Raw genomic sequence first — 72089 nt, forward strand, 5'->3', positions numbered from 1 at the left:
GTCCAAAATATTGTTTTTTTTTTCTCAAAATTGTCAGCCTTTTTTTTATAGCGCAAAAAATAAAAACCGCACAGGCGATCAAATACCACCGAAAGAAAGCTCAATTTGTGGGGAAAAAAAGGATGTAAATTTCATTTATGTACCATATTGCATGACCGCGCAATTGTCCGTTAAACTAGTGCAGCGCTGTATAGCAGAAAAATGGCGTAAATTGCAGTATCTATACCATAGTTTGTAGACGCTATAACTTCCACACAAAGCAATCAATATACACTTATTGGGATTTTTTTTACCAAAAACATGTAGCAGAATACATTTTGGCCTAAATTTATAACCAACTTTGAATTTACTATATATTTTTTATAGCTGAAAAGTAAAAAATATTGTTTGTCTTCAAAATTTTTGGTCTTTTTTTGTTTATAGCGTGAAAAATAAAAAGCGCACAGATGATCAAATTACACCGAAAGAAAGCTCTATTTGTGTGAAAAAAAGGACGTAAATTTTGTTTGGGTACAGCATTGCATGACCGCGCAATTATCAGTTGAATTAGTGCAGCGCCGAGTAGCAAAAAGAGGCCTGGTCATTAAGGGGGGTAAATCCTCAGGAGCTCAAGTGGTTAAAAAGGGGAAATATTAGTATCCATTAATGCATAGCAACTAGTTACAGTGCTTTAAATTTATTATTAGTGAACTGGAAGGGTTTCTGTTTACAATACCTTTTCTACATAAACGTATAAATAATTCAAATATTCATAAAAATGTTCAGTTTGTAAGGCAGTAGCTGAACTGCAGAGTTTGAAATATTAGCATAGCTCTACAGTGTGCATTCTTGTCAGCTCAACTAGCTTTGTTCAGTTCTAGAAGGGAGACTAATTTACTGGCAAATCAAGACAAAGCTGCTTTCTCTAGCACATATTAAACTTGATTGCAAATAGCTAGAAGGGGTGACCATACTTAGCTAGCCAATGTACACTTGTATCTTGTTCCCGATACTTTGTAGGACCCATGTTTATTACAAAACTACATGGCCCTTGAGTCAATGTGCTAATGTACCTAAGCTTTGCCAAACTGACAATGTTTATTATTTTATAATTTGTCAGATGGCTGCTTATTCTGTCAAGTCCCATAAGAGTGTCGGAGTCAATTTAAACTCCTGTCATACTGATGCAGCTTGTAGGTCGCCTAACATGAACAAATGGCTTGTTAAAATTCTACACTGGTACATGTTATATGCTTGAAATACAATATAAGGTGAATAAATGCTATTCCAGAAGAAAACATGGGCTTAATATTGCAGAGTTGTGCCATTAAAAATGTTGTAACAAAAATTGCATTTTTTTAGGTGGATTAAAATAGTTGTTTTAAAATTGATTGGATCTGTTTTGTATTTTTTTTTTTTTATTATTCTTGCCCTGTGCATTGCCTACTGATGTTTCAGTAGCATACTTGTAACAGTTGATTGCAGTGACTGTTAACAAGTTTAGATTGTTGTTATTGAGCAGTTGGATATTGCCTTCTGGCTTGTGCGTGATGATCAAAACATTTTGCTGAACTAAAGATTTTTTTTCTGGATCTGAATTCTGCATTTTCTAGTTTGAAGAAATGTGTCTTTTCTAATATATGGCTCAGAGCACACTTTACTGTGCTTTCTTGTTTGCCAAAAAGTTATCATTAACTTCAAAATAAAGTTTTTGAAAACTTTGTACATACCCTGCGTTTTATCTTGCCATTCACTGACTGCTCTAAAGAATAAAAGTCTACTGCAGGAATCAATGTGAAACAGGGTGCTGCCAGTATCATAAACTAGTAATGACGTTATTTCTGTTTATCCTACTTTCTCCGGGTAACTATGTGAATAAATTGTATTGCTGTTTTATTGCTATTTCTTTAAACAACTTGCAGAAGTCTGAAGATGTAATTACTTTTATAGCATATATTGCTCAAAACAAACAGTATAGATAAGTAAAAATCTAAAACTGATGCCTTTATATCTTGATATACATTTATATATAATGTTAAATTTACTGATAGCATTTAATGTGATAGCTAAATTAAAATAACCCCTCAAGGAGACAAAAAATAATTTGAATAAAAACATTATAGAGCTGTTATGAGATGTTCTTCTGACCCTGAAGTTAATGCAGAATATGTGAACACTTATAACAGTGATGTGATTTGCAGGTGTGGCTCAAGGTTAAAGAGAGAAAACAGGTGGCGCACACACCTAGTGCATTATCCAAGGTTTATTGTAGGAATGAGATAATAAAAACATACTCACAGACGAAGCATGTATCTAAAAAGCATAGAAAAATGACAATGGCCACAACGGCAGGCAAGGTGTCCTCACTGTCAGTGCGGTCAAATGCCTGACGCGTTTCGGGGACGAATCCCTTTCTTCAGAGCTGATGACCAACCTCTGATGCTGATGTATGATGTATGGACAGAGAGAGCCTCACTGTTGATGCCTGATCCCTGGAACATTTCCTTTGGTTGTCGCTGTCCTGGTACCCTTGGCTTCCCTTTTGGCTGTACATATCCTGAGGCGCTGGAGAGTACATACGATATCTGGCTCAAGGTTAAGGTGAATGAAGTACTGAAACTGAAAGATTCGACACACAATTTGGTCGGTTTAGCAACTATAAGATTAATGCCACCAAGTCTAGCTGCTTAAACATTACTTTGTCTCAAACTGAGAAGGTTTTGTTGGAACTTTCCTTTCCCTTTAGATTGGAACCCACTCTCTTAAATGTTTAAGGGTCTATATTTTCCCTTCTGCTGATAAACTATAGAAAATGAATTACTTACCAGTTTTGAACTATAAAGTTTGCAGACTCCTGGCCTGATCAGCTAAGAAACACTCCTGCATGGGCAGAATGGAAATCTATAAAATGGACGTACTACCTTTTTTTCTTTATCTTTATCTTTATCAAACCCTCCCAATTTCCCTGACGAGATCTTTTTTTTTTGGTTATTACTCACGGTACTATAGAGTTATCTTTGGCTGAACTCGCCATCTTGTACATGCTATGAAGTACTGCTCAAGAGTAAACTGGAAGAAGGGACAGGGCTGATGCGTATGGAATTGCACTACAAGGCTAAAATACTGACCCAGCTACTTGATTGTTTTTTCACTCTGAATCAAAACATTGAGATTTTATAGAACAACAAATGGTTGACTTACCACTGACCTCCCTTCCATGGGAGTATAACCAACATCGTCCACCAAGACAGTCATTTCCATACTTAAGTTTTTTTTAAGGTCTGGGACATGACACGTGGAGATGGGAAATCTCCTAATTGCCAGGTCCATTGACACCTATACTGGATAACCCAGACTTCCCCTCAGGGCTCTCCTCCCCTAGTTTTCTGGGCTGGCAGATGGAGCTGACCTCCCTAATACAATAAGCATCCAATGCTGATGGATTTCCTCCACTAGCATGAGCTTACAGCGAAGAGCACAGCAGCCCAGGTAATTGACTTATTTCCAACACATTTTTTTGTTCAGCTCACTAAACAAGGACTAAGTTCCCTAGACGCAATCCCTATAGAGATGTTGTTGCAGAAAAATGACTGCCCGTGAGCAGTCTCTACTATTTATGACATACTTCTTCAGCATGCTTTTCCTCATTGTATATCCATCTATTGTATATCAGGGACTGGGAGCAAGATTTAGGCCATCCACTTTCATTAGAAGATTAAGAAAAGTATTTTTTTTCTTTTTTAACAAATAAATCAAGTCTCTCAGTTCAGATACAAGAGAGGAACTATAAAACCTTATCCAGGTGGTATTGATGTACTGACAGAACGCAAGAGAAGCTACCTAATTACCCATGGTGATGTGGCAAAGAACTTGGCACAACGCCAGAGGCGGACTGACAACTCATGGGGCCCCCGGGCAATAGGGGATCATGGGGCCCCTGTGTCCTTGCCCAAACTCAAAAAAGCCTAAAAAAAGGTACCAGGGGTATCTCATGGGGCCCCCTACTGACCCTGGGCCCTCAGGCAGTGCCCGAGTTTCCAAATGGTCAGTCCGCCCCTGCACAACTCTATATCTGTGGTTGTTGTGCCCACATGTGAAGCAATTCAGGAAGACTATATCTATACCTATGACACATATTACAGGCAATAGATTACCTGAACTACCAGAATTGGCCTTACTTTCTATCTTTTCAGGATCACCGCAGATGGCCTAACATTTTTTTCTTCCGCAGCCAGGGCTATTATACCTAGACACTGGAATTCCAGTGTTATACATAGTATTAAAGAATGGATGTCTGAATTAAATTATATCATGAGTATGGAGGAACTGACAGCAAGTCTACAGGAGAAATATCAAAAATTTGTAGCCAAATGGAAGACCTGAAATGATTTTTGTACCTTCGATACTCTGAGACTTTACCTGTCGTCTAGTCTTCCACCACATTTGAACATGAAAAATCGATATGGAAGGCCAGCGGGGGAGTGATCCCCCCCCCTTTTTTTGTTCTTTTTTCATTTTCCTTTCTCCTTTCTTTCTTTTTTTGTGTCTTTTATTCAGTTTGATGGTTTATGGTCTGAGATGGTCTATGCAATATATATTTGAATGGCAAATAGGTTTAAATTGTGTTGTCATGTTTGTTCATAAACGACAATCTCTGGTGTAGATCTCTGTATATGATATATGATTAAGTGTAACATGCAGATATGGTTCAATAAAGCTTTGAAATAAAAAAAAAGAAACACTTGTAATTCTTGGCATTACAGGTGGAGGAGAAGGTGCTGCATTTGGGAAAACCTAGTCTTGGCTCAAAGTGGGCAAGGAATTAATAACGAAACTGCCTTTTGAGGTGATGTAGCTCTACTTCTAGACAGGACATAGGTACCAGCTGAAGATGAAAAGGAGTAGAAGAAAACATAAGAGAGTGAAGGAAGGTTTTCTATTTTGTTTCAGGAATTTTATAGTTGGTAAGTGTTCAATCCCCAACCCAAATCATTGCATAGAAACTAAAAAAAAATCAATATACCATATTTGCTCACTTTTACTTTTATCTCTTGATCTGCAGAGGAGGAGGGTCCCTCTTTAGGTACCCATGTTGCTGTCTTGGCTACAAGGACAGTTCTCACTGGTTGTCCAGGAGAAGGGTTCTCGCAGGCTCTAGAACACTGTAGCAGTGTGATGATGTCATGCTAAGGAGTGGTAACAAGTCAGAAAAGGGACTGTGTACGGTGGCATGGGGAGGGGGGCATTTGCCCAGAAATGGGCTTTAATCAGTTGCTGTTAGTATGATATTGTTGACTTCCAATAAAATACAGAGGCTAAGTGGTTAAACCTTTTGCCTAGCAACACTAGGGTCATTGTTTTAAATCCCAACCATGGCACTACTTGCACAAAGTTTGCATGTTGTCCTTGTACCTGTGTGGGTTTCCTGCAGGTATTCCGATTTCCTCCCACAGTCCAAAGACATGCTGGTAGGTTAACTGGCTCCTGTCCTTGTATGTATGAATGTGAGTTAGGGACCTTAGATTGTAAGTGCATTGAGGGTTAGGGACTGATGTGAATGTACAATACAATACATGTAAAGTGCTATGTAACTTGATGGTGCTATATAAGTACCTATAATAAATAAATAAGTAGGCCTGTTCCATGATACTCAGTCTTTTACCAACTGCTGTTATACATAGCAATCAGTACCATTCTTCAAGAAGTATGCACTATCTGGTTCTCTAGTCCAACAGTAATGTAGAAAGATAACCAAGCACTAAAATACAAATGGAAATTTGTAGCAGGATTATTTGCTATACTCAATTGGCTTCTTCCTAACCGTTTTTCTCTCTCCTAAGATAGCCAGTCATATTTTGTGGAGTTTACGTGAAGGAAAAAAATGTACAGATTAATGTGCATGTCTGCCAAGTATTTCTCAAACAGTCATGATCAGCCAATTAAGATGCTGCTTTGGTAACTGTCATTCCACTTTAACCACTTCAATTCTCACACCTGTTCTCCCCCTATGGACGAGAGCAATGTTTAAAATTCTGATATGGATCCATTTATTCAGCAATAGCTTTGTAATTACTTAAGATAACAAGGTAACACATATATTGTTTTTTTAATTACAAACATGGCTTTCTTTTCATGATGTCTTGTAGAAATGCTCTTTTTTTGCAACCCTTAGACCAGGGGTGTCAAACTCAATTTCATCGTGGGCCATATCAGCATTACAGTGTCCGTCAAAGGGCCGGTTGTATCCGTAAGACTATGCAATTGGATCTGCCCTTTATCACAACAAATTATTGCCCCTGCATGTAATTATTGCTAATAACTTAATAACTTAACCTGTGAAGGACAGGTGCAGGCCGGCATGGTGCCAATTCACATGTTTGTAGCAGATGATGTACGTCTGAAAAGAAGGATCACACACTGCTTGTATCATCCACAAGAAACTTATTGAAGCCTGCTCAGATGGAACATGGTTCTGCAATAGTGTTCTGTTTGAGCAGCAGAGCTTTTTTTCAGGAAGAACATGGGGGAACACAGTTATGGCACCTCCAGTTCTGAATGTATGTATTTGCAAAGGGTGCTGGGGTGTGCTGTAGGGTCTATCGATATTGGTTTCTGGGGGATCTATTGTTGCCAGAGGGGATTTGCTTTTCTGTGAGGTATATTGTTGCGTTTGGGGTGGGGCGAACTGACAACTTATGGGGCTCCCGGGCAATAGGGGATCATGGGGCCCCTGTGTCCTTGCCCAAACTCAAAAAAGCCTATGAAAAAGGTACCAGGGGCATCTCATGGGTCCCCCTACTGACCCCGGGCCCTCAGGCAGTGCCTGTCAGGAATGGACTTGCCAATAATGGTGGGACTCACCTGCCTTGTGGGCTGCAGTACCAGGGCTGGCCAGCGGGTGCTCTCAGCAATCAGAGACTCACCCTTGCAATCAGCCAAACACCTGAAGCTGATTGCGGGGGTTGTATTTAAGGAATGGCCAGACTCACAGTCAGGGCATTGGTGTGTGTTTTTCCATGGGCCCCTGTATCTTGTATCCCGTATTCCTGTTCCTGTTCCTGTTTCTGTCTGACTTGTTGCCGACCCTGCCTGATCCTGACCTCTGCTGACTTCTCCTGTTTGATCCCTGGCTTGTGACCCTGACCATTCTCTGCCTGACCCTCTGCACCGCACTGCCCGTGAGTTACTGAACCCAGCTTGTGACCCCGACCACTCTCCCGCCTGTTCCTGGTACTCCGTTTGCCCGTTTGCTACTGACCCGGCCTGCCTGACTACGCTTGCATTGTATGTATTGTTATCTGTGGGTGGTTTGGTTTGGTTTGTTTGCACTGTGTTTAGGTTTAGTTTTGCACTGCGTTTTGTATTGTTAGTATTAATAAATTATATTGTTTATAACATATCTGAAGCCTGCATTTCCCTGTGTCAGTCCACACGCCTCTGGTCATACCCTGATTCCTGACAGTGCCCAAGTTTCCAAATGGTCAGTCCGCCCCTGGTTTGGGAAATCTATTGTTGTTGGGGATGGGCCTTATGTTGCTGGGAGAGGTCAGTCCTTGCAGGGAGGAATTTACTATTGAGGGAGGGGTCTGTTGTTGATAGCTGCTGGAGGGTCTATTGATGCTGGCTGCTGGGGATGGATCTATTGTTACTTGGGGCTCTATTGTTGCGGGGGGGGGGTCTATTGCTTCCAGCTCCAGGAGATCTTTTTTTACTGCCTTTCTTGTCATCATTAACAAATCCCATACAAATTGTCACCACAAAATGATACTTGGTTCTGTATTCTCTAAAAGGGGCAGTACTGGGAGGTTGGTAATGGAACCAAGGAACAGTGCTCAGAGGTGAGTTGGGGTGGGGACATGGGGGGTATTTGAAAGGGGAGAGTTCCTGCACCTATTCTCTGAGAAAAAAGCCCTGCTAAGCAGTCTCCAATAAGGTTTCTTGTGGATGATACCAGCAGTGTGCAACCCTCCTTTTCAACTGGCATAGAATTGTAGTATTCTCATAATAATTATTGCTTGAGGTGATTGTAGCCGTATTAGTGCATTTGCGACAGAAACAATTGAGTACTGTCCGTGATACTTTTTTTATTTGCACTAACATACAATTTTGAGGACAAGCTTTCGGGGAGTGTCCCCTTCTTCAAGGTCCAAGCAGTACTAGCTTTGACTTTGAAGAAGGGGACACTCCCCGAAAGCTTGTCCTCAAAATTGTATGTTAGTGCAAATAAAAAAAGTATCACGGACAGTACTCAATTGTTTCTGTCTCATAATAATTATGAACAGATGTCCAGAGCCCCCCACACTCCCTTACATCACTATCCCTTACCTTGTGTTGCTTCTGGTAAGCAGCTGGCTTAGAGCTGCAGGACAAGTGCAAGAGCCATATGTAATGGCCTGGAGGGCTGTATTCCACCCACGGCCTTGAGTTTGACACATATGCCTTAAACAATAAAACTTAACAAAACTAAACAAAACACATTTTCTCTTTTTTGACCAGCGTTACTTTAAAAATAAATAGTATTACTACACAAAGTATACATTTTATTCTGTAATTTGTTCTGTTTAAAAGGACACTAAAATTACGATTGCAGTACATAGCAGTGCATAGTGAAAGTAATTTAATACAAATTAAATAAAGTATTTTTTTCAATTCTGCACTTTTTTAAATTTGAAATATGTAATAATAAGGTTTAATGTGTAAAAATATTACTGAAGAAAACAAACATAAAGCAAAAGGATGTAAAATATTAATGGTTGATAGAGAAGAGCAAAAAAAAAAACCAGCAGGAAAATAATACTTGAATGGAAAAGGAGAAAAGGAGTTAATTAGAAAAAAACTAAGTGTTACTAAGGGGTTAAACGGAGGAACATTTTCTAAAAAAAAAAACTTTTCAGGTTGTTTTAACTGACATCTAGTGCAGATGGAAGTTAATTCCTTTGATCTGCAGGTGCATGTAATAGAATAGATACAAATGTAACAATAATACTTTGTATCTTTCTTTTTCCTGTCTCAACAGTGTTGTTATTAACACTGAGTCAGACAGACTTTTTTGACAGCAGCAGCTGCTAGAGCTGCTCTGTGTACACAGCAACTCCATCTTCGACCAATCAGAGCTAAGAATTGCTGGAGAGTGGGGGAGGGGGAGGAGGGGTCCCAGCAGCAGGGAGTGAGGGGCCCCAGCAGCAGGGAGTGAGGGGCCCAGCAGCAGGGAGTTAGGACTGGATGTGCTACTCCTGTTCTTTGTACTATGATGACGTTTTTTGGGTATGTGTAGCATGTCCAATATCTTCAACTAGGTAAACTGCTTGTGCAGCATTTGATAAATACAAGGGTGGATCCAGAATCTCTCACTTTTTTAAAGAAATATATTTTTGGGGGGGTTGCAAGCTTTTCTTACCTATAGTGATTGTATTTGAGTGCCTCACTTTTCTCAATCAATCACTGAAGTTGGGAAATAAAATTTGATCCTAGCTACCTGCAGGAGCGGACTGACAACTCATGGGGCCCCCGGGCAATAGGGGATCATGGGGCCCCTGTGTCCTTGCCCAAACTCAAAAAAGCCTATGAAAAAGGTACCAGGGGCATTTCATGGGGCCCCCTACTGACCCCGGGCCCTCGGGCAGCGCCCGAGTTTCCAAATGGTCAGTCCGCCCCTGGCTACGTGTCTTTCCAATTGAAGCTTCATTCACACAGGCACGGACTGACCATTTGAGCACTCGGGCACTGCCCGAGGGCACGGGGTCAGTAGGGAGCCCCATGAAATGCCCCTGGTACCTTTTTATAGGCTTTTTTTGGTGTGTGTTGAGTGTGAGCAAAGACACAGGAGCCCCATGATCCCCAATTGCTCGGGGGTGAGTTGTCAGTCCGCCCCTGCACAGGCATATCATATTTTCTGAATGGAATGCATGTTTTTGCTGGCAGAGCTAACAAAAGATTGTGTGTAAAATAGGTGCCTAAAGTACTTGTGTTTCAATGCATTTAGATGCATTTGGACACATACAGCATTTAGACATCTAAAGAGCTTTGAGAAGCTACCTTTAAATGTGCTATATAAAATAAAGTTTACTATTAATTTCTGTAATAGCATATTTAGGCTTACATACATTTATATTCGTTCATACTTAGATGCATAAAATCTGCAGATATGTATGACCCCGGATGCAGCTGTGTAGTATTTTTATTGTATACTGCTAAATGCAGAGCACATTTTTGTTTGTAGGTGTATAGACCCAGTGATTTCAATAGTGATGTGATTAGATGCACACAAAACTATATATTGTATGCATCTAAGTGCAGCATTTGAAGATGCCCATGTGAATGATGCATATTTAACAAAATGTACTGTACCAGCATTCGCCCCATTTAGCTTTTAACAACAAAGCACCGCTTGTTTCTTAATTACATGTGTATGATGATGCAAGTGCTCCAAGGTGAACATTTCCACCCAAACTATTAAGCTTTGATGATCTAATTTCTTGCTTCCTGAACTTGCACTGCTTGGAAGTTGGAATCAATATATCTGTTCTTGTTAATGGACACAGGGAAAATCAGTGGCTTTCTGCAGCATTTACTGCCTGTAGACTTTAGGTTTCTCTATAAAGATGATGAGAGAATGAATTGGAGAAACTCTTTCCGCCTCAGACTTAGCATTATTTGTTTAATATGTATCATTACAGCTATTATTGTTCCTATTTCTTTTGCCTTGCTGTGCAATTGCATTTAGCTCCTTTGAATTACAGACATCGATGTCACAAATTGTTTGCACAGGTAAAAGAAGCGTATTTACTAATTGTTTTATTTTTTTAACAGCCTGTAAAGCATGGCATCTGCGATCAGCAGATCATGGGTGCAATGTCAGGCTCCTACAGACTGTCAGTGTATCTGTCTGTACAGGCAGATAGTTACTTCAGTCCAGGAAGAATCAACGAACTACAAGGATGCACACCATCATTGAGAACTACAGGCTTTCAACTGCAAAGGCTGATGTTGCTTGTAGTCTGTTTATTCACAGAACTCTGTGAATGAATGACGCAGCCATGTGGTGGAACCCTGCATAGATGCGTACTTTTCAAATTGTGACATTGGGTGCAGAGAGAAAATGCCCGGACTGCTGGTTCAGGGTCTGGGGGGAGTGGGGGTGGGGTGTGGAGAATCAGGGGGAGAGCTGCCGAAGAAAGAACATGTTACATGTTCCCCCCTAAAAACATGTAACAGGTTCCCAAAGGTGAATTTATCTTTTAAGATTTATTTGATTTGAATTAAAAATAAGTTCCTGATTTTCACATCTAACCAGGTCAGGGGCGGACTGACCATTTGGAAACTCGGGCACTGCTCGAGGGCCCGGGGTCAGTAGGGGGCCCCATGAGATGCCCCTGGTACCTTTTTCATAGGCTTTTTTGAGTTTGGGCAAGGACACAGGGGCCTCATGATCCCCTATTGCCCGGGGGCCCCATGAGTTGTCAGTCTGTACTCCATACACAGTTGATATTATAGAACATAATTTACCATATTGTACAAATATTATCCCAATATCCATATTAATGGATAATGAATGCATTTTGGGCAATATTGGCAAATCCATTTTTCTGCTTAAGACAATATACTCAGCAGTACTAATCTCTAATTTCCGGTATATTGCTTTCTCATTATCCCCACATATTTTGTTTTATCCCCTGTGTAAAAGGTTTGAAGATGCTCTTTACACTTGTTACTACAATGGTGGAAACACAGTTTGTTTATTTTTTTTTCTCTGGCAAGCAATAATAGACAAATAATCAAATACATTTCTATGTAAAAGAACAAATTGTTGGGAATGTGACCAAATATTATCTAAGAGGCAGAATTAAAAATAAGTTCCTGATTTTCACATCTAACCAGGTCAGGGGTGGACTGACCATTTGGAAACTCAGGCACTGCCCAAGGGCCCGGGGTCAGTAGGGGGTCCCATGAGATGCCCCTGGTACCTTTTTCATAGGCTTTTTTGAGTTTGGGCAAGGACACAGGGGCCCCATGATCCCCTATTGCCGTATAAAATTTTGCTGATTAATTTTTTTTTCCAGTGATACAATGGAGCATTTATCACTTTATCACTATGCAGAAGTAATTATTCAAAGCACTCCTGGAAAAAAAACGGAATTCTCCTTGTTTTTGATACACTACATTGCCAAAGGTGGCCCACCCTTTGCAGCTATAACAGCCTCAACTCTTCTGGGAAGGCTGTCCACAAGCTTTAGGAGTGTGTCTATGAGAATGTTTGACCATTTTTCCAGAAGCACATTTGTCAGGTCAGGCACTGATGTCGGGGGAGGAGGCCTGGCTCGCAGTCTCCACTCGAATTCATCCCAAAGGTGTTCTATTGGGTTGAGGTCAAGACTTTGTGCACTGGTGTGCAGTCATGTTGGAACAGGAAGGGGCCATCCCCAAACTGTTCTCACAAAGTTAGGAGCATGAAATTGTCCAAAATTTCTTGGTATGCTGATGCCTTAGCGTTCCCTTCACTGGAACTAAGGGGCCAAGCCCAACCCTTGAAAAACAACCCCTCACCATAATTCCCCCTCCCTCAAACTTTACACGTGGCACAATACAGTCAGCCAAATACCATTCTCCTGGCAACCAACAAACCCAGACATGTTCATTGGATTGCCAGACAGAGAAGCGTGATTCATCATTCCAGAGAACACATCTCCACTGCTCTAGAGTCCAGTAGCGGCATGCTTTACACCACTGCATCCGACACTTTGCATTGCACTTGGTGATGTAAGGCTTGGATGCCGCTGCTCAGCCATGGAAACTCATTCCATGAAGCTCTCTATGCACTTTTGTTGTAATAATCCGAAGGCCACATGAAGATTGAATGTTTTTAGCTATTGACTCTGCAGACAGTTGGCAACTTCTACGCACTGTGCGCTTCAGCATGCGCTGACCCCGCTCTGTCCTTTTATGTGGTCTACCACTTCGTGGCGGAGTTGCTGTTGTTCTCAGTTGTTTCCACTTTGTTATAATACCACTAACAGTTAAAATTTAGTAGTAAGGAAACTTCATGGATGGACTTACTGTATAGCACAGGTGACAACCTATCATTGTACCACACTTGAATTCAATGAGCTCCTGAGAGCGACCCATTCTTTCACAAATGTTTGTAGAAGCAGACTGCATGCCTAGGTGCTTGATTGTATACACCTTTGGCCATGGAGGTGATTGTAATCCCGGAAGCCAATTATTTAAATGCGTGTCTCAATACCTTTGGCAATATAGTGTATGTGCTGTACACTGTAGTTTTGATACCCAAAGTGTTTAGAAAATCCGCTTTAATTTGGGTACAGTGTTGCATGACCTCACAATTTGTCAATTAAAATGGCCTGGTCATAAAGGGGTCAAAACTTTCCATTGCTCAAGTGAGTAATTCCAAATAGTGTGCTCTATTGTTGCAGCTAGTTCTGCAGCTGTCTCTTTTTGTGCACACCATAATGTATTCCGTAGAAAGTGAAGATGCATTCATAGTGCTTTTGCCAGCTGAAGACCTCCACAGCAAGAAATCTTTGCAGCCACTTGCCAACAAAGTTAAAGTAAGAGATCAGTACCACGCAGGGGCGGACTGACAACTCATGGGGCCCCCGGGCAATAGGGGATCATGGGGCCCCTGTGTTCTTGCCCAAACTCAAAAAAGCCTATGAAAAAGGTACCAGGGGCATCTCATAGGGCCCCCTACTGACCCCGGACCCCGAGTTTCCAAATGGTCAGTCCGCCCCTGGTACCAGGTTTATCCCTTCTGGTCCAGTCCCATAAAAGGCTTATTTCAGGCTTGGTAGAGTTATTTCTAAAGGAAATGCTGTCTCTGTAATGACAGAAAATGTATTCTGAACAAATGTTTGCAATTACTACCACCTGTATATCCTTAGCAAGGTTAACAGTGGTGATGAGCCAAATAAGGTTTGGATTTAGGGTAAGTTTGCAAACCAAATAAACGTTTTGTTTCAAATCCAAACCAAATGAAATCAATAGGAACTGAATGGTAAAAAGAGAGTAATGGTCATTTTCTAGGCTAGTAAGTGAGGGATTGTTAAACAAAGGTCAGGGGGACGCGTGGGCACTGCCCCAGGAAACGTGCGCCAAAGCAAAAAACAACCCTTTTAAATTCCATGAGTCAGGGAGCAGCAATTTTAATTATGCTCAAAGGGTAACATTAAAAATGCAAAATTTATTTGAAGAACACACTTGGGGGCCGCCCTTGACCTGTCTGTAAGTGGCACATCTGTGTGAGGTGCACAATCTACTACGGAACAACTGAAATTTTCGAAAGAAAAAGTGTTGTTTAAATTGTTGATAAATGGTGGCTCCTGGTTGTTTTATTCTGTTGATAAGCACAGTAGACAGGGATTCCCTTGATTTATACCAGGCCATTGTCCTAGATAAGGGTTTGGTATAGATGTTAATGGGGATGCCACACACAAAATATTGTGGGATCCCCCCCTAAAAATACATATCATACTATTATCTTTGATGATAGTGCAGTATGGATTTTAAGATCAGCCAACACAAAAAAGGGGCCCCCAAAATCTATACTAGCCCTTCTAAATGGGAACACCACACAAAAACAAGAAAGAGGGCATAGGTTCCCCACCAAAATCCATATTGACCCTTTTATGAGCATGCAGCCTTGCTGGCTGGGAAAGAGGAAAATGATCATATGCTCCTCCCCTTCTGAGCCATACCAAGCCACATGCCTTCAACATAGGGATAAGGATAAGGAAAAGGACCTCTTCTTCATAATCATAGCCTGGCTTTTCAGAACCTGTATGCCTCTTTTTAAAAATAATGGGGCCCTAGATACTGGTACCTCTCACAACATGGATGACTTGGGGCTCATGCCAAATATGCTAAAAGTTTGATGTTCCTGCCCAAAAGTTCAGGACTGAACCCATGTTCAGACAGAGCCAGGTACCCATCCCTAGTTAACAGGCTATTGTTTTGTAAGTAGAACATTGATATTCCATAATGACTGATATTTGTTATTTTTACATGCATTCATGTTTCTTGATCTTTTCTGATGGCCTTGAAATTGTTAACATTTGAAGGGGTTTCTGCTGCAAATCTTATGGATTTCAAACAAGTTAAGTGCATTCTAGATCTGGATTGATGAGGGGATAGAACCTCTATCAGATTCCTAATGGTGTTTGGGTGATTCTAAAGGCTGAAGAATTTTTACCTTCATGCATAGAAAAAACATTCTGTGTTTAGCTCTACCCTCAGCCCCCCCCCCTTCCCCAATACTTACCTGAGCCACCTCTCTATCCATCAATGTGTACAGGAGCCTCAGCTGTTCTGGGTCTCCCTCTCCACATTGGCTGAGACCAGGGGCGGACTGACCATTTGGAAACTCGGGCCCCATGAGATGCCCCTGGTACCTTTTTCATAGGCTTTTTTGAGTTTGGGCAAGGACACAGGGGCCCCATGATCCCCTATTGCCCGGGGGCCCCATGAGTTGTCAGTCCGCCCCTGGCTGAGACATAGCAGGATGGACAAAAATACCCCTTTAGAAATGTATCAGGGAACATGTACAAAATATATCAAAAGGTTATAAGAATCACAGTATATCTAAGCATTTTGCTACTGTACACAATAAAGATCCTTCAGCCTTACAGTTCTGGGGAATTGAAAAATACCATCCACATTGAAGAGGTAGTAATAAAATGTTAAATCTTATTCAACGTGAATCCTTTTGGATTTACGAAATGCAGACCTTGTATCCATCATGACATAATGTGGAATTTTAATATACATATATATTTTTTATATTTTTATGTTGAGTTTGCGTACGTGTATATTTTTAGATGGTATATATCATCAGATATGAATTCTTTCTATGCGCTAATAGGTCTTTTTGGGTATTTGTAATTTTTATTTTAATGTATTATGTCTTTTATATTGATTTGCTAATGTGCTATAGTTTTTTGTACCACTAGATGGGGGTTTTTATGTATTTTTAGTGATGTTACATGCCATACAATTTTGCACCACTAGATGGGGGTCTTTAAATATATTTATAGTGATGATACTGATTCTATTCACTAATTGTTTTATGAGCAAATGGAAGGTTTGGAATAAGATACACGGTCTATGTTGCATTATTTATTATTTTTGTGGATCAGTAACCGGCATTTAATGTATCGGTCCGTTTGCTATGGTGATCGTCCTGCTGTATATAATCATCAAAGTCACTCAGTCTCCTTTCCTGACAAAGCCACGTAGGTTGGTGGCGTAACACATGGGGCGGAGCTTAATGACATTATTTCGAGCCACGAACCGGCTGTCCTCATGTAGTGCGCTTTTCACATTCAGTGTTTATGTGAGTGTTTTATGGGTATTCGTCTTTTAATTTTAATAAACAGTATTACCCTATTGGAGGCCATTTTTTTCCTTCCCTGGAGGTCCCGGAGTGGAGGAGAGAAAGTGGAGGTGACATTTTTGGAGCAGAGGTTATACTACTGATGGAGGAGTTATACAGGGTGACCAGTTGCTCCCACCTAGTGTCTACATATGAAAATACAACTAAGCACTTGTGACCTGTATTTAATTATATAGGTCCTGGTGTCCAGGTGAGCGGCCATCCTTACATGTGGTGGTGGTGGTGTTTATCACACAATTGATTCCGGATCACCGGAGAATATTTGTTGGGTGAAGCACATAATTAACTTTTTGGATCACCTACACATTAATGATATGAACTATTTAGGCACACATTGATTTTTTGATTGTTTCTTTAACCACATGCCGCCCAGCCACTGTAGAAATTCGGCGGCAGGGCGGCACGGGCAGGCAAAACCACGTTTTAAAATGAGTGTTTTGTAAACAGGTAGGGGGCGTGCGCGAGGTGCTCCGCCGCACTACCTGTCCCGCCGATCACGGCCATGGATGTCAGTCGCCAGGTCACAGCCGATCGTTACCGGCTATGTCCCGGCGATCGGCGGCAATCGCTGACAGAGAGCACAGCTGCAGTAGCTGTGCTTTCTGTCAGTTCCCTGACAGCTCCAGGACACACTGATCGGGACAGAAGAGTTTCTCTCTCTGATCAGTGGTGTTCCCTGCAGTACACACCCCCGCCCCCTAGAAAAACACTCCCTTCACACAGTTAACCCTTTCACTGAATAATAAACTTAACCCCTTCCTCCCCAGTGCCATTAGTACAGTGTCAGTGTTTTTTTTTTTGCACTGATCACTGTATTGGTGTCACTGGGGATGTCAGTAACCCCAAGTCAGTTCCCCCCCAGTGTCAGAATGTCCGCCGCAGTCCCGCCATAAGTCGCTGATCGCTGCCATAAGTCGCTGATTGCCGCCATTATTAGTATAAAAAAAACCTAAAAATCCCAGTATCTTTCCCGCCATTTGTAAACGCTATAACTTTCACGTAAACCAATTAATTTACACGTATTGGGTTTTTTTTTAGCAAAGACATGTCGCAGAATTCATTTTGGCAGAAATTTATGACTAAATTTGATTTTTACATTTTTTTCTACTGAACATGTTTTATAGCAAAATGTCCAAAATATTGTTTTTTTTCCTCAAAATTGTCAGCCTTTTTATTTATAGCACAAAAAATAAAAACCGCACAGGCGATCAAATACCACCGAAAGAAAGCTCAATTTGTGGGAAAAAAGGATGTAAATTTCATTTATGTACCGTATTGCATGACCGCGCAATTGTCTGTTAAACTAGTGCAGCGCTGTACAGCAAAAAAATGGCGTAAATTGCAGTATCTATACCATAGTTTGTAGACGCTATAACTTTCACACAAAGCAATCAATATACACTCATTGGGATTTTTTTTTACCAAAAACATGGAGCAGAATACATTTTGGCCTAAATTTATAACCAACTTTGAGTTTACTATATATTTTTTATAGCTGAAAGTAAAAAATGTTTTTCTTCAAAATGTTTGGCCTTTTTTTGTTTATAGCGTGAAAAATAAAAAGCGCACAGGTGATCAAATACCACTGAAAGAAATCTCTATTTGTTTGAAAAAAAGGACGTAAATTTTGTTTGGGTGCAGCATTGCATGACCGCGCAATTATCAGTTGAATTAGTGCAGCGTCGAGTAGCAAAAAGAGGCGTGGTCATTAAGGGGGGCAAATCCTCTGGAGGTCAAGTGGTTAATATTCAGTGTATGTAAGTAATTGAGATGTTTTATTGAGTAGCACAACACTTTATTATTATATCTTATACTTGGTAAATGAAACACTTACTCCCTGCCAGTGACTGTAAAACTTCAATCAACTAGTGTGAAAAATAAACTCTACTTTGCAAAGAAAGGCACTACTATCCTGGGCAGGAATCTTTTTGCTGCACTAAATCTACAAATAGTAGATGGTCTTATCACAACAACTCTGGTTGTCCCTATGCTTCCAGTGTCCAAAGTTCACCTCTCAGTAACACCTTTTATACACAAAATTAAAGGGCAATCCGATGTGAAACTAGTTTGTCTGAAACTGAGATATTTACGCTTCTTTGTAAGAAAAGCTATATCCTAAGAACTTAAAGTGATATTAAACACTTGGGCTAAAGAAAATAATATCAAACATGAAATATTTACCTGCTCTGTGCAGAGCTCCTGACCCCTCTGCTCTGCTGAGTGCCCCCAGAGCAAGCTGCTCGCTCTGGGGGCACTTGTCCATGCTTACTCCCATGCCTCTTTCTGTGTGTCTATACGATACACAGAGCGTGGCTCAGCCCTGCCCCCAGCTCACTTCTCGTTGGCTGTGATTGACAGCAGTTGGAGCCAATGGCCAATGAGGAGTGAGAGACCCAGTAGAGCCGAAGCTCCTGTGCACAGCTCTGGATTGAGATCAAGCTCAGGTAAGTATTGAGGGGACTGTGGGGGAAGCAGCACACAGAATAGAATGCATGAAGGTAAAAAACCTTTAGTCTTTACAACCAGATTAAGAAATTACCATAACAAACTTGTATTGCCTGCCCAGTACAAATACAAATATAGGACAGTCCATAAAGTAAAAGGATGAACTAAAAAAATAAATTAAGCCCTGTTCTATGATCTTACTACAGAATTAGACATCAACTGCCCTTAGTTGATGGCAATATTGTCCATGGATCTCATAGCTTACTAGTACCACAAACCTTAAGAGAGTAGCTTATAAAACTTGCACATGAGAATCACGAATGTATTGTAGGAACAAAACAAAAGACTATGTGAACCAGGGGCGGACTGACCATTTGGAAACTGGGGCACTGCCCGAGGGCCCAGGGTCAGTAGGGGGCCCCATGAGATGCCCCTGGTACCTTTTTCATAAGCTTTTTTGAGTTTGGGCAAGGACATAGGGGCCCCATGATCCCGTATTGCCCGGGGGCCCCATGTGTTGTCAGTCCGCCCCTGATGTGAACAATACTGGCGGTTAGGCATGGATGCCCAGTACTAATTGCCAGTCAATATTCAATATTATTTGTCATAGTCATGACAAATCTGCTGTCACACATACTCCACCACTTGAGCAAATGCCATTTCCTGATTCTGCTTGGGAGAAACTTGCTATTGATACTGTAGGTCCTTCCACAGAGGCACATGTGGACTGCCAATTTGCTTTAACAGCAATGGATTATTACAGTAAATGACATTGCATTTCCATTTGGACACAAATAACATCTACTACTGTAAGTATTTGTCCGTGCTTTTTTGTGCCAGCAGACATGTGTCCACATCTGCAACATCCTCTCCTGGTGGCCCTTTTCAGAACAGCATTACTCTTCCTCCCTCTGGCAAAGGTCATTTCATGTCCCTCTCTCTACAGAGAACTGCAAAAAGGATCCGTCCCTTTCTGCTTCTCAGGTTGATCCAAAATCTTCCTTTGTTTATGAAAATGGGATTTTGTTTCATGACTCATACGGGGTTCTGTGTCCTCTTATACCTAAACATTTACAAGTGGACTTCACAAAATACAATCATGAAAGTTTAGGCCATGTAGGTAAGCAGAGACTGCTAGAGGTTCTCAAAGAGAAATTTTTCTGTGAAAAAAATGGATGAAACTGCAGAAAATGTATTTCAATCTTGTCTTATTTGTGCTCAAGTGAACCCCAGGCCAAAAGGACAGAAACCTCCTTTACAAAGAACTCCTCCAGCTAATGGTCCATGGTCCACATTACAACTTGACTATATAGGACCACTACTAACAGGAAAAAATGGATTCAAATATGCTCTCATAGTTGTTGACGTTTTTCAAAATGGGTTAGAAACAATTGAGTACTGTCCATGATACTTTTTTTATTAGCACTAACATACAATTTTGAGGACAAGCTTTCGGGGAGTGTCCCCTTCTTCAAAGTCCAAGCAGTACTATTACAAATCACAAAGTTTAAGCAGAATGTTAGAAGGGATGAAAAAAAAAAGGCTACAGATAAGATACAGCAAAAGGAGGGGGGAGCAGGGGATACTACACTCACACAGAGGGGGTCAAGCCAGCTAATATTCATAAAACTGTTGGATAATGAGTGAGGAATCCCATGTCCAAATTAAGGCCGTTATCTCTTGTGTCAAATAGAATTATCATTCTTAGTTCAAAAGTTTTTCTTTCCTGAATGGATTTGAATTTTCCTTTCAGAACTAAAACATTGAGGTTTTCCATTGTGTGGCCTGCACTGGATAAGGTACACAACATTACTGGAGGTGCAGCTGTATGATCCGGAGATACTGAAGATCCCTTTTAAGTGTCGGACACTTTTTGATGGATTGATTTGGTTGCACAGTTTGCAGCGTTTCTTATTGCAGGGTTTGCTTCTAGAGATGAGCGAATTTTTCAAAAATTTGATTCGGCTGATTCGGCGAATTCCAGGAAGAAATTCAATTCGATGCGAATTAATTCGCTACGAAGTTAACTTATAAAAAGGGTTTCTAGGCTTCAGAGAGCCTTTAAATTAGTGCAGAACACTGTACCTTTAATTTAAATGCCCTTGGAGATGAGGAAGGAGAAGGAGAAGGATGAGAAGAAGGAGAAGGAGAAGGATGAGAAGAAGGAGAAGGAGAATAATGAGAAGAAGGAGAAGGATGAGAAGAAGGAAAAGGAGAAGGAGAAGGAGAAGGATGAGAAGAAATAGAAGGAGGAGGATGAGAAGAAGGAGAAGGAGAAGGATGAGAAGAAGGAGAAGGAGAAGGATGAGAAGAAGGAGAAGGATGAGAAGAAGGATGAGAAGAAGGAGAAGGATGAGAAGAAGGAGAAGGATGAGAAGAAGGAGAAGGATGAGAAGAAGGATGAGAAGAAGGAGAAGGATGAGAAGAAGGATGAGAAGAAGGAGAAGGATGAGAAGAAGGATGAGAAGAAGGAGAAGGATGAGAAGAAGGATGAGAAGAAGGAGAAGGATGAGAAGAAGGAGAAGGAGAAGGATGAGAAGAAGGAGAAGGATGAGAAGAAGGAGAAGGATGAGAAGAAGGATGAGAAGAAGGAGAAGGATGAGAAGAAGGACAGTTCTGTGACAGTTTCTGTCTATTTCTGACAGTTCTGTGACATTCACTCCATACAGCGGTTTCAACCGCTGTATGGAGGGAATGTCCCAGAACTGTCATAAATAGTCTATTTCTGACAGTTCTGGGACATTCACTCCATACAGCGGTTGAAACATTGTATCTATTTGTTTCCATAAATGGATCCATTTATGGAAACAAATAGATACAATGTTTCAACTGCTGTATGGAGGGAATGTCCCAGAACTGTCAGAAATAGTCTATTTCTGACAGTTCTGGGACATTCACTCCATACAGCGGTTGAAACATTGTATCTATTTGTTTCCATAAATGACATTCTGCAGATACACTTAGAGGAGCTCTGCAGATCCACTTTTTGCCGGCTTGGAATTATTCTTATTTTCATCCTACTTCTTCTTCTTCTTCTTCTTCTTCATCCTCATCCTCATCCTCTTCTTCTTCTTCTGAGGATGAGGATGAGGATGAAGAAGAAGAAGAAGTAGGATGAAAATAAGATTAATTCCAAGACGGCAAAAAGTGTGTCTGCAGAGCTCCTCTAAGTGTATCTGCAGAATAGAGGAACTCTGCACATACACTTTTTGCCGGCTTGGAATTATTCTTATTTTCATCCTACTTCTTCTTCTTCTTCTTCTTCATCCTCATCCTCATCCTCTTCTTCTTCTTCTGAGGATGAGGATGAGGATGAAGAAGAAGAAGAAGTAGGATGAAAATAAGATTAATTCCAAGACGGCAAAAAGTGTGTCTGCAGAGCTCCTCTAAGTGTATCTGCAGAATAGAGGAACTCTGCACATACACTTTTTGCCGGCTTGGAATTATTCTTATTTTCATCCTACTTCTTCTTCTTCTTCTTCTTCATCCTCATCCTCATCCTTTTCTTCTTCTTCTGAGGATGAGGATGAGGATGAAGAAGAAGAAGTAGGATGAAAATAAGAATTCCAAACCGGCAAAAAGTGTATGTGCAGAGTTCCTCTATTTCTGACAGTTCTCTGACAGCTTCTTCACATGTACAGCGGTTGAAACATCTGTATCCTAAATGGAAACTAATAGATACAATGTTTCAACCGCTGTACATGTGTTCCTTCTGTCAGAGAACTGTCAGAAATAGCGGAGCTCTCTGCAGGGACACTTTTGCCGGCTGATCGGGAAAAATCCGATTCGCGCACCCGAAGTAGGCAAATATTCGGATTCGCCGCGAATCAAATTTTTCCTGAAATTCGTATCGAATTCCGGTTCGCCTGGTTCGATTCGCTCATCTCTATTTGCTTCCATTATTTGTGACATCATCATCAGAAGGAAGTTTCCTACTGATTAGTTTATTTCTGAGGTTGGGGGGTTGTCTGAAGGCCAGTATTGGCCAGTAATGCACTAATACAGCTACAATCACCTCAATCAAAATGGGTTGAAATTTTACCTGTACGCACAGACGATGCACTAACAACTGCAAGAATGTTAATTAATCATGTTTTTCCAACTTGGGGGATCCCAATGGAGATCAGTTCAGATCGTGGAACTCATTTTACAGGTAAAGTAATGCAGGCAATGTGTATTCACATTGGCATGTTCCATACCATACCATGCCATTCACATGGCATGTTCCATACCATCCGCAATCTGCAGGTATTGTGGAAAGAATGAACAGAACTATCAAATCTAGAATTGCTAAAATGTTGTTAGAGAAAGGACACACATGGGTAGATGCCGTGCCTTTTGTTCTGATGAGTATCAGAAGTACAATATCCTCATCTACACAATACAGTCCATTTGAACTGATGACAGGTAGAAAAATGCCACTTGTGTTCCCTCATGAACTTTTTTTGTCTACTCCGCAGAAAGAAGCAATTGAAAAAACCAAATGGTTACAGATGTTGTAAGACAATCTGAACGCTATTTTGCCACATGCAGCTACTCGCATGCAGAAAATGATCCCTCCACACTCCTCAGAATTTGAGAAAGGTTGACAAGTCATGATTAAACCTCTAGGAAAAGCGGGCCGTGGCAAAGTAATTGGGAAGGTCTTTTTGACATTTTGGACACACTAGGTGTAATGATACAAGTCCAAAGACCTATCAATTTTGTTAAAAATGCACGGAGACAACAAAAAATATGGGTTCACACTTGTCTATGCCAAGATAATGATACTGCATTTCTTTTGCAGAAATGACATCTGATAATCAAATATGGAGGAACATCAAACTTCAAAAAGAAATACTGACATCAGAAAATTGGAAAGAAAGAAAGAACATTAAAGGGAGAAAATTCATCATCACTCCTTTTCTCATTAATGACATTTTTATTCCTAAAAACTTATATGACTTTTTCCAGCCCAGCAGAAAAGAACAAGTCTGAGACCCTAAATAAAAGGGAATTGCCTTTATCCAGAAACAAGAGACATTTTCCAAGATACAGTGACATTGACACAGCCGTAGACTTGTATGGACTTGCTTGTATAGGTCATGGAGCTACTTGTTGCATGCAATTGTATTTTCTTCATAGTAACTCTATTGAAATACAAGCTACAATAGAATCCAAAACAAAGTTTACAAAAATGCAAGGATCATATGTACATAATAATAAAACTGGTATATATGAATGTAATTTAACTGAGATGGGATTCTGGTCCATAGTTTTAAAAGGAAATGAGTCTACAATTTGGACTGGTGATGTAACAAGAGATAGAGTAGGTTCTTCTTCTGTAGGAGGATTCAAAACAGATATTTGGTTTTTGGCTCAATATTATTTACAGTTTATGGATCCTGAACACTTAAAGATTACAGGAGATGAAGAAGGAGATGTACTTTGAGTATGGGATTTTCAAATAACAAGAGGTTCAGCTCACGTTAAAGTGAGAGTTACTATTTCGATTGTGGACTTGATTATTCCAGATATAAAAGTATCTCCTCAAGCCGTTAAAATTATTGAAGGAAAGGAAGATTTAAATTTGATATGTACTACACAAATATACTTACCTCAAAATTCCCTATTAACCTGGAAAAGAAATGGTGAATTTTTGGGTAGTCTTTTCCATAGCTTTACTAATATAATTCGTAAAAGTAATCTTGGAAATATAGATTGGACTAATAATAACTGTATTTATCAACACAGTAGTCCAAATCTTAATGACATAGGTATATATGAATGTTGCATATCATTAGAAAATAATCCAATGAAATGTGATACTGCAAATGTTATAATTTCATCTCCTGAGAAAATTAGGTGTACTGATGAAAAATGTATTCCTTTTCAAATTAATCATTTCCAATCCAGACATCTCTTAAGAGAAGGACATTTTGTGATTATACTTTGGAAATGTAATGTTTCTGAATGGAAAATTTCATCAAAGTATCCTCAATGTCAAGAATATTTCATTAATATGGAATTGGGTATGGATAAATGGTTTGGAACTAATAATAAAAATAATAACAGGAATAAACGAGGTATCGTATTCTAGGAGTTGGTACTATTGGAAGTATTACCAATAGTATGGATATTAATACATTAAAGTCTGATCTGGAAACAGCGGGCTAAGCGGGAAGTAAAAATATTAAAGTTCAAAGAGATTTAAATCAAATATTAGAAAATATGTTAATGAAGACAGCTACGGTTATAGGCCCAGCTGTAGTCCATTTACAAGATGTTACTTTGAATTTAATGGACAGAGAGCAGCATTCCCACATAGCCAGAACATGTCTATAGATACAGAGTATTCTACCAATTTTAAAATAATTGCACAAGCATTCCAAAGTGGAATAACTCCTCTAAGTCTTTTGCAAAGTTTACCTAATGAATATGTATTTGCAACAAATCATATAGATTTATGGGTAAATAAGTGGGTAGGATGTAATCAACATGAATGTTATGGTACCTCAATGATTCCCATAGCTGGGAAAGAACAAATGTTAGTTCCAATTACAGTCTTAGGATTGCCAGTTAGTAATATTATCAACTACAGTTTGCAGATTTTGCTTTGGATACTAATACATCTGAACCAGAACAACTAGATTTATCTTCTTGTTTACATTTTCAATCAAAAGTAATATGTTTTCCTAATCAGGACAAAGGTATTTTTCATTCTTGTTTCCATAATCATTCATTATGTACAGCAAGAATAGAAAAAGTGAAAACTTCATTTGACCTAGTCACTCTTGTAGGAAAAAGGAAGGTCTGTTTTCAAGTCATGACAGACACTGAAACAGTTAAAGCTTTCTTCCTATCCTGCACACATACAGATATCCTGAGTCGAGGCTTGTATTGTATAGAAGGAGATCTTACAGGAATTAGTTTAAATGGAATTAGAGTAAACTTAACTAATATGCTTATGAAAAATGTAGGTGTTATACCTATACAATATAATATATCTCAAGTAAATGAATTCCCATGAAAGAAATGGGCAGAAATCATACAAAAGGATAAGGGATTATTAATTGCTTTATCTGAAGAACTTCAGAAAGCAGAAATAATATTTAAGCATGAACAGGGAACTCTACTAGAGATAGAACATGATTGGTCTGAATTTTCAGGTGGTTCATGGTGGTCAAAGTTTAAAAATACTGTGTCAATGTGGGGAAAAACCTCAGTAACAGCAGCTGTTGGAAATATATTATTACATCCATTAATTATTTATTTTTTTCCCATAATGTTTATTAAAGAACTCAGAGCATACAGCGGGTACAAGCCTCACATGAGAGCAGAAATGTATACAGTAGATGACAAAGTATATGCAACAGATAGTGTATTACGGAACATTATCAGAACATTATAAATGATAAAAGGTAGAGGAAGGCACAACTGGTCTCAGTTCCCCAAGCAGCTTATTGGAGTCGCAACACTGGCAGAAGTATTGATCTGAAGCATTGGTTACCTTATCAAGGCCAATAGCAGAAAAAGGGAATAATAGGAAGGGGGGAGGGGAAGGAAGGAGGGTGAATAAGGTACCTTCACTGAAAACTGTCAGGGGAAAATATGTGCATGTACAAAAAGGGGTCCTCAAAAGAGGCTAAAGGTGAGATTATGCGGACATAAATCAATATGAATAACGCTCCCGGCACTGAGGGGTAGCAATATCAGGGGTCCCATATACACTTGTCAGGGAACAAGGAGCTAACAGAGCCCTCAGGGTATGTCAGGGCTTGAGAAGTATTCAAAATCAGTCAGTCAGCCAGACCCAGGAGAGACCGGTATTCAGGAGTCGTGCGGAAATGAGTCCAGCAGGACCAAGTATGAGAAAATTTGGTAGGATTATCTAAAGATGAGGCAATCAACTCTTCCATTTCCGCAATCTTGTCAATGCGCAGGAACCAATCTCTTAGTGTGGGTGGGTGGATCTCCAAAGCACTAGCAGGCAGAGCATGTGCATTGCCAGGGATTTGGAATAGATATGTTTGGAGAGCGGGGTGTGGTGAAGGAGGAGTTGGGCTGGGGAATATTCAATGTCAATAGCAGACACTGAAGAGGTAATTCTATGCACCTCCCGCCAAAAGGGCTGAACAATGGGGCAGTCCCACCAAATATGCAAAAGGGATCCAACAGGAGCTCCACATCTCCAGCAACTATCAGACTTAGAATGGTGGATTCTAGAAGGTGTATTGTACCAGCGGGACACTAGTTTAAAGCTAGTTTCCTGGGCTGAGACATTCAGGGAGCATTTGTGAGAATATGTGAATATTTGTTCCCAGTCTGAGGGAGAGAAATCTATATTTAGGTCTCTTTTCCACGCCTTACATGCTGGGAGTGAGTCGGAAGGCCTATCAGCAAGGAGGAGCAAATACATGAAGGATATTAGATGCCTCTGTGGTTCAGCTTTAGAACAGATTGACTCAAATGAGGTGAGTGGGCGAGTCCATTTAGAACGGTATGTAGAGGAGAGCAGAAAGTGTCTGATCTGAAGATAGGCCCAAAAGGGGAAAGACTGGTCTTCCACCGAGCTGGCCAAGGAGGAGCAAGTCTTTAGCTGACCTTTGTGGAAGAAGTGATTTGCCAAGACTTGACTATGTGGCCAATGAACTGAAGGGAAGGATTTGTGCATACCTGGAGGGAAGTCCGGATTGAAACGAAGGGACGTAAGCGGGTTGGGAGCATCTGAAATGGAGGCTGATTTACAGGCCAATAGGAAGATTTTCAGGGAAGGACCAATAATAGTATGTGTGAGGAGATCTGGGGGCACATGCTTAGATAGAAGCCATAGAACTGAAGCTAAGGGGGGAGGGGAGCAGGAATGTTCCAATTGAACCCAGGCCTTGGTGGTAAGATGAATGTTCCAGTCAATTATCCTGGTGAGGTGACAGGCCCAGTGGTATCGTTGTAAATCGGGCAAACCGATTCCCCCTTTAGATTTTGAGAGCACAAGTTGGGAGTAGGCAATACGAGGTTGTTTGTGATTCCAAAGGAAAAGGGTTCATAGTTGTCTACACGAAATGAAGAAAGCGGGTGGTAGCTGAATGGGCAGGGTCTGGAATAGGTAAAGAAGGCATGGGAGGATGTTCATCTTTAATATTGCAGCCCTACCAAACCAGGAAAAACACATAGGGTGCCACTTAGTTAGGTCTGCTTAGATGGCATTGAGAGTTGGGAGGAAGTTTTTAGCATAAAGGTCTGAGAGATTACTTGTTAATTGTATCCCCAAGTAAGTAAGGGACTCCTGCTCCCAGAGGAACGGGAACCGCGTCTGACAAAAAGAGACTAAGTCTGGAGGAAGAGTAATATTAAGGGCATAAGATTTGGAGTAATTGATTTTCAGGTTGGAAAGATATTGAAAGGAGGAAAAATCTTTGAGTAAATTGGGTAAGGTGGTCTTGGGTTCTGAGAGGAACAATAGAATGTCATTTGCGTAAGCAGCAATCTTATATTCCTTGTTTGCCACAGAGATGCCTTTAACCTCCCTGGCGGTATGATTATTTCAGATTTTTGGTGCTGAAAGCGGTACCATTTTTTTGCATGGAAATATGTATTTTTTTTATTGTAGGCTGTAATTTTTAGGAAAAACTCACTGAAATCTGTCCGAACAAGAGTCTAGTAAACATCCCGGGTATGATAAAATTTGAAACACAAAATCATAAATTATAATTTAATAAATAATCATAAAAATAATATAAAAATAATAAAAAATTTAATTCAATAATATAATCAAACCAAAAACACTGAAATGTGAAATAGAGCGCCAAGTTCGCACATTGCTGAGCTCAGTCGCAAAATCGTTTTCAGTTTCTGATGACGAATTTCCCCACGAATCATTATCACTCAATTCTGCAAGTGGTTCTAATTTACTATCGCTGTTCTCTAGCTGATCTAAACCGCTTTTGACCTAAAGGGACACTTTTTGGACGCCATGGACATTTCTCAGTTTCCAGGCAGAAAGAACAGACAAAATGCAGGCAGGGCGCAGGACAAAGCACTAGGGACAATATGTATGTGTATTAGGTTGAAACAGCAATGTTTTACTGTGTAAAATGAAAAAAAAAAAAAAATGACATTTTTTAAAATTTTTAAATTTCCCGCCGCCGCCGGCGGCGGCGCCCGTACGTCCCGACGTCACAGGGACAGGACACAGAAGCCGGATGCTGGCATCGGCCGGAGGAGATGGCCGGGGACGCTGCAGGGGACACATCGTGGGAGCGCAGGGTAAGGTAAGTGAAGAACACATGCCGGAGCAGTGCCGCATGGTATTCCCGAGTGTAGCTCGGGGTTACCGCTTTTGGTACTGAAATGTTACCCCGAGCTACACTCGGGAATACCGCTAAGGAGGTTAATATCGGTATTAGAACAACGTTTACATAACAGAGGCTCCAGGGAAATTACAAAAAGAATTGGGGAAAGGGGGCAGCCTTGACGCGTACCGTTTCCGAGAGGCAATGGTCTAGAAAGATGTCCGTTCACATGGACCTGAGCAGTCGGACCTGAGTACAGTGCCATGATGAAATTAAGATTAATTATTATATGTATTATTATGATGTTAGGTATTTTATTTCAAATCTGTATTATGATTAGCATTAAACAATTTTACAAATTAATTAAGAAACAAATGAAAGAAGGTGAAAAAAATCATGTCAGGTATTATTAGAAGGAAGGCCACCTCTGACTTAACTGACCTGGTTATGGAAAATGGTGCATCTGGAACAACTGATTCAGAGCATGTATAGTTGGGCCATGAATGAAGTATGAAGGTATATATAATATTATATGATAAATTATATTTAGGGGGAATATTGTAGAATATAATTAATTCAGTTTAAAACAGACGTCTGTATTCTTTAATATTTCTGACTAACCTAGTGACATTGAAAGTCACTTTGCTAGTGTAAATGTAAACTTTGCGTGTGAATGGCTTTGAAAACAGGTGTTGGGATGTACCATGGTATATTTTTGACTAAGAGGTCAGTAGGCCATAGGCTTCTCACTTAACCTCCCTGGCGGTATTCCCGAGTGTAGCTCGGGGTAGTTTCAGTACCAAAAGCGGTAACCCCGAGCTACACTCGGGCTTACCATGCAGCGCTGCTCCGGCATCTTCACTTACCTTGTCCAGCGCTCCCGCGATGTCCCTCCTGTGGTGTCCCCGGCAATGTAATCCGGCGGATGCCGGCATCTGTCATCTAGGTTCCGTCCCCTGCAAGAGTCGGGACGTACGGGGGACGGAACGGCGGGAAATTTGAAAAATGACCAAAAGTGACATTCACTCAATACACTAAAATCACATAGTAAAACTGTATCAAACCATTTCACATAAATTTTGTCCCGAGTGCTTTGTCCGGCGCCCTGCCTGCATTTGTACCGTTCTTTCTGCTTGGAAACTGAGAAACGTCCATGGCGTCCAAAAAGTGTCCCTTTAGGTCAAAATCGGTTTTAGATCAGCTAGAGAACAGCGATAGTAAATTAGAACCACTTGCAGAATTGAGTGATAATGATTCGTGGGGAGATTCATCATCAGACACTGAAAACGATTTTGCGCCTTTGTTCAGTGATGTGCAAACTTGGCGCTATATTTCAAATTTCAGTGTTTTTGGTTTGATTATATTATTGAATTAAATTTATTATTATTATTTTTTATGATTATTTATTAAATTATAATTTATAATTTCGTGTTTCAAGTTTTATCATACCCGGGATGTTTACTAGACTCTTGTTTGGACAGATTTCAGTGAGTTATGCCTAAAAATTACAGGCCTACAATAAAAAAACTATATATTTCCATGCAAAAAAAATGTACCGCTTTGAGCACAGAAATATGGACATAATCAGACCGCTAGGGAGGTTAAGAATAAGATATCGGAATGCAGTAAAAAGCAAAGAAAGAATATGTCTTTTATAAAGAAAATCATTTCTAATCTATAATATAGTTAGTTAGATAGTTATTTCATATAGTTAACTAATTAGTTAGGAATAGTGTGTGATAGTATAGTCTCAATTATTGTTGGTTATGTTTATGCATTTATGTGATCATTGTCCTTATGCTGAAAGTTGAACCTGCTGTAAAAGAATGAAGTTATGTGAAGTTAATGTATGTGAAGATCACACAACAGTCTATCATAATGGCGTTATGTATTTCTGTCGACTAAGAGGTTTGTAGATAACATCACACTAAGAATTACATGTATAGAATATTTACAAATATGGACACTAAGAATCATGATTAGAACATTAGATTAGATTAGAACAACAAATAAGGCAATTGCATATTTAGCTCACACTGAATTAGGAAATAGCTGTTTAGTGGGCTGACTTTTTTAAAACATATATAAGATGTGCCTTAGACACTTAGAGGGACACACACATACCCACACACACTGCAGCTGACACACACTGACATTTTTGTTTTCTTAAGGCCTACAAAGCCTTAATATACCTATTGTCTTCCCTGAAACTGAAACACTTTTCATTTACCATATAAAAGGCAAGAAGCTAGATATTTTTAAAGCTTATTTCTTTTCTGTAAGCTACAACTTTTGTTATATTTTACTCTGTATTTTATTTTATCTTTTGTATTCATTTTATGTTGTTGCCAAGTGTCAATTAAATAAAAGTCACACTGTTTAGAATCAGCCTGGCACTAGAACACTTTACCTCAAACGCCTAAGAAAGACACTTAAATAACATAAGTGTCACAATATTTAACAGGTGGCAAGGATAACAATTATTCTATTATACCAGACTTCTCCTCAGAGCCTCCCTTTTGGGGTATGAGTCTATCAGCATGGAACATCTTGACTTGACAATATTTGCCCACTCTTCCTTGCAAAAACACTCCAAATCTATCAGATTGCGAGGGCATCTCCTGTGCATCTCCTGTGCACTACCCTCTTCAGATCACCCCACAGATTTTCGATCAGATTCAGGTCTGGGCTCTGCTGGGTCATTCCAAAACTTTAATCTTCTTCTGGTGAAGCCATTCCTTTGTTGATTTGGATCTATGCTTTTGGTCATTGTTATGCTGAAAGATGAAGTTCCTCTTCATGGTCTGCTTTCTAGCAGAAGCCTGAAGGTTTTGAGCCAATATTGACTGATATTTGGAATTATAAAGCATGTAGTGCTAACATGTAATTTATAAAACTTGATCATTTATACTATAATTCATAATTCCCTCTTCTTAGACTAAGGTCCCAGATCCAGCTGAAGAAAAACAGCCCCAAAACATGATGCTGCTACCACCATGCTTCATTGTGGGTATGGTGTTCTTTTGGTGATGTGCAGTGTTGTTTTTTGCCAAACATATCTTTTGGAATTATGGCCAAAAAGTTCAACCTTGGCTTCATCGGACTATAACACATTTTCACACATGCTTTTGGGAGATTTCAGATGTGTTTTTGCTAAATTTAGCCGGGCTTGGATGTTTTTCTTGGTAAGAAAAGGCTTCCATCTTGCCTGTCAGAGCCTGGGATCAAACCTGGGCCTTCTGAGGTGAGAGGCAATGTTTCTTCTCACTGAGCCACCTGGAATGCTGGACAACTCCCTTGACAATTCTTTGAATGATCCTGCCTTGGCCCTGTTTTGTTTTGAACCTTGAACTCCTTGCTCCTCCCATGAACTTCCTATAAAAGCCATGTTCATGCACTTCCTGGTTGCCAGATTATTGTGCCTTCCCTGCCAATATCCCACTCATCGTTCCTGCTGCTGTCTACATCTTCGTTACCAACCTTTGGCTTGCTACTGACTACGATTTCGCCTCATCCTAATCTACTACCATCTGTGACCGACCCTTGGCTTGTGACTGACTCTGTTTCCGTTTGATCCCTAAACTGTTTGATCTGCTATTGGCTTCCAGCCTGCTCATTCCCTGGTGGGGTGATCCTGAGATCTGCGACCTGGTATTAACACGCAGCCCAACCCATCTCCACCATTAGGAGCTCTGGTGAAAACCGGTTAATACTTAGACTCCGCACCTCAGGTGAGCCTGCGTCATTCCCAGGGGGACCCACTGGCGAACCTATCCTGCTGGTTCCAGGTAAGCCTTACACTGCTGTAGCAACTGGTCTCTGAACCTGACCCAGACTGTGACAGAATAATCTGGCCCAAAACATGGAGGCCGCTATAGCAAATGCCATGGCTCCTGTCAGACAGCAAATTTCAGAGCTGCAAGAGTTTGGTGTTACCTATCAAAAGAAATTTTCTGTACTGCAAGGTGTAGTAGAGAGGCAACAGGGAGAGATTCAGTCTCTGCAGAGACAACTGCTGAACCGAGATGATACTAGTTCACATATGCCCCAGCCCCAACCATCTAAGTTTAATGGAGACCGCCGCCACTACAGGGGTTTCCTTAATCAATGTCGTGTATATTTCCAAATGTACCCTGCTGCGCTTCCTTCAGAGAAAAAGAAGGTAATGTTTGTTATTGGGCTTCTGACTGGGGAAGCCCTAGCTTGGGCCTCCCATTATATAGAGCAAAATCATGGCATGTTGAATGATTTTGATACCTTTTTGACCGCGATGAATCAGGTTTTTTGATGATCCCAACCGTTGTGCTACTGCCGACGCAAAATTGCATAGTCTGCGGCAGGGTAGACACTCGATCACCGAATACACAGCTGAATTCAGAAGTTGGATGGTAGATACCACTTGGAACCCTGCAGCACAAAAGAGCCAGTTCCGCCAAGGGCTTTCTGAACAGGTAAAGGATGAGCTTGCCAGAGTAGATATTCCTAATGATCTTGAGGAATTCATCCAATTGTGTATCCAAATTGATCAAAGACTTACAGAAAGGAGGAAGGAGAGGTTGGGAATGTTTGGAGGTAATAGGGGCATGCATCTCTCTGCTAGTCCATTTCTTCAGCAGGATTCAAGACTCTCTCTGGGTTCTAACACTCCTGAGCCTATGCAGGTTGATGCCCTCAAGAGATCCATTTCCATTCAGGAGAAAGAGAGAAGACGTTCAGAGAACTTATGTTTATATTGTGGGGATTCTGGTCATTATGCAATTAATTGTCCTAACAAGGTTAGAAGAACAATTGCTGAGACTAATGTGACTGCACCTGAACAAATAAACTCTATAAGCTAGTCTGTCTCCCCACTAATTCCTGAAGAGAATAAAGTGAACTTCCTGCTTTCTCACTTTGTTATCCGCATTAAACTTGTATCTGAGGGCCGTGAAATTTCCTGCTCAGCTATGCTGGACTCCGGGGCTGGGGGGAACTTTATGGATATAGAGTTTGCCCATAACCATAATATTCAAGCCAGAAATACATTTACCCCTATTGATATGGAAACAGTTGATGGGTCACCCTTATCTTCAGGTCCTGTTACCCATAAAACGGTTCCCCCGAAACTGTTGTTTGAGGCTGACCATTGTGAGGCCATAAGCTTTCAGCTGATTCCGTCACCCAAGTTTCCCATCATCCTGGGCATTCCTTGGTTCTCCACTCACAATCCTTCCATCAACTGGGAGCACGGACTATAGATTTTACGTCCCCCCCACTGTGTAAAACATTGCAAAAAACCTTGCCGACCAAGTTCATCACCGACCAAAGAAGTGCAAGGTGATATAGTGGCTACCCAGTCATATGACAACTTGCCCACACATTACCATGAGTTCCGGGATGTCTGTGACAAGAAAAATGCAGACCAATTACCCCCTCATCGCCCATATGATTGCCCTATTGAGCTGCCCCCAGGGGCCGAAATACCTTTCGGCCGCCTTTTCAATCTGTCGGAACATGAATTAAAAGTACTCAGGGTGTGGCTAGATGAGAATTTGGAGAAGGGCTTTATTAGACACTCAACTTCTCCTGCGGGAGCAGCCCTGTTCTTTGTTTGAAAAAAAAGACCCCACCTTGCGTCCATGCATTGACTACAGAGACATGAATAAAATCACTATTAAAAACCACTATCCATTACCCCTGATCTCTGAAATGTTGGAAAGACTTCATTCTGCCAAGATCTTTACCAAGCTTGATCTACGAGGGGCATATAACCTTGTCTGCATTCGTCAAGGAGACGAATGGGAGAAACTGCCTTCAGAACTAGGTATGGGCATTTCGAATCCTTGGTGATGCCGTTTGGACTTTGCAACATTTCAGCATTTTATCAACGATGTTTTTCGTGATCTGTTGGACCAATTTGTAATTGCCTATCTGGATGATATCCTTTATCTTTTCTGATAATTGGGAAGAGCACCGCAAACATGTTTGCACAGTCTTTGAAAGATTAAGTAAAAATAAACTTTACATTAAATTGGAGAAATGTGAGTTTGAACAAACCCAGATCCAGTTCTTAGGCTATATCATTTCTCCAGAGGGAGTGAGCATGGATCCTGAGAAAATCAAAGCAGTGGTAGATTGGTCAGCACCTGGAAATGTTAAGGAAATTCAACGTTTCGTTGGGTTTGCCAACTTCTACAGAAAATTTATAAGAAACATTTCTAGAGTGATAGCTCCAATCACACAGCTTACAAAGAAAGGGGTACCCTTCGTGTGGACCTCTGAGGCACAAGCTGCGTTTGAAAAGCTGAAGACTCTTTTCACTTCTGCACCAATTTTGGTACATCCCGATCCTGAACTACCCTTTATAGTGGAAATAGATGCTTCCAATTCTGCCATGGGAGCGATCTTGTCTCAGCGAAGTGATGAAAGATGCAGCTTCACCCTTGTGCCTATTTTTCCCGTTTTGATGTCTTCAGCTGAAAGAAATTACGACATTGGAAATAAAGAGCTACTGGCAATTAAGGAAGCCTTTTCTGAATGGAGGCATCTGCTAGAAGGGGCTAATCATCCTGCAACTGTTCTCATGGACCATAAAAATCAGGAATTTATTCATTCGGCCAAGAGATTGTCTTCTAGACAAGCACGCTGGTCTTTATTCTTTTCCAGTTTCAATTGTATCATATCATATCATATCAACCGGGATCGAGGAATGGTAAGGCCGATGCCTTATCAAGGATGCTGTCCGAGCCTCCCCTGGAGGGCAACTCTGAATGTTCTATCCTAACACAAAAGAACTTCCTATTGGCCACAAGTGCACAGACATTCTTGAGCTTTCTCAAAGAGGGGTATGAGAATGACCCACTTCTCAGTGATCCTCCTAGAGACATAAACCTTGAGTACAGGAATGGCTTTTGGATTCAAAGACATCATCTTTATGTACCTGAATCTATTCGGGTGGAAGCTCTCAAGTTGGTTCATGATTCCAAACTTTCTGGGCATTTTGGAGTTGCTAAGACCGAGGAACTGTTATCACGTTCCTTTTGGTGGCCGGGGTACAAGAAGGATGTCAAACGCTATGTGGCCTCATGCTTGACCTGTGCATGCAATAAAATCCCCCGAGCATCTCCTTTGAGGTTGCTGCAGCCACTCCCGGTTCCATCAAGACCATGGGGGTCTATTTCTATGGATTTTGTGGTGGATTTACCTCCCTCAAAAGGAATGACCACCATTTTGGTAGTTGTTGACCGTCTCCCAAAAATGGCCCATTTTGTTCCAGTTAAGGGGGTGCCCACTGCTGAACAGACTGCAGAACTAATGGTTTGAGAAGTCTTTAAACTGCATGGAATCCCTGATGATGTGGTGTCTGACAGAGGGGTGCAGTTTACTTCAAAATTCTGGAAAAGCTTTTGCTCAGCCTTGGGTGTTACAATCAATCTGTCCTCTGCTTTTCATCCCCAGTCTAATGGTCAGACTGAGAGAACTAATCAAACAATGGAACAGTATCTTCGATGCTTTGTCACTTATCTTCAGGATGACTGGGTGGACTGTCTTCCCACTGCAAAGTTTGCCTACAACAATTCTAAACATAGTTCCACTTCTCAAAGTCCCTTTTACTTAAATACCGGTTATCATCCAGTTTTTATTCCAGATCTCCCTATCACAACTCCAATTCCTGCTGTTACCAACAGACTAACTACATTGCAGGAGATTCAGGAGAAATTGATTGAGACTTTGAGGGAAGCTCAGGAATATTACAAAAAGGTGGCTGACAGACACCAGAGAGCACTTCCTACGTTTCATGTGGGTGACAAAGTTTGGATATCAACAAAGAATTTAAAGGTGCATGTGCCATCTGCTAAGTTGGGTCAAAAGTTTGTGGGTTCTTTTCAGATTTCTGCTCAGATCAACCCAGTCACCGTTCGCTTAAAACTTCCTGACAGTATGAAGATTCACCCAGTTTTTCATGTATCGTTTTTCCAACCATTTCATGAAAATCCTTTTTCTGGAAGAATTCTTCCACCTGTTGAGGTACAGGGTGAAGAAGAATATGTGGTGGAGAAGATTCTTGATTCTAGGATGTTTAGAGGAAAGTTGCAATATCTTGTCCAATGAGAAGGATATGGGCAAGAGGAAAATTCGTGGAAGCCTGAGGAAAATGTTCATGCTCCTAGACTAACAAGAGAATTCCACCAGAGGTTTCCCCACAAGCCTGGTCCTAAGACATCCAGGGGATGTCCTGTGAGGAGGGGAGTACTGTCAGAGCCTGGAATTGAACCTGGGCCTTCTGAGGTGAGAGGCAATGTTTCTTCTCACTGAGCCACCTGGAATGCTGGACAGCTCCCTTGACAATTCTTTGAATGATCCTGCCTTGGCCCTGTTTTGTCTTGAGCTCCTTGCTCCTCCCATGAACTTCCTATAAAAGCCATGTTCATGCACTTCCTGGTTGCCAGATTATTGTGCCTTCCCTGCCAATATCCCACTCATCGTTCCTGCTGCTGTCTACATCTTCGTTACCAACCTTTGGCTTGCTACTGACTACGATTTTGCCTCATCCTAATCTATTACCATCCGTGACTGACCCTTGGCTTGTGACTGACTCTGTTTCCGTTTGATCCCTAAACTGTTTGATACGCTATTGGCTTCCAGCCTGCTCATTCCCTGGTGGGGTGATCCTGAGATCTGCGACCTGGTATTAACACGCAGCCCAACCCATCTCCACCATTAGGCGCTCTGGTGAAAACTGGTTAATACTTAGATCCCGCACCTCAGGTGAGCCTGCGTCATTCCCAGGGGGACCCGCTGGTGAACCTATCCTGCTGGTTTCAGGTAAGCCTTACACTGCTGTAGCAACTGGTCTCTGAACCTGACCCAGACCGTGAAACTACCCTATAGCCCAGACATATGAAGAAGAGGAGACTGTTATCACATGTACCACACAGCCAGTACTTGCCAGATATTCCTGCAGCTCCTTTAATGTTGCTGTAGGCCTCTTGACAGCCTCCTAGACCAGTTTTCTTCTCTTCTTTCATCAATTTTGGAGGGACGTCCAGTTTTTGGCAATGTTACTGTTTCCTTCTCCTAACTGATACTTTTTAACAATGAGGTCCCACTGATGCTTTGGAAGCTCTCTGTGGACCATGGCTTTTGCTGTAGGATGCAACTAAGAAAATGTCCGGAAATGCCTACTAGAACAGCTGAACTTTATTTGGGGTTAATCAGAGGCACTTTAAAGGATGGCAGGTGTGTACTGACTTCTATTTAACATGATTTTGAATTTGATTGCTTAATTCTGAACACAGCTACCTCCCCAGTTATAAGAGGGTGTGCACACTTATGCAACCGCATTATTTACATTTTTAAAGTTTACCCCCCCCCCCCAAAAGATTTCAGTTTGTTTTTTTATTGAGTTGTATAGTTTATAGGTTACATTAAAGGTGTAAAAAGTTCTGAAAGTATTTATTTTGGTCTCATATTTTTACATCACAGAAATCTGACATTTTTACAAGGGTGTGTAGACTTTTTATATCCACTGTATATTTACTATACCCCATAGACTACCACTCTTTGGCATTTGGGAATTTCCATTGCCCCCCCCCCCCACTCCTTCTTACCAACATAGGTCAGGGAGACAATTGGCCCTATGGATACACAATAAAATAGTTTTTGTATATGCTAGACACATAACAAATTTACTTATATTGTATGCCTCCAATGATGCCTCAGATTTACTCCTGATGAAATTGATTGAAAATTGAACAAAACACACAGACATTAGGGGCTCAAGGACCTTTCCATCTTGAGTAGTTTATAAACATATAAGCAGCTATTAGGTGGTATTTATTACAACTAATGGGGCAAGAGCCAGGTGGTTTTGTGTATGGTGTTTACATCTTTTTTTTATCTGTATGTGATATTCTACCAAGATTTTGTACATAAGGATTAGGATTTGTTTGTTACTGAACCCCTGAACATGTAACTTTGTAATCTTCATTATTTTTGAAAACAATAATAGCAGAGAGGCAATAACTGAACATCATCGTTCAAAAGACATGCAACTAAACAAGCATCACCAGCTGTTAATATGTGATAGACAAAGGGGCACTAAACTACATGTTGCAAACAGACAACTCCCACAAAGCTCAGTGCCTCTGAAAAAAAAGTTCCTAAGACTGGTAAAAATCAATAAGAGTTAAACATATACTGATCGGAAATGTGGTGAGAAGGAAATGAACAATCAGCCTGGATTTCTGCTCAGGGTTAAAATAATAAGCCTGGCTTATTGAAACACTGACAATCCAAATTATTAAGTAATTACATGATCCTGACAAAAGTGTTTGTCTCAACAGTTGTTCGTTAAGCAGACCGTCACTATTTTAATAGCATTCTTCTTTAACCACCTCCCGTCCGGCCGTTGTATATAAACGGCCGGATGGTGGCAGTGCAGGGTCGGGTGGCCGTCTATAAACAGCCTCCCCGCACCCTGCTTGTGCGCGCTCCCAGGGAGCACGCAGCACCGCGATCCAGTGCCCACTGTGATCCAGTGCCCTCCGGACACAGTGAAACACCGATCGTCGCACGTGACCTCTGTACGAGGTCCCGATCATGTGATCACTGATTGGCCAATCAGTGACCACATGCAAAGTAGTAAGCAAGGTGTCACTTGTGACATCATTGCTTACTACGTGTGAAATCTGTGAATGATCACAGAGGTCACATGGTACAAGGCTGTTCACAAAAAGCCTTGTACCATGTGACAAGCTGTGACCAATCACAGCTCACTCAGTACTTCTCAATGACTGCAAGAATGCACACAGAGAGAAAGAGAAATGATTGCTTTTACATCCTACATGGGTGTAAAAGCAATCAGTGTAAAAAAAAAAAAAATCTTCATCACCCCCCACAAGTAGTACAGTGTCACCATGGTGACACTGTACTGCTGGGGTGACAGTATGTAAAAGAAAAAATATATAAAATGTAAAAAAAAAATGTTTAAAAGTTATAATTTTTGCTTATAAACTAATTTGGATTTTTTTTTTTTTACTAAAAAGATAACGGAATAAATTTTGGCTAAGATTTATGATGAAATATTATTTATTTGCAAAATTTTATAAAAAAAAACTTTTTTTCAAAATTTTTGGACATTTCATTTACATAGCAAAAAAAATACAAATCCCAGTGGTGAATAAATACCACCAAAATAAAGCTTTATCTGTCTCAAAAAAATGGTAAAAAATTCATTTGGGTACAGTGTTGCATGACTGCGCAATTGTCATTCAAAGTGTGATAGCGCTAAACGCTGAAAATTGCCCTGGTCAGGAAGGGGGTAAAAGTGTCCGGACTGGAAGTGGTTAACCTCCCTGGCGGTCTGATTATTTCAGATTTTTGGTGCTGAAAGCGGTACCATTATTTTGCATGAAAATATGTAGTGGTTTTTTGTTTTTGTTTTTTTGTTTTTTTTGTAGGCTGTAATTTTTAGGAATAACTCACTGAAATCTGTCTGAACAAGAGTCTATTAAACATCCCAGGTAGAATAAAATTTGAAACACAAAATCATAAATTATAATTTAATAAAAAATAATATAATACATTTAATATAATCAAACCAAAAACACTGAAATTTGGAATATAGCGCCAAGTTCGCACATCACTGAGCAAAGTCGCAAAATCGTTTTCAGTGTCTGATGAATTTCTCCACGAATCATTATCACTCAATTCTGCAAGTGGTTCTGATTTACTATCGCTGTTCTCTAGCTGATCTAAACCCGCTTTTGACCTAAAGGGACACTTTTTGGACGCCATGGACTTTTCTCAGTTTCCAGGCAAAAAGAACTGTCAAAATGCAGGCAGGGCGCCGGACAAAGCACTCGGGACAAAATGTATGTGAAATGGGTTGAAACAGCAATATTTTACTATGTAAAATTTGTTTGGAAAAAAATGAAATTTTTTACAATTTTCTAATTTCCCGCCGGCGCCTGTACGTCCAGACGTCACAGGGACCGGAACACAGAAGCCGGATGCCGGCATCGGCTGGAGGAGATGGCTGGGGACGCTGCAGGGGACACATCGCGGGAGCGAAGGACAAGGTAAGCTCTGCAGGGAATCCCTGAGCAGCGCTGCATGGTAAGCCCGAGTGTAGCTCGGGGGTTACCGCTTTTGGTACTGACATTTTACCCCGAGCTACACTCGGGAATACCGCCAGGGAGGGTAAGCTAGGCTCAGAGAAAGTGTTATTTCTTTGTCTATATTTTTCTTCCAGAGAACACATATGTAATGGAAGGTTTTAATTTTTAGTGTGTCAAGCCAATATTTTTTCCTGGTTTTAGATCGGGGAAGGATTATTTTATGACTGTTATCTGGGGCACGGTTAAGGAGATTAACCCTCACTTCATGACCTGCTGACATCAGTTTCACCAGATAGGGTGTAAGAGGGAAATTCTGCAACAGGAAGACAGAAATAAAATAATGACAGAGAAGCTAGCATTCCTTTTCCCTACTAAGAAAAAAATATTTGTATTTACAGTATTTCACAGAAGAGAGTACACCCTTCTCATTTTTTTTAAATATTTTAGTATATCTTTTCATACTACAATACTGAAGAAATAATAGGAACAGGACTTAGAACAAACTTGTTAAAGTATACAGAAAAGTAATATACTGTACATGTAATCTGTGCTGGGAGAAGGTTATCCAGGGTCAAGATGTTACAGCCACATTGTAAACTTCTAGACGCTGGCATCCTAACAACCAATGATGTCATCGGTTGATAAGGAGGACATCAGGTGCCTGCACAGCATCATTGTTTGCCCCTCCCCTGCTCCTCTCTGTCACCCCTAGGGTCACATTAGGGAGAGAAACTGAGGGAGAAGAGAAACATTAGAATACTAGTCAGTACCAGTGTACAAAGGTGTTCTTGCTTTGGAAGAATAAATCACCTCTGATGTTGGGTGTCCCAAGTGTGTGGATGTTTCTGCATTAAACAAAACTATTGCTTTAGTTTTTTAGGTTTTAAAAAAAAAAAAAAAAAAGAGTGCCTCAAGATGCACTCAGAATGTGCAGAATTTTAAAGGGTGCCTTGACTGAAAAAAGGTAAAGAAACACTGCAGTAGAGTAATATACATGTAACCAGTGCTAGGACAAGGTCAATCCAGTGCCCATGGTGAAGATGCCAAATGGCTGCCTCCCTTTTCCCACCTCCATTGTGCCAGGAGCCAGAGTCTCACAGATACAAATACACCTTAACACAATCATTTTTAAAGTGTACTATATGTACACTTTATGTTTATTTCTTTGTTTTGGGCAGAGTGGAAAAGGAGTAGAACCCCTGTCAGGTTCTTACTGCTATTCTGGGAGATTCCCCTTCTCTTCTTGTCCTGCTGACTTTGTTTTGCCAGTCAATAAGTGAAGGAAACACTCCAACAGCAACACAGGCATATACAGTATCTCACAGAAGTGAGTACCACCCCTCACATTTTTGTACATATTTTATTATATCTTTTCATGTGACAACACTGAAGAAATTACACTTTGCTACAATGTAAAGTAGTGAGTGTACAGCTTGTATAACATGTGAATTTGCTGCCCCCTCAAAATAACTCAACACACAGCTATTAATGTCTAAACCGCTGGCAACAACAGTGAGTACACCCCTGAGTAAAAATGTCCAAATTGGGCCCAAAGTGTCAATATTTGGGGTGGCCACTATTATTTGCCAGCACTGCCTTAACCCTCTTGGGCATGGATTTCACAACAGCTTCACAGGTTGCCACTGGAATCCTCTTTCAGTCCTCCATGACGAAATCACGGAGCTGGTGGATGTTAGAGACCTTGCGTTCCTCCACCTTCCATTTGAGGATGCCCCACAGATTCTCAATAGGGTTTAGGTCTGGAGACATGCTTGGCCAGTCCATCACCTTTACCCTCAGCTTCTTTAGCAAGGCAGTGGTCATCTTGGAGGTGTGTTTGGGGTCGGTATCATGTTGGAATACTGCCATGCGGCCCAGTCTTCGAAGGGAGGGGATCATGCTCTGTTTCAGTATGTCACAGTACATGCTTCCCCAGACCATGACACTCCCAACACCATGCTTGACTGTAGGCAAAACACACTTGTCTTTGTACTCCTCACCTGGTTGGCGCCACACACGCTTGACACCATCTGAACCACATGTTTACCTTGGTCTCATCAGACCACAGGACATGGTTCCAGTAATCCGTGTCCTTAGTCTGCTTGTCTTCAGCAAAATGTTTGTGGGCTTTCTTGTGCATCATCTTTTGAAAAGGCTTCCTTCTGGGCCGACAGCCATGCAGGCCAATTTGATGCAGTGTGCAGCGTATGGTCTGAGCACTGACAAACTGACCCCCCCCCCCCCCCACCCCTTCAACCTCTGCAGCAATGTTGGCAGCACTCATATGCCTATTTCCCAAAGACAACCTCTAGATATGATGCTGAGCACGTGCACTCAACACCTTTGGTCGATCATGGCGAGGCCTGTTCTGAGTGGAACCTGTCCTGTTAAACCGCTGTATGGTCTTGGCCACCGTGCTGCAGCTCAGTTTCAGGGTCTTGGCAATCTTCTTATAACCTAGGCCATCTTTATGTAGAGCAACAATTCTTTTTTTTCAGATCCTCAGAGTTCTTTGCCGTGAGGTGCCATGTTGAACTTCCAGTGACCAGTATAAGAGCTTGTAGGGGCGGACTGACTATTCGACCACTAGGGTCAGTAGGGAGCCCCATGAAATGCCCCTGGTACACTTTTTTTTTTTTTTGAGTGTGGGCAAGGACACAGGGGCCTCATGATCCCCCTATCCCATGAGTTCTCAGTCCGCCCCTGAGAGCGTGAGAGCGATAACACCAAATTTAACACACCTGCTCCCCATTCACACCTGAGACCTTGTAACACTAATGAGTCACATGACACCGGGGAGGGAAAATGGCTAATTGGGCCCAATTTGGACATTTTCACTTAGGGGTGTACTCACTTTTGTTGCCAGCGGTTTAGACATTAATGGCTGTGTGTTGAGTTATTTTGAGGGGACAGCAAATTTACACTGTTATACAAGCTATACAATTACTACTTTACATTGTAGCAAAGTGTCATTTCTTCATTGTTCTCATAGAATAAAATATTTACAAAAATGTGTACTCACTTCTGTAAGATACTGTATATGCCTGTGTTGCTGTTAGAGTGTTTCCTTCACTTATTGACTGGCAAAACAAAGTCAGCAGGACAAGAAGAGAGGGGAAATCTCCCAGAATAGCAGTAAAAACCTGACAGGGGTTCTAATCCTTTTCCACTCTGCTCAAAATAAAGAAATACAAATTTTGGCTGAAAATATAGTACACTTTAAAAATGATTGTGTTAAGGTGTATTTGTATCTGTGAGATTCTGGCTCCTGGTACAATGGTGGTGGGAAAAGGGAGGCAGCCATTTGGCATCTTCACCATGGGCACTGGATTGACCTTGTCCTAGCACTGGTTACATGTATATTACTCTACTGCAGTGTTTCTTTACCTTTTTTCAGTCAAGGCACCCTTTAAAATTCTGCACATTCTGAGTGCATCTTGAGGCACTCTTTTTTTTTTTTTTTTTTTAAAACCTAAAAAACTAAAGCAATAGTTTTGTTTAATGCTGAAACATCCACACACTTGGGACACCCAACATCAGAGGTGATTTATTCTTCCAAAGCAAGAACACCTTTGTACACTGGTACTGACTAGTATTCTAATGTTTCTCTTCTACCTCAGTTCTCTCCCTAATGTGACCCTAGGGGTGACAGATGAGCAGGGAAGGGGCAAACAATGATGCTGTGCAGGCACCTGATGTCCTCCTTATCAACCGCTGACGTCATTGGTTGTTAGGATGCCAGCGTCTAGACGTTTACAATGTGGCTGTAACATCTTGACCCTAGACGCTGGATAACCTTGTCCCAGCACAGATTACATGTACAGTATATTACTTTTCTGTATACTTTAACAAGTTTGTTCTAAGTCCTGTTCCTATTATGACAGGTATACTTTTGTTTGTTTGAACTTGAACTGATGAAGCACTATATACTAGTGATGAGCTGAACATACCAGGATTCGGGTTGAGCAGAGTTAGGGAAGCATACAAGACTTGGTGCCAAATCTAAACCCCTTAAAAGTCAAGTGTAAAACCAGTTATGACCATTTTCTAGGCTAATAGGCAATGGGTTGTCAAACAAATGGCATGGGGGGGGGGGGGGGGGGCTTGGCACTGTCCTTAGGAACATATACCAAAGTAAATTCAAAATACAAAATATTTGGTTTGGCAGCAATTTTAGTAATGCTAAAAGTGAAACATTACAAATTCAAAATTGCACTAAATAACATGCTTGAATGATGCCCTGGACCTCCTGTGAAGTGGTGCATCTCTGCAATGTACAGTTCATAACCTACTGCAGCAAAACTGGCATTTACAAAGAAAAAAGTGTGTTTTTATCAAAATGGCAGCTCCTCATTATTTCATTCTGATTGTAAACAGAGTGGTGGCACAGGGTTTTCCACAAATTCATACCAGGCCCTTCAGGTCCGGTAAGAATTTTATAAGGGATCCCATGCCCAAAAAAAAGCATGAGGTCTCCTCCAATTCTACACCAGACCCTTTTGGTCTAGTAAGGATTTTAGGGGTGACCCAATAAAAAAAAAGCATGGGGTCCCCTCCACAAATCCACTCCAGATCCTTGTATAAGCATGCAGCCTGGAAGGCCAGGGAAGGTGGACAAGTATGCTCTCCCCTTTAACTATACCAGGTCACATTTCTTCAACATGGGGTGTGCCAGGCAGCAGGGGGCCCTCCTGGAAAAGCAGCTTATTCCTATGTTAGTGAGGATTAGGGCCTCTTCTCCACAACCCTGTCCCGGTGGTTTTGGGGATTTGAGGGAGGGGGATTTGTCACAAGGATTCCACAATACTCATGGAAGACCCACCGCTTTTTTTTTTTATATTAGCTGTCATCTGCCAGAAATATGAGACTCTTCCAGAGTAAAATGACAGGACCAGAAGTGTTTTTTTTTTCTTTCAGCAGGTGGGCAGGTGGTTGATATTAATCTGCATTATTGGGTGACATGATTTACAATGGATGTACATTATGGCACATTTTTTTTAAATTAACCACTTAAAGACCACCCATTGACAATGAACTGCGGAGACAGGCAGCAGCTACAGGACCAGCAACGTACCCATAAATCGATGTGTTTTCCTGGGTTTGGAGTGCCACCCCCCCACCCCCCCCCCCCGGTCTGACCCCTGCTGTCAGTCATGCAGGACATGTTTTTCAGCAGGTACTGCACAATGATTTTTTTGCCGGGACTCCTGCTAATCTCCTACAACGAATGGAGAAGCAGAGCTGTGCCCAAATTTGTAAATCCAGGCACAGGATCTAGCTGGATCATTCCAAGGAGAGAAGAGACTCACCTCATATGAGTAAAAGCAGCACATTTGCACCCACACCACCATAGTTAGGTACATATTAACCGCTTGATTGCCATTTTAACCCTTTGATCACCCCCCAGATGTTAACTCCTTCCTGCCCAGTGCTATTAGTACAGTGTCAGTGCTTTTTATTAGCACTGATCACTGTATGTGTCATTGGAGATGTCAGTGGCAGTTAGTCAGTTCTCACCCAGTGTCAGTTAGTGTCAGAATGCCTGCCGCAGTCCCACTATAAGTCGCTTATCGCCGCCATTACTAGTATAAAATAAATAAATAAAAATTCCAGTATATCTATACTGCCATTTGTAGACACTAGAACGTTTCATGTAAACCAATTAATATACACTTATTGGGATTTTTTTTTTCACCAACGACATATAGCAGAATACATTTTGGCCTAAATTTATGAAGAATTTTTTTTTTCATTTAATTTATCGGATACGTTTTTTATAACAAATTTTTATTCTAAAAAAAAAAAATAAAAAACCCAGAGGGGATCAAATACCACCAAAAGAAAGCTCTATTTGTGGGGGGGAATTTCATTTATGTACAGTGTAGCATGACCACGCAATTGTCAGTTAAAGTAACACAGCAAAAAATGGCCTGGTCATGAAGGGGGTAAATCTTCCGGAGGGCAAGTGGTAAAAGTGTCTGTGTTTTTTTTTGTTTTTGTTTTTTGTGAATGAGTATGGTGTAGAGGGCAAGTATCTGGGTCCCTCTTTATTAATAAATTGAAGGCATATGGCCTGGTATGGTTCAGAAGGGGAGGTGTACATGCTCACCCTCCTACTTTACTGACCTGCCAGACTGCATGCTGACAAGGCCCTTTTTTTCACCACTGGGTTTTTGAGGTTTGAATTATATAAACAAACAATAGAAAATTTTGAAAAAAGACAATATTTTTTAATGTCTGCTATAAAACATATCCAATGAAAAAATAAAAAAACAAAACGCATTTCTTCATAAAGTTTGACCAAAAAGCATTCTGCTACATATTTTGGTAAAAAAATCCCAAAAAGTGAATACTGATTGGTTTGCTTGAAAGTTATAGGGGTCTACTTACTAGAGTTGGTTCACTCAGAATCTCGTGTACTTCTGCATAGAAACCAATCAGCTTCCAGGTTTTATTGCTAAACCTTCATTGAACAAGCTGAGGTTAGAAGCCGATTGGCTACCATGCACAACTGTACCAGATTCTGAGTGATCCTGCTTTAGTAAATAAACCCCATAGAGTCTACAAATTATGGTGTATATATACTGGAATTTATATTTATTTATTTTTCTTTATACTAGTAATGGCAGTGATCAGTTGTTTATAGTGGGACTGTGAGAGTATGTCCAGCAATCTGACACTTTGAGGGAACCAGTGATGCTAATACAGTGATCAGTGTAATATACACAGACACTGTACTAATGACACTGTATGGGATGAGATTAACATTTAGGGACAATCAAAGGGTTAACTGTGTGCCTAACATTGATAACAAGTGTTTACTGTGTCCTGTTTTACTAAGGGATGTGCCAGTTTATATTTCCTGCTTTGCAGGAAAAACGAACATCTCATCCCTGCTGTCAGGACAGAGCTCTGTGCTGTTTACAATCACAGAGCTCTGTCCTGTTATCCTCTTCGTCAATCAGCAGGTCCTGGCCATCAATCATTTGCTGGGACCAGTTGATTGGTTTGTGCTGTGACTAATCAGAGCACAACCAGGGTGACAGTCTCGCACACGCACGCCCGCTACCTGGAACAGATGGATCATGTATTAGATACGTGATCCAGCACAGGAGAGCCACTCTGCCGCCGTACTCATATGTGAGGCAGCTGGCAAGTGGTTTATAAGGGTCTGATGTGGAATTTTGAAAGAGACCTCACACGTTTTGTCGTGTGTTTTTTTTTTTTTTTTTTTTTGCATAGGGTTCCCACTTGAAATCAATACCAGACCCAAAGGTGTCCCCTCGGCAGACCCTCCACAGAAGAAAAGAACCTTGTCTGACTTTTGATAAGGACAAGAACCTCTTCCCCATAACCCTGGCCTGATGGTTCTGGGGTTCTGTGTGAGGGGGAATTTTCAGAGTCTGGAAACCATGAGGCCATGAGGATCCTACAATGTTCACAGGAAACTTCACCCCTTTCTTTACAACAGCTGTCACATTCAAGACCTGTCGATCAGCAGAGTAAAGCGACAGGACCAGAATTGGATTGGCAGATGTGTTTTTCTTTCAGAGGGTCAGCAGACAAGAATGAATAGGTTCAGAAGCCTGCTTGGTTCTATCAGTCATTCAAACTTGTAAGCTTTTTGGAAGATTTTCAGTCATCCAGACATATATCCTCAGTAAGAAGGCTAAGACAAAATTGCCATCACAGTCAAATTCTCCACTATAGTAATAGAAGTAGTAAAGTGAAAGCGCATTACAATGGAAGGTCATTAAGAGGAGAAGTTATTCTGACCGTCTAATGTGCCCTACTCAATACATAATAGATGAGAACATTTCCTTGCCACTGTTGACAATGTTTCAAGAAATGTCCTTTTTGGCTACACTAGATACAGAAGATTAGGGACAGGAGCAGGGGTGGACTGACAACTCATGGGGCCCCCGGGCAATAGGGGATCATGGTTCCCCTGTGTCCTTGCCCAAACTCAAAAAAGCCTATGAAAAAGGTACCAGGTACATCTCATGGGGCCCCCTACTGACCCCGGGCCCTCGGGCAGTGCCCGAGTTTCCAAATGGTCAGTCCGCCCCTGGACAGGAGTCTGGTTCTTTCCTCAGGGGTAAGACATGAGCAGCACAGTTGCATAGGCTGTGCCTGAAATGGGGAAGAAGATGTCTTAGGTGGTTCTAGAGAACATTAAAGGTTGGAGCAAGGAGGCATGAAGATTTTGTGCTAGGGAGCCCTTTCTTAGGTTTGTTTTTGGAAGCAAATGTCAATTTGAATAGCCACTGAAACAAGATCATCCAGATCGGAAGGAATTTCGGGACCTTGCAGTTTTATTGGGTTCTACTAGGTCTTGTCAAACATGAGTGTGAGTGCTTCATTGCTCGACAGAGCTAGAGTGGGAAACTGGATGGGATACTGTCCTACTGTGGGAGTGCCTTGACACTCGCCACAGACAATGCTTGAGCAGACTTGTTGAAGACCTTCCTGAAAAGCACTAAGAATGCTGCCACACTTTTGGTGAAATGATTCAAATTTTCTCAAAATTTGACCGCTTAGGCCAGAGTATCTTTAGCACAGTCAGTAGAGAAATGCTATGGCTGCAGTTTGAAGTGGTTGCAAACCAAACTAAAAGGATTGGTTAATGGTATGTTTATTCTTAATAGATAAACAGGCTGATGGTCAAAAAATTAATAAACAACTTTTTTAATGAAAAACAAAGACATGTAACAGAATACATTTTAGCCTAGATGTATAAAGAATTTTTTTTTTGGATAAGCTTTATAATAGAAAATAGAACCTTTTTTTTGTTATGCAAACTTTTTGGTCTTTTTTTGTTTATATAATAAAACCTAAAAACCAGTGTTGGTCAAATACCATTGAAAGAGAGAAAATTATATATTTCATTTGAATACAGAGCAATTGCCAGTTAAAGTAGCACAGTGCTGAATAGCAAATAATGCCCTGGTCATGAAGGGGGTAAAATCTTTCTGAAAGTCAAGTTGCTAAAATGTGTTTTACAACAAGTGCCTTGTTTGTGTTGCTTTATCCAAATCAATCAAAATGACAGCAAGTTTAGCCAAAACCCAATAACCTGACTTTGCATTACATTTAGGCCAGAAACTATTTTCTAAAATCCTTGCATGTAGGTGACATGCAAGGAACTGTAGTTATTCTCTGAAAAACGTTCACTTTAAATATAATGGATAGTTTCATTGTTATAAAAAGACTGCTTCTTAATAAAAAATAAAGAACTCTTTCCTGATGAAGCTTGCAAAGAATGTCAGGGCCACAAAAGAAAAAAACAGAAGTGTCCCCATGGGATTGTCACCCCAATTCCCCATTTATTTTTTATATAAAATTTACTCTTAATAGAGGAGTATGATTATTAACCACTTGCCAACCGCTCTATAGCCGAATGATGGCCACAGTGCGGTTGTCCAGTTCTGGGAGGGTGTCCTATGACGTCCTCCCAGAATGCACCCTCCCACACGCCTCCAGAGAGTGCACCCGGCGATCTCCATGATTGCTATGTCCTATGGACACAGCTGATCACATGATGAGGTAAAAGGCCAATCACAGCAGCCTTTTACTATGTGATCCAATCCAATGACACAGCAGATCACCGAGTACAGTTGCCGGTTATCAGTAGCACTTTCCTCACGCTGTCACAACGCTGTCAGCAGCTGTCACAAAGCAGATTGGCACTGATCATCAGGGCACTGCAGTGCCACCCATCAGTGCCACCCATCAGTGCTAGCCAGAAGTTGTGCCCAGCAGTGCCACCCAACAGTGCCATTTATCAGTGCCCATCATTGCTGCATATCAATGCAGCATCATCAGTGCCTCCTCATAAATGCCCACCAGTGCCACCTCATCAATGCCCATCAGTGCTGCCTATTTGTGCCACCTCATCAGTGCTGCCTAGTAGTGCAGCCTCATCAACGCACATCAGTGCAGGAGAAAAATTACCTGTTTGCAAAATTTTATAATAAAAACAAAAACTTTATTTTTCTCTAATGTTTTGCTCTTTTATTTTTTGCACTGCAAACAAAAAAAAAAAAAAAAAAAAAAACACCCAGTGGTGATGAAATACCACCAAAAAACTCTATTTGTGTGAAAAAAGTGCTAACAATTTCATATGGGTACCTTGTTGCATGACTGCGCAATTGTCATTCAAAGTGCGACAAGTGCTGAAAATTGGCCTGAGCATGAAGGGGGGGAAAGTACCGGGTAGGCAAGTGGTTAAGTACATGTTTCTCTATGGCTGCTTTGCTGGTTCTTTCTGTTTTGTGTTTTAGGTAACAAGCTGCCTGCTGTTGTTAGGAAGATTTAACTCAGCTGCTGAGCACTGGATTGGAGACAACCAGGGGGGGACTGACCATTTGGAAACTTGGGCACTGCCCGGGGTCAGTAGGGGCCCCATGAGATGCCCCTGGTACCTTTTTCATAGGCTTTTTTGAGTTTGGGCAAGGACACAGGGGCCCCATGAGTTGTCAGTCCGCCCCTGGTGACCGTACTAGGCGGGAAACATCTAGCTATTGAGTGTAACCTTTCACTTATAACCTCTCCGGTCACTGGGCGTAGTCAGCATTTACCTCAGGTCTGTTAGCTGCACTCACCTCTGGATTCTCCTCAGCCTTTTGTCTGGATTTTTTGACCTGTTCTCCCTCCCTCCCCTTTGTTGATTTTTCCCTCGTCGCGGTCCTCCTTTATGTGGGGTAATGTCGCCCATTTTGTGGATACAGCGGTTGGTATGCTGTTATTTGGTTGGTATAAGATATTGCTGCTTGAGTCTTAGAGACTAAGCATGTTGGTCTGTTATCAGTTAACCCCCCTGGCGGTATTCCTGAGTGTAGCTTGGGGTAAAGTTTCAGCTACACTCGGGCTTACCATGCGGCGCTGCTCTGCGATCCCTCGATCTCTTACCTTGTCCTGCGATGTCCCTCCTGCAGTGTCCCCGGCAATGTAATCCGACGGATGCCGGCATCTGTCATCTGGGTTCTGGCCCCTGCGAGCGTCGTGACGTACGGGGGACGGAACGGCGGGAAATTTGAAAATGACAAAGTGACATTCACTAAAATCACATAGTAAAACATTCCTGTATCAAACCATTTCACATACATTTTGTCCTGCGCCCTGCCTGCATTTTGACTGTTCTTTCTGCCTGGAAACTGAGAAACGTCCATGGCGTATAAAAAGCATCCCTTTTAGGTCAAAAGCGGTTTTAGACCGGCTAGAGAACAGCGATAGTAAATCAGAACCACTTGCAGAATTGAGTGATAATGATTCATGGAGAAATTTGTCATCAGACACTGAAAACGATTCTGCGACTTTGCTCAGCGATGTGCGAACTTGGCGCTATATTTCACATTTCAATGTTTTTGGTTTGATTATATTTTTTAATTAAATGTATTGTTATTATTATTTTTTTATGATTATTTATTAAATTATAATTTATGATTTCGTGTTTCAAATCTTATCCTACCCGGGATGTTTACTAGACTCTTGTTCGGACAGATTTCAGTGAGTTATTCCTAAGAATTACAGCCTACAATAAAAAAAATACATATTTCCATGCAAACAAATTGTACCGCTTTCAGCACCAAAAATCTGAAATAATCAGACCGCCAGGGAGGTTAACAGTTCTGTTTGATATTGAAGGTCCATCTTTATGAGGTAATGTCGCCCACTTTGTGGGTGGACAGTGGTTGGTAAACTGTTATTTGGTTGGTATAAGATATTGCTGCTTGAGGCTGGGTTTGCGCATATGCGGTGCGGTATATCGCATGTGATTCTCACCGCATTCCTGTGCAAATCACATGTGAATTGTTTGCGGTGCGTTTGGAGTCATACATACCAAAAAGGTGCAGGAGCCTTTTTTTGGTCCGCATTACAGTAGAATCGGATCGCACCCATGCGATCCAATTCTGCACATCGCACAGTGTTTTGCAGACCAATTTCGGAGTGTTGTTAACTTAACATACACACCCGCAGCGGTTCGCATGAACAGGGTGCGATTCTGATGCGGTGCGGAATTCGCACAGAAACACTGTGCATTCCGCACCGAATCAGTGTGAACCCAGGCTGACTCTTACTGACTAAACATGTTGGTCTAACAGCGGTTCTGTTTGGTATTAACTTCCCTGGTGGTCTGATTATTTCAGATTTTTGGTGCTGAAAGCGATACCAGTATTTTGCATGGAAATTTGGCGTTTTTTATTGTAGGCTGTAATTCTTAGGAATAACTCACTGAAATCTGTCCGAACAAGAGTCTAGTAAACATCCCGGGTAGGATAATACTTGAAACACAAAATCATAAATTATAATTTAATAAATCATAAAAATAATATAATAAATTTAATTCAATAATATAATCAAACCAAAAACACTGAAATTTGAAATATATCGCCAAGTTCGCACATCACTGAGCAAAGTCGCAAAATCGTATTCAGTGTCTGATGACGAATTTCCCCTACGAATCATCACTCAATTCTGCAAGTGGTTCTGATTTACTATCATTGTTCTCTAGCCGGTCTAAAACCACTTTTGACCTAAAGGGACGCTTTTTGGACGTTTCTCAGTTTCCAGGCAGAAAGAACAGTAAAAATGCAGGCAGGGCGCTGGACAAAGCACTCGGGACAAAATGTATGTGAAATGGTTTGATACAGGAATGTTTTACTATGTGATTTTAGTGTGAATGTCACTTTTTGTCATTTTCAAATTTTTCCCGCCGGTTCCGTCCCCCGTACGTCCCGACGCTCGCAGGGGATGGAACCCAGATGACAGATGCCAGGATCCGTCGGATTACATTGCCGGGGACACTGCAGGAGGGACATCGCGGGAGCGCAGGACAAGGTAAGTGAAAGAGGGATCCCGGAGCAGCGCCGCTCGGTAAGCCCCAGTGTAGCTCTGGGTTACCTCTTGTGGTACTGAAACTTTACCCCGAGCTACACTCGGGAATACCGCCAGGGAGGTTAAAGGTTAAAGTTCAATTCATAATTAAAATTGATTTGAACCCAATAAAGCAGCCTAAACTATTCTACAATCCTTGTTGTGTGTTTGTTTTATTATTTAGGTATTTTCTTATGGTGTGATGGTTGATAATGAGGTGTACAATCCCATGCAGTGCATACGAAGGAATTTTTATAATGACCAAAATCGATTTCGTGGAGAGCATAAAAGGTTAAATTTCCTTCTTGACAGAACCTTAATGTGCAGCATAAGAAGTGACCACTTTAAGGGACGTTCAAAATACCTTGTAGTATGGTAATGAGTATCTGCGTGCCTCTTAGCATTTGCTGCAGTCAGAGAAAATAGGACTAGGACAGATCACAGATGCTTGTTAAGTACTTCACTGTTGATTGCAACATCAGAAAGCTAAATTATGTTAAATATTCAGGTCTGTCTGCAACCATAATGAGCAACGGTAATAATTTTGATATTCATGCTATCTTCGGATATGAACAGTAATAGAAACGGCAGTGCATGAAATTATAAATGGTCTTACTAATCTAACTTTAATTCTAAACAATATTAGGAGCACATTATACAATTATAAATAAGTACACCCCTTTTTGAAAAGTAAGATTTTAATCAATATCTCAATGAACACAAGAACAATTTCCAAAATGTTAACAAAACTGACTTTTATATAACATTTGTTAAGCTCATTACACAAAAGTAAGGATAATAAAATAACTTGGATGACAAAATCTTCCGGTTTACTCAAATTAGTTATACCCCACAACAAAAACTATTACATTCAGTATTTTGCACGATCTGCATGATTTGTAAGGACAGCACCAAGTCTTCTAGGCAAGGAATGAACAATTTGGCGACATATTGCAGCATCTATTTTTTTCCATTCTTCAAGAACGACCTCTTTTAGAGCCTGGATGTTGCATGGAGAGTGATGTTCAACTTGTCTCTTCAGAATCCCCCATAGGTGTTCGATTGGGTTCAGATCAGAAGACATACTTTCCCACTGAATCACTTTCACCCTGTTCTTCTTTAGAAATGTAACAGTGGCCTTAGATGTGTGTTTTGGATCATTGTCATAAGAGATGAGCGAAGTATTCAAAAATTCGATTCGGCGAATTCGCGGAATAAATTCGATTCGAGTCGAATATATTCGCTGCGAATTTAACTTATTAAAAGGGTTTCTAGGCTTCAGAGAGCCTTTATATTCGTGCAGAACACTGTACCTTTAATTTAAATGCCCTTGGAGTCTGCTGGGGAAGAGAAATAATACTGTCAGTCAGTATGACATGCAGATGAGTGCCGTCGATCTTAGAATCACCGCACACTTCACTCATTTGGGCAGTCACGGGGCCAAAACCAGAGTGTGGAGCCACAGTGTGGCGGTGGAGGCAGCAGCAATGGGAGGCCATACAGCACCCTATGACAAAATGGAACCCACCAGCAGTGTGAGGAGACCTGAAAGTGGCACATGGCAGAGTGTGGCGATGGAGACAGCAGCAATGGGAGGCCGTACAGGGACCCATGAGACACTCTGGACTTGGCAGCAGCATGAGGAGGCGGTACAGGGGCCCATGACAGATTACGGGCCTGGCAGCAGCATGAGGAGTCGGTACGGGGGCCCATGGCAGATTACGGGCCTGGCAGCAGCAATGGGAGGCCCGTAATCTGCCAGCACCCTATGACAAAATGGAACCCACCAGCAGTGTGAGGAGACCTGAAAGTGGCACATGGCAGAGTGTGGCGATGGAGACAGCAGCAATGGGAGGCCGTACAGGGACCCATGAGACACTCTGGACCTGGCAGCAGCATGAGGAGGCGGTACGGGGGCCCATGGCAGATTACGGGCCTGGCAGCAGCAATGGGAGGCCCGTAATCTGCCAGCACCCTATGACAAAATGGAACCCACCAGCAGTGTGAGGAGACCTGAAAGTGGCACATGGCAGAGTGTGGCGATGGAGACAGCAGCAATGGGAGGCCGTACAGGGACCCATGAGACACTCTGGACCTGGCAGCAGCATGAGGAGGTGGTACGGGGGCCCATGGCAGATTACGGGCCTGGCAGCAGCAATGGGAGGCCCGTAATCTGCCAGCACCCTATGACAAAATGGAACCCACCAGCAGTGTGAGGAGACCTGAAAGTGGCACATGGCAGAGTGTGGCGATGGAGACAGCAGCAATGGGAGTCCGTACAGGGACCCATGAGACACTCTGGACCTGGCAGCAGCATGAGGAGGCGGTACAGGGGCCCATGACAGATTACGGGCCTGGCAGCAGCATGAGGAGTCGGTACGGGGGCCCATGGCAATTACGGGCCTGGCAGCAGCAATGGGAGGCCCGTAATCTGCCAGCACCCTATGACAAAATGGAACTCACCAGCAGTGTGAGGAGACCTGAAAGTTGCACATGGCAGAGTGTGGCGATGGAGACAGCAGCAATGGGAGGCCGTACAGGGACCCATGAGACACTCTGGACCTGGCAGCAGCATGAGGAGGCGGTACGGGGGCCCATGGCAGATTACGGGCCTGGCAGCAGCAATGGGAGGCCCGTAATCTGCCAGCACCCTATGACAAAATGGAACCCACCAGCAGTGTGAGGAGACCTGAAAGTGGCACATGGCAGAGTGTGGCGATGGAGACAGCAGCAATGGGAGGCCGTACAGGGACCCATGAGACACTCTGGACCTGGCAGCAGCATGAGGAGGCGGTACGGGGGCCCATGGCAGATTACGGGCCTGGCAGCAGCAATGGGAGGCCCGTAATCTGCCAGCACCCTATGACAAAATGGAACCCACCAGCAGTGTGAGGAGACCTGAAAGTGGCACATGGCAGAGTGTGGCGATGGAGACAGCAGCAATGGGAGGCCGTACAGGGACCCATGACACACTCTGGACCTGGCAGCAGCAAGAGGAGGCGGTACAGGGGCCCATGGCAGAGTGGCGAAGCGTAAGCAGCTTAAATTGAAGGCCATACAGAGGCCTATGTTAAAAATAATAACATGTTTGGGGCATGATTCATGGCGGATTTAGTCAGTTGTGTCAGGAACTGGTGGTTTGAAATCCAGACTAATCCACGCCTGATTCATTTTCACAAACGTGAGTCTCTCCACACTTTGGGTGGACAGTCGTGTCCTCCGCGGAGTTACAATACCTCCTGCCGCACTAAACACGCGCTCCGATGCCACGCTACTGGCCGGGCATGACAGCCTTTCAAGGGCAAATTCAGCTAGTTGGGGCCAAAGGTCAAGTTTCGTTGCCCAGTAGTCAAGGGGATTGTCTACCTCGGTTGGCAGGGTGCTGTCCAAGTAGGCCCAAGCCTGTTGTTTGAGGTCCTGCTCCAGGTCCACCTGATGCTGCTGCTGCTGCGGCTGGTTAGTAGTTTCCTCACTGCGCTGGTGAAGAAAGCTACTCATCATCGACTGCAGACTGAGGCAGCCGCTGCTGGTGGAGCTGCCACTGCTCCTACCACCCCACCCCTCCCCTGCTGCCATGGCAGCGGAACGCGAGCGCACAGGGCCCACAGTGTCTGAGGATGGACGTTGGCGCAGAAAGGCAGAGACCAACTGACTACATAGGTGGTTTTTATAGTACGTTATTTTGGCCTCCCTCTCAGCAGGTGTGAAAAAGGCCACCATTTTTGAACGGTAGCGAGGGTCCAACAAGGTGGACAGCCAAAAGTCATCCCTCTGTCTGATGGTTATTATTCGGCTGTCGCTACGCAAGCAAGCGAGCATGCTATGGGCCATTTGTGCCAAGGAATGCGAGGGACTCCCTGCCTCCATCTCCACAGCATACTGCCACGGTGCGTCTGGGTCCTCTGTCTCCTCCTCCTCCTCTACCAGATGCTCCTGCTCCTCCACTCCTGTCCGCTGAGTGGAAAAACCACCCATTTCACTCAATAATTCCTGAGCACCAATGTCCTCCTCTACCTCCTCCTCTTCTTCCTGTCCTGCCCCCACAGGGGTCATGTGGCGTTGAGATCTGTGCGCCACGTCTACCGCACCCTGACCAGCCATTGTTAACAGCATTTGTTCCAGGACGTGCAACAGAGGAATGACGTCGTTCATCCCATAGTCCTGCCGACTCACGTATAGCGTGGCCTCCTCAAAGGGCCTGAGCAAGCGGCAGGTGTCACGCATGAGCTGCCAATGGCTGACATCGAAGTTACACAGGGGAGTACCTTTATCCGCTTGTAACATCAGGAAATCGGTGATGGCCTTTCGCTGTTCGTAAAGCCGGTCTAACATATGTAGGGTTGAATTCCACCTTGTTGCAACGTCGCAGATCAGGCGATGCTGTGGAATTCCGTTCTGCCGCTGCAGCTCAATGAGGGTGTGCTTTGCGGTGTAGGAATGGCTGAAATGCATGCAAAGTTTACGTGACATTTTAAGGATGTCTTGCAGTGGGATGGTGGATTTTAGGAACCGCTTGACAACCAGATTGAACACGTGAGCCATGCATGGCGCATGGCACAACCTTCCTTGACGCAGAGCAGACACCATGTTCTTTCCGTTGTCGGTCAACATGGTTCCGATTTTTCAGTTTGCGCAGAGACAGCCATCTGTCGATTTCTCTGTTCATTACACTCAGAAGTTCCTCCCCTGTGTGACTACGTTCGCCAAGGCATACCAGGTGCAGCACAGCGTGACACCGTTGCGCCCTGCACATGTGATATGCCGGTCGGGTAATGGGACTTGGCACGGGGGTGGCGGCTGAGGACACGGCGGAAGAAGAGGTGGTAGAGGCGGACATCTTTGCTGGACCAAGGACATGCAAACGTGGAGGCAAAAGCGGCGTGACCTGTCCAAGTTGCTGGTGCGGCTGTGCCGGCACCACGTTCACCCAGTGGGCCGTAAATGACATGTACTGTCCCTGACCGTAGTTACAGCTCCACACGTCGGCGCTGCCGTGCACTTTGGCAGAGACCGACATGCTCAAAGACTGGCCCACCATCTCTTCTACATGTGAATGCAGGGCTGGCACTGCCTTTTTGGCGAAGAAATGCCGGCTTGGCACTCTCCACCGCGGCGCGGCACAAGCCATCATTTCTCGGAAAGGTGCTGAGTCCACCACTTGGAAAGGGAGGGACTGCAGCACCAGCAACTTGGACAGGAGGACGTTCAGCTTTTGCACCGTCGGGTGCGTGCTCGCAAACTGTTGTCTCTTGGAAACGGATTCCAAGAAAGACTGCTGACGGAATCCGTGAAGAGGAGTAGCAGGAGAAGGAGCATCTGAACGAGCGGAAGATGGCAACGAGCGACAACTCCCCTCAGCAGAGGTGTTGGAGCCTTGACTGGCTGATAGACGGCGATTGACGTCGGGTGACGGAGCAAGTAACGGAGCGGGTGATGGAGCGGGGGCTGGGGCAGGCAGAACCGCCGTATCTTTATCACGGTTTTCCCAGGCCACCGAATGGCGACGCTGCATATGCTGACGCAACGCTGTAGTCCCAACATGGGCCCCTGGCCATGCTTGACTTTCTGGCCACATAGTCGACATACGGCTACGTTTACTTCCTCGGGCGGCTTGACGAAAGATTGCCACACCGCCGAGTAGGAAACTTTGCCCCCGCTACTCCTCACTGGCTGACTGCTGCTTCCTCCGTGCACACCGGCACCACTACTGGCTGTGGTGGTAGGCTGCAGTGGAGCTGGTGCTCTACTCCGTGGCCGTTTGCCTCCACTGACACTGCTGCGACCCTGCTGCCTCCTGGGCAACCCACCGACTGTTTTGCTCGCTGCCAAGCTGCCACCCTCTTCTCCTGATGATGCGGAAGCAATAGCCTGATGACGACGAGGCTGCCAAGTGCGATCAGCCTCATCATCATCAATTAGGGTCTCCGCCTCACTACTAGCCCCCTCGGCTGCGTGTGGGTCAGGAGACAGACCTGTCTCTAGACCGGCTACCGAGCCACTCTCCTCGCCAGTACTTCTTCGCCTGGCTGCTGAAGAGGCGGATGTCTCCCCCCGTTCCTGACCGCCCTCTGTTAGCTCTTCCTCACTGTACAGTGGGGCTGAGCCCACAGCATGCGATACTTCGCTTGGTGAGGGAACACCAAAGGACAGGGGCAGGTAGAGGACACGTGATTTCAGTGGGCTTGCTCCCGGGCCATGCCAACTAACGGTTGTGTCTGACGTACCCACCGATCGTTGGCTGTAGGTGTCAGAGGTGACCTGGGAAGAGGAAGACGACCGAGCCAACCAATCGATGACAGCAGGGTTGTCGGTGGAGACACGACCGCTGGACGACACCGGGAGCACTGGCCTCTGGCTGCGACTAGTGCTGCCTCGACCCCTTCCTCTGCTGCCACGTCTGCTCGCTCCTGAAACATTGCCTCCTCTGCCACTCCTCTGCGTGTTGTCTGACATACTCTTTAATTCAACGATTCTGTGTCCCTCAGTAACGATTCTGTGTCCCTCAGTAACGATTCTGTGTCCCTCAGTAACGATTCTGTGTCCCTGAGTAACGATTCTGTGTCCCTAAAGTCTCTCTGGCCCTAACTCTGTCCCTAATACAGACAGGTCTGTCTCTCTTGAATGACCGGAGGCTAATGGAGAATTGTAAGATGGCCGCAATTTATAGCTCCACCATTACACAGTGCTGGCTGGCTGGCTGCTGATTGGCTAATGCGATCACATGTCATGAATGAATGCATTATGGGTCAGCGCGCCTTGTCTGCGCGCCTTCCTAGAGATCCCCGCTCCGTCGCCACACATGTCGCCGCCATTTTTGGGAAAATTCGATTCGTGCATCCGAAGTTGGCTAATGTTCGGATTCGGCGCGAATCGAATATTTCCCAATATTCGAAACGAATTCCACTTCGCCAAGTTCGATTCGCTCATCTCTAATTGTCATGTTGACAGTGCATGAAGACAGACCAAGGGCACGGAGTTATGGTAGCATCCTCTCTAACTAACAATATAGAGAATTCATGATACCATCAATGAAATGCAGCTCCCCAACACCAGCAGTATTCATGCAGCCCCACAGAAGGACACTGCCACCACCATGTTTTACTGTGGGCACCATGCATTTTTCTGTGTATTCCTCACCTTTGCGATGTCATACAATTTTGAAGCCATCGGTTCCAAATACATTTATCTTGATCTCCTCACTCCAGAGTCCCAGTAATCTTCTTTTTCAGCATGGGCCCTGGCAAATTCTAGGTGGGCTTTTTTGTGCATGTATCTTAGAAGAGGCTTCCTTCATGCACAACACTATGCATGACATTCCTCTGCAGCATACACCATATTGTGTCACTTGAAACAATCACCCCATTTTGACTTTCTACTTCTCTACTTCTTTCCCCTTCTGTCCATTGGACAACGATTTTCATCCAACACCATTGAGGAGAGCAAGCAGCTGTGTGTCTGCTTTGCAGCAGAGGAGACAGAGCTGTCATCCACTTGCTCAGCGGAGAGATGCCCCGCTAAACGGGTCCATCCCTTGTGAAAGAGCCTACTAAAATTGGCGCAGCTGTGCATAGTAACCAATCGGCTTTTAACTTCAGCTTGTTTAATTAGGCTTTTAACAATAAAACGTAGAAGCTCATTGGTTACTATGCACAGCTGCACCAGATTCAGTGCACACCAATTTTAATAAAACCCCTTATTGTCTTTTTGTAAAGTATTAGCTTAGTGTCAAGGTCCTACCTTTCCTCAGACCTTGTGCTGCTCCATGTGCTGGCATCCATCTTAGGTGTCTGCAAAGCATTGTGGGATCCTTTATGCTTTCAGCCCTCTGTGGCTCCTCCCCCAGGAGGTGGCGGCTTATCACATATAAGGCTGCTGTTTGTAGCTGTCCATTGCATTCGTGTCCTGTCTGTTGCACAACAGCAAGCTCCTGTTTAGCTACTCATTGCTTTCCTGGATACCGACTCGGCTTTGGCTAAGACTCTTCCTGGCTTCTGACCCCGGCTCTGGCTAAGACTCTTCCTGGCTTCTGACCCCGGCTCTGGCTAAGACTCTTCCTGGCTTCTGACCCCGGCTCTGGCTAAGACTCTTCCTGGCTTCTGACCCCGGCTCTGGCTAAGACTCTTCCTGGCTTCTGACCCCGGCTCTGGCGACCATTCTTCCTGGCTCCTGATCCCGGCTCTGGCGACCATTCTTCCTGGCTCCTGATCCCGGCTCTGGCGACGCTTCTTCCTGGCTCTTGACTTCGGCTTTGGCTACGATTTCCGCTGCTGGACTTGCATAGACTCTTTTCTTATTTTTATATTAATAAACCTACCTTTTAATTGCACCTCCTTGTGTGTCTGGCTCCTCACTCCCTGACACTTAGCTGTTGCAGTGTGTGTGAGTGTGTCTGTGTGTGAGTTTACATAAACATATTTAGATGCAAAGTATACTGAGTGCCATTTTAAACTTTAATATTTTAAACCAAAGACAAATTCTTTGTATGCCTGTACATACTTGACCAACAATTTAGATTCTGACTCTGTGTACTCTTAGAAGGGGGGATTTCCCTTCACTTCTTGTTGGGTCTTACACTTATTAAGTAGACAAAAAGTGGTGAGGTTTTCCCTCAGTTCCTACAGTATCTATCTTGCACCATGACAGTGGAAAAAAATTTTTGAACAGAAAATTGGTAGAGGGTCTAACTTTTCCTTTTGCCTATCCATAATTTAAAAAAAAAATACACATTTTAGGGTGAATTTGGACTTTATAGGAAATGAGTGAAATGTGTATTTGCTATGTAAGAAGCATTGTTCCTATGCTTAAATCCAAGCAGTTTACTTTCTTGCATGCCCCCCTTCCGATGGCTCTCACTTTCTTCTTTGGCTTCTGCTCCTCCTCTACCCCCTTTCACAATGGTTCACACTGTCTTCTCTTTTGGCCTCCACTTCTCCTATGCTCCCTCCCACAATGTCTCACATGCATCCTTCTCCTTTGGACACCACTCCTTCCTTGTCCTCTTCCAAAGTCTTTCACCCTCATCCTTCTCCTTTGACCCTAATTCTACCTTTTCTGGCCCACCCTCCTCTGCTCAACCCTTCTATAGGTCATCCTCTTTTGCCACCAATTCACCGTGGGCAGTACAGTGGATAAATGGTTTGCACTTCCGCCTGGCCATACTAGGGTCATTGGTTCAAATCGCAGCCACGGCACCTCCTGCCTGGAGTTTGCATGTTCTCCCTGTGCCTGCGTGGGTTTCCTCTGGGTACTCCGGTTTCCTCCCACACTCCAAAGACATGCTAGTAGGTTAATTGGATCCTGTCTAAATTGGCCCTTGTATATGAATGTGAGTTAGGGACCTTAGATTGTACGCCCCTTGAGGGTTAGGGACTGATGTGAATGTACAATATATATGTAAAGCGCTGCGTAAATTGATGGAGCTGTATAAGTACCTGAAAAATAAATAATTCCTCTCTGCACTGTCCACAAACACCTCAGTAATGTTTTTTCAGTAGTTTTTATTTATTGTAAATGTATTTAATCACAAATATTATTTACGTGTGGTTGTTGTAAATAAACATTTAAATAAAACATTGATGTTGTCAAAACGGGTTTATTTACTAAAGGAGTAAAGTGTGTTCCGTTTTAAAGAGTTTTCAATTAGCTCAATGAATTTGGCAAACCAAAGTAAAATCTCGCTTTGCAAATGATACCCAATCATGCTCATGGAAATGTTAACAACCATAGCTGAGTTCTCTCATGCCTCTTAGACATTTGGTTGCCCTTCTCTGCACTTTCTCCAGTTCCCAGAGATCCATTTTGTGAACTACTGCCCAAAACTGGATTACATATTCCAGATGAGGGATTACTAATTTGTAGAGAGGCAAAATTAAGTCTCTCTCTCTTTCTGGAGTCTATACCTCTTTAAATACCAGAAGGTATTTTGCTGGCTTTAGAAGTGACAGCTTGGCATTGCATGCCATTATTAAGTCTATAATCTACCAGAACACTCAGATCCTTCTCAGCCATTGATTCTCTCAGTTGTACTTCTCCCTGAATGTATGATGCATGCATGTTTAAGCCCCCAAGTGCATAACTTTACATTTATTGACAATAAACCTCATTCATCATGTTATTTCCCACTCAAACAGTACATTCAGGTCTGCTTGTAAGTTGGAAACATCCTGTAAGGATGTTATTCTGCTACATCACTTGGTGTCATCTGCAAATTCAGTAATGTTACTTTTATTCACAAATTTGATGTAATTAATAAATAGGTTAATAAAACAAGGATTCCAACACTAAACCTTTGGCTGCACCACTGATAACCTTAGACAAATTCAAAGTATGAATCATTAACCACTTCCAGACCGAACACTTTTACCCCCTTCCTGACCAGGGCAATTTTCAGCTTTCAGCGCTATCACACTTTGAATGACAATTGCGCAGTCATGCAACACTGTACCCAAATCAATTTTTTACCATTTTTTTGAGACAGATAAAGCTTTATTTTGGTGGTATTTATTCACCGCTGGGATTTTTATATTTTTTTGCTATGTAAATGAAAATGGCCAACAATTTTGAAAAAGTGTTTTTTTTTTATAAAATTTTGCAAATAAATAATATTTCATCATAAATCTTTGCCAAAATTTATTCCGTTATCTTTTTAGTAAAAAAAAAAAATCCAAATTAGTTTATAACCAAAAATTATAATTTTTAAACCTCTTTTTTTTACATTTTTATTTTTTTTATATTATTATTTTTTTTTACATACTGTCACCCTAGCAGTACAGTGTCACCATGGTGACACTGTACTACTTGTGGGGGGTGATGAAGATTTTTTTTTTTTTTTTTTTTTTTTTACACCGATTGCTTTTACACCCATATAGGATGTAAAAGCAATCATTTCTCTTTCTCTCTGTGTGCATTCTTGCACTCATTGAGAAGTACTGAGTGAGCTGTGATTGTGATTGGTCACAGCTTGTCACATGGTACAAGCCTGTTGTGAATAGGCTTGTACCATGTGACCTCTGTGATCATTCACAGATTTCACACGTAGTAAGCAATGATGTCACAAGTGACATCTTGCTTACTACTTTGCATGTGATCACTGATTGGCCAATCAGTGATCACATGATCGGGACCTCGTACAGAGGTCCCGTCCGACGATCGGTGTTTCACTGTGTCCGGAGGACACAGCGGGCACCGGATCGCGGTGCTGCGCGCTCCCAGGGAGCACGCACAAGCAGGGTGCGGGGAGGCCGTTTATAAACAGCCACCCGACTCTGCACTGCCACCGTCCGGCCGTTTATATGCAACGGCCGGTCGGGAAGTGGTTAAAGGGTTAGTTCACATTTACGGAAAATTTGTAAAGGTGACCTAACACTGAATTCCCTCTCCTTCTTGATCCTGGGCTGTCAGGGCTCCCGCAAGCCACTCCACCGGTCTGGGGATTTGAAATCCCTGCTGCAAAGAAATCTCAGTGTAAGGAAGAAGTTTAATAATAATAAATGTGATAAACCAAACAACCACAAATAATAGCGCAATCCTAAATTAAATCAAAAATAAATATAGATATCCACCACCAAATATGTGCAAATTATTAGTGCTAAATCAAATGTAGGAAGTCTCCATATAGTCCATTCAGAAAAGTCCATATGTCAATGATCCTCAATAAATGAAATAATGAGATCCTCATTTATCAAATTGTGATATCCAATGCTCAGAACACCCCATCAAATTGCACACTCACCATGTGCTTGTGATAAACCAGCATATCAGTATATATCCAGCATTCCACCAAACAGACTCCAATTTAAGAAGATCCTCTCATATCCAATTAGCACATGTGAAGAGAGAATACTCACCATAGTGCAATATCATCCAACACATTTATTGATATAAACAACCCCCCTTTAAAACCGCACTCACAATGAGCAACAACATATACAGCATTTGTTACATCAGGGCTATAAGCTCTGTATCCGGCGTCTCACCAGCCTGCCTGCACTCAAGATGGCGATAGTGCGATCACGTGATCCGGACATGTGCATCGGCGTGCGTGCTGACGTCATTGAAGAAGTCATTGGACGAAACGCGTTAGGGTGTGGCTAGCCGGTGACGTCAGCACACACGCCGATGCACGTGTCGATCATCACAGTAGAACAGTTTTCTTTATCATGTGATCACATAGCAATCATTTGATACTCAAAACAGCTGGGTGCTGGTAACAGAAATCCACTGGAAACCGCTGTCACAGAAGCAGTGCGCTGCTCAGCCCCAGAGGGCGCGCATGCAATGTAAATTACGTTTCTGAGCCTGGCTGTGCCACCCACAGTGAATGTACTCTGGGAAGGACAGTACAAGGTTAAACTTTTTTTCATTCTATTTGTTTTGTTCATTCATTTTTTAGTGCTACATTTAAATTGAAAAAAAAAATTCATAAATAAATAGCTTTGCAATGCTTTGTACCAGAATTAAAATTATGGGGTCACCTACAAACCATATACAGTATATTAAATACAATTTTTACTTTTTATCTACAGTAACACTATTTTTTAAAGGTACACTTGTCAGGAAAGAAAACAGCGTGCTGTTCTAGTTTTGTTATTTTTTTTGTCTAAGGAGTGTATAAAAAGGTAATTTTTGTAAGACAATATCATAAAAACAAATTCTTGTTTGTCCTTAAAAAGTTATATATGTATCACTTTGTCAAAAGCAATAACAAATGTATTGCCAAATAAACAGGTCTTTAGCAAAATTGTGAAATTTCTTCTAGCATATACCCGTACAGGTGTGAGAGCTGAAGTGTTTAATTACATTTTACTCTTTAGATACTGTATGTTTGTTAAGGGGTCTTAATGTATTTCTATACTCATTCCATGGGAGAGGGTGAATTTCTTGGAGCCATCTTATTAAAAAGGGTGCTTCCAGATCCCATTATAATCTCAAACTCACCACATCCTTTTTGAAAATTAAAAATTATAGAGTTAGAGTTTGAAGGTAATGCTTACCACTCTATGAAATGTGATTATGGTCGTAAAGCAGCAGCTGAGTTAAAATTGCTGCAATGTGGCCACAGCATGTGTACAGTCCTGTCAGGCTATAATGTCAGACTTCCCATGGGCTCAACCGCCTGTTTTTACCACCCCTTGCCTCCCAAGTGTGAAGTTTATTTCTCCACAGCCATAATAATTGATTTGATAAGACAGATGCAGAAAGTACACATTAGATTTGACAAAAGTAAAACTAGGCCAGCCAAGATTGCTCCAGATGAGCATATGGCACTCAGATGTCCATTTTGCTTGCAGCATGCATAACCTATGATCACACAGGCAATCTTCCCATGGCCAAGCCAAAAAAGCAGATTCCTTTTTGGGTTTTTTTTTTTTTGCAAAACTTGTTTTGAATAATAGCATAATCATTTTTACATAAAGACTTTAAAAACATATTAGGGTTTATTTACTTTGTAAGTGCAGTTGCACTCATTTTGCTCAGAGCTTAGTGAATGTGGTGGGGCTCTGCTAATTTCCATCATCAAGTCATGTGCAAGCAAAAATTATGTTTATTATTTTTCTTGCACCTGATTGGGCACTCTTTATACAATGAAGCTTCGCCACATTCACTAAGCTCTGGGGAAAATTAGTTCATCTGTATTTGCAAAGTGCACAGTCTATTTCCCTTCATTTTATCAAGCCATTGACATTCACTGCAAGTGAAATTAGGAAAATATTTTTTTTAAATAAGGAATACCATAAGAGTTTGTATCACACAATAATTATGTGTTTGCTTTAACAAAATATACTAAAGCCTATTCAGTATGCTACCATCTTATCTACAAGTCAGCAGATGGATTTGTAGAATTATTCACACAGTCAAAGACTTGCTTTTAACCACTTGACCTCCAGAGGATTTACCCCCCTTAATGACCAGGCCTCTTTTTGCTACTCGGCGCTGCACTAATTCAACTGATAATTGCGCGGTCATGCAACGCTGCACCCAAACGAAATTTACGTCCTTTTTTTCACACAAATAGAGCTTTCTTTCGGTGGTATTTGATCACCTGTGCGCTTTTTATTTTTCATGCTATAAACAAAAAAAGGCCAACAATTTTGAAGAAAAACAATATTTTTTACTTTCAGCTATAAAAAATATATAGTAAACTCAAAGTTGGTTATAAATGTAGGCCAAAATGTATTCTGCGCCATGTTTTTGGTAAAAAAAATCCCAATAAGTGTATATTGATTGCTTTGTGTAAAAGTTATAGCATCTACAAACTATGGTATAGATACTGAAATTTACGCCATTTTTTTGCTATACAGCGCTGCGCTAGTTTAACGGACAATTGCGCGGTCATGCAATACGGTACATAAATGAAATTTACATCCTTTTTTTTTCCCCCACAAATTGAGCTTTGTTTCTGTGGTATTTAATTGCCTCTGCGGTTTTTATTTTTTGTGCTATAAAAAAAAAGGCTGACAATTTTGATGAAAAAAAAACAATATTTTGGACTTTTTGCTATAAAACATGTCCAGTAAAAAAAAAAATTAAAAATCAAATTTAGTAATAAATTTCTGCCAAAATGCATTCTGCGACATATCTTTGCTAAAAAAAAAAACCCAATACGTGTAAATTAATTGGCTTACGTGAAAGTTATAGCGTTTACAAATGGCGGGAAAGATACTGGGATTTTTAGTTTTTTTTTTTTTTTTTTATACTAATAATGGCGGCAATCCGCGACTTATGGCGGCGATAAGGGACTTATGGCGGGATTAGCAACTTAGGGCGGGACTGCGGCGGACATTCTGACATTGGGGGGTACTGACTTGGGGTCACTGACATCCCCAGTGACACCAATACAGTGATCAGTGCAAAAAAAAACCCACTGACACTGTACTAATGGCACTGGGGAGGAAGGGGTTACGTTTATTATTCAGGGAAAGGGTTAACTGTGTGAGGGGAGTGTTTTTTATTAGGGGGCGGTGGTGTGTACTGCAGGGGACATGGCTGATCGGGAGAGAGAAACTCTTCTGTCCTGATCAGCTTGTCCTGGAGCTGTCAGGGAACTGACAGAAAGCACAGCTACTGCAGCCCTGCTCTCTGTCAGCTATTGCCGCCAATCGCCGCGACATAGCTGGTAATGATCGGCTGTGACCCGGCGACTGACATCCGCAGCTGTGATCGGCGGGACAGGTAGAGCGGCGGCGCGCCTCGCGCGCGCCCCCTACCTGTTTACAAAACACACGTTTTAAAACGTGGTTTTGCCTGCCCGTGCCGCCGTGCCACCATATTTCTACAGTGGCTGGGCGGCATGTGGTTAAGGACAAACACAAATCGAGAAGTGCAGTACAATGCCATGTTGGGGTTCAGGAATACATCTACTGATGGCATAGGATGCTCATGAGCTGGAACATTACTTATGATAATTACTTTTCAAAAGGGAGATCAGATAATGGTGTAAAGACCTGAAGGGTTATGGCTGCCAGTTGTGTAACTTATACATTATAAGCTCCTTGTTATCTAGACACTCCTTTTTATTGGTCATGTAGCACATTCTATCCTACTAGCTCCTGCTCAATGGACAAATATGTGGTGATATGACAATACAGCAGTGTAACTACAGAAATCTTCTATTTGAAGACCATGTGCCACTTACAATGCAGTAGTCAGCTCTCTTCCGACAGAAGGATCAGGTTTAATTCAGTTTTAGCTACTCTACACTGTCCTCTAGGCAAATAGAGAAACAGAAAAAGGGCGCACCGACCTAGTGCATTATCGTTTAAAGATTTATTGAAGAGATAAAGTAAGTATCATACTCACAATAGACATAAAAACACAGGCATGTCAAACTGAACAAGATGTAGGATCCAAGCAACATCTGAGTCCATACAATGGAACCCTGGATGACCAACTGGCTAAAGCATTTTGAGGACACAACCTCTTCCTCAGACCGTTAGCCAGTTGGTCATCCAGGGTTCCATCATATGGATTCAGATGTTGTTTGGATCCTACATCTTGTTCAGTTTGACATGCATGTGTTTTTATGTCTATTGTGAGTGTGATACTTACTTTTGTTTCTTCAATAAATCTTTAAACAATAATGCACTAGGTCGGTGCGGCCTTTTTGTGTTTCTCTATTTGCATCCAGTGTATTTGGACCACCCCGGTCTGTTGAGGGCAGCAAGCAGTGCATATTCCAGAACATCCCTATTGGGTCTACTGAGTCTTTTCTAGCGCAGGAGAAAAGTTTGTTGTGTTGGACTGTCCTCTAGGCACTACGGAGTTAATTTACTAAAAGCACGTAGACTGTGCACTTTGAAAAGTGCAGTTGCACTCTACAGTGGCAGTTGCTCCAGAGCTTAGTAAATGATGGGAAGCTCTGCTGACATCCATCATCCAATCACCTGCAAGCAAAAATGCTGTTTTTTTAAAATTTTCTTTACACCTGATTGGGTATTCTTTATAAAGTGAAGGTTTACCTCATTTACTGAGCTCTGGTGTAACTGCCATTGCAGAGTGCAACTGCACTTTTCAAAGTACACAGTCTACTTGCCTTTAGTAAATCAACCCCTCTGAAAGCAAGAATCATATCATGACCAACATAATCCGGTAAAGTGTTTCTTTTCGTTACTCTATGCAGCTCTCAAAGATCACTCTCTTGGTGATGCTCTTCTTCTCAGTCTGCCCAGACAGAACTATTTCTTCCCTCTGATGGTACCCTCCCTATATAATGGAACTTCTCGACAGTGTCTGCTCCATGGAGCTGGATTATTGTAGGCATTTTGGAGAAAAGATATAAGATCCTTAGAGAACTACAACAACGATTGATTACAGTAGTGTTCCTACAGGAAACCCATTTTCAGGGATTGCTCACTCGCCGACCCGCATCTATGTACTGGATCCCTGTCAGCAGCCGTGGTGCGAGTGCACATGCGCGGGAGTGTGCGGTTATGCGCATGCACACTAGCATGCACATCACTGCAAGGTGGGCTATTTACATCACCAACATAGTTTAGCCTATGCCTTCTGGTCTACAACGTCCTGTACTTCATAACCTGATTCTGTTGCCTGTATCTGATCTGATCCTGACTAAGAAAGAACTCCGCCTGCACCGACCCGGCTTATCCCTGACTATCTGCTTGCCTGCTCCCTTGTACCTTATCTGCCTGATTGATCCTGACCCGGGCTGTCTGACACTGCTGCACCTACGTTCCTATATCTGTACCTGGCCTGTATTCTGGTTGCCACCATACCTACCTCCTGCTGCACCTACATTTTTGCATCTGCACCTGGCCTGCATCCTGGTTACTGCCATACCTACCTGCTGCTGCACCTATGTTCCTGCATCCGCACCTGGCCTCTATCCTGGTTGCCGCCATACCTACCTGCTGCTGCACCTACGTTCCTGCATCCGCACCTGGCCTGTATCCTGGTTACCACCATACCTACCTGCTGCTGCATCTACGTTCCTGCATCTGTACCTGGCCTGTATCCTGGTTTCCGCCATGCCTACCTGCTGCTGCACCCACGTTCCTGCATCCACACCTGGCCTGCATCCGGATCTTCTGGGTTATCACCTGCCTACAGTCATCTCAAGACCCACCAGGCACTCGTGCCACTCCTGGCTTGGCACCCTCTGTCCCCACTATCAGGGGCTCCGAGCGGGAGTAGTAAGAGGATGCCTCCTCTCCACTTCAGGCTCCCCAACCAGGTACGTGACACCCATCTATCGTGGGAAATGAATATATAACTTTACTCTAAGTGCTACCCAAAATGGTATTATGCAGATTCACCAATTAAACATGCTAAAGGTGTGGCAATCGGTGTAGCAAAGCATGTAAGATTTAAATTTGAAGATAATGTGGTGGATCCCGAAGGGCGATTTTTATTCTTGAAGGGGAGATTACAATAAATAGAGTGTACATTGGCAAATATTTATTGTCCGAATAGAAACCCATTGATTTACTTGAAAAGTGTCTTGAGGAGGTTAATGGATTTCAAAGTGGATGATTTGATTGTGACAGGAGACTTTAA

The sequence above is a fragment of the Staurois parvus genome, unplaced genomic scaffold, assembly GCF_062004578.1.
Source record: "Staurois parvus isolate SC_StPar_1 unplaced genomic scaffold, SC_StPar_1.0 ptg000148l, whole genome shotgun sequence".
NCBI lineage: Eukaryota > Metazoa > Chordata > Amphibia > Anura > Ranidae > Staurois > Staurois parvus.